Source organism: Carassius carassius, chromosome 23, assembly GCF_963082965.1.
Source record: "Carassius carassius chromosome 23, fCarCar2.1, whole genome shotgun sequence".
Classification (NCBI taxonomy): domain Eukaryota; kingdom Metazoa; phylum Chordata; class Actinopteri; order Cypriniformes; family Cyprinidae; genus Carassius; species Carassius carassius.
Genome location: NC_081777.1, coordinates 4,529,423 through 4,601,511, shown reverse-complemented (window position 1 = coordinate 4,601,511; position 72,089 = coordinate 4,529,423). Strand labels below are relative to the sequence as shown.

The 72,089-nt window shown below is 39.7% G+C and overlaps 3 protein-coding genes and 1 long non-coding RNA gene across 7 annotated transcripts in view; 3 read left to right on the top strand and 1 right to left on the bottom strand.

Moving 5' to 3' along the window:
- Positions 1-13,212: 13,212 nt before the first annotated feature.
- LOC132101248 (cyclic nucleotide-gated cation channel beta-1-like) lies at positions 13,213-53,455 on the top strand. 2 transcript variants are annotated; one of them, XM_059506031.1, is made up of 11 exons: positions 13,213-13,344; positions 16,538-16,640; positions 16,718-16,748; positions 16,856-16,886; positions 17,065-17,161; positions 21,690-21,715; positions 21,900-21,914; positions 22,378-22,477; positions 50,747-50,865; positions 51,719-51,893; positions 53,085-53,455. In XM_059506031.1, exons 2-11 carry the CDS (start codon positions 16,539-16,541, stop codon positions 53,325-53,327), a joined length of 939 nt encoding a protein of 312 aa, XP_059362014.1. In that variant the 5' UTR covers positions 13,213-13,344; position 16,538; the 3' UTR covers positions 53,328-53,455. The 2 variants fall into 2 exon arrangements, with proteins under 2 accessions (XP_059362014.1, XP_059362015.1); XM_059506032.1 differs by lacking the exon at positions 21,900-21,914.
- Positions 32,043-34,786, top strand: LOC132101858 (uncharacterized). Its single transcript, XR_009423218.1, has 3 exons — positions 32,043-32,128; positions 34,289-34,425; positions 34,671-34,786. It is a non-coding gene; the product is annotated as an uncharacterized LOC132101858 (long non-coding RNA).
- On the bottom strand, positions 45,305-47,942 carry LOC132101857 (piggyBac transposable element-derived protein 3-like). Its single transcript, XM_059507076.1, has 2 exons — positions 47,910-47,942; positions 45,305-47,429 (listed from the first exon to the last, which is right to left on the bottom strand). The coding sequence occupies exon 2, from the start codon at positions 47,418-47,420 to the stop codon at positions 45,573-45,575; it is 1,848 nt and encodes a 615-aa protein (XP_059363059.1). The 5' UTR covers positions 47,421-47,429; positions 47,910-47,942; the 3' UTR covers positions 45,305-45,572.
- A 4,447-nt stretch (positions 53,456-57,902) lies between the features above and the next one.
- Positions 57,903-72,089, top strand: part of LOC132101246 (kinesin-like protein KIFC3) — a 45,589-nt gene continuing 31,402 nt past the window's right edge. Inside the window, exon 1 of one of the 3 annotated variants that reach the window (XM_059506027.1) lies at positions 57,903-58,157. Coding sequence is in view for 2 of the 3 variants with exons in the window: in XM_059506023.1 (XP_059362006.1) it covers positions 70,038-70,337 (300 nt within the window). In the remaining variant the exon portion in view is untranslated. Of the gene's footprint in view, positions 58,158-69,634; positions 70,338-72,089 lie in introns of those variants that run through there. The other 2 variants (XM_059506023.1, XM_059506024.1) reach the window with 2 other exon arrangements.

Sequence of the window (72,089 nt, the reverse complement as noted above, 5' to 3'; positions counted from 1 at the left end):
TTATAAATCCAGAGAAAATAATTACTATTGTTTAACTGTGATAACCAAAAATTTAAAATGATTTTTACAAATTGAGTTATTTAAAAATAAATACAAATCCATTTGCAAAAAACAAAACAAAACAAGGTTATTGTATATGGTGGTGTTGGCGAAGTGGATACGACACACGTCTTTGGTGTGAGAGACCCGGGTTTGAATCCACTGTGAGACACCAATGTGTCCCTGAGCAAGACACTTAACCCCTAGATGCTCCAGAGGCGTGCGACCTCTGACATATATAGCAATTGTAAGTCGCTTTGGATAAAAGCGTCAGCTAAATGGATAAATGTAAATGTATATATAGGCTAAAAAAAGCATGGTAAATTTTTGTAAGGAAAACATGACTCGTGTACAGTATTAGGATTTTTCTATAAAGATATTGCAGTATTGTAGAGTATTGTATTGTAAAGTATAGTTTTGTTCAATCTTGAGTATTAAAGTCATGAGAGAGATGGATAACAGGGCAAAATAAAGAGACTGAAGAGAAAAATGGAAGTGAAGGTGCAGTTCAGGAGAGAACTTTTAATTATTTAGCATGTCCCCAAATTAAAGATTTAAACATTTTTTATGTCAGGTCCATACCAAAAATAGTTTTGTCAGTGAATTTGTTTGTATGAGTTTGAATTTTCCAGTCTGATTTTTTTTCCCAGTCCGCCCCTCCTGTAAATTAATGGCAAAGACATGGTTTCATTTACTACACATATATAGGCCTACTGAAGCTCGCAGTGTTTTCAACCTCTGCCATCTCAATATAGGAGTACACGAGCACATAAACATAATATCTAGAACTGTTCTCTGTCACTTCATGTGCATTTTACTTATTTTGAGAAAACTATCATCATATCATATACAAAGAGACAGCAGTTTAAAAAACACACCAATGTTTAAGGAGTTTAGTACACAGAATACGTCACATGCTTATTAGATAACTGTATTTGAGTTGATGTATATGCTTTTATTTATTATTCTTTAATTTTCACAAATGAAAAGTAATCAAAAAGTACTCAAAAGTAATTAGTTACATTACTTTAATAAAGTAATTGAAAAAGTTACACTACTATTACATTTTAAACAGGGTAACTTGTAATCTGTAACCTATTACATTTTCAAAGTAACCTTCCCAACACTGCAAATAACACATAACATATAAGTACACAAAACTGTGGTTTTATGAGGAATGCACACACACACACATACACACACACAAAAACATATTTTAAAGAAATTATAAAAATGTATTCCAAATTAAATTAAATCACAACCTTCATTCCAAACAAAATACTATAATTTATATTTTTCCTGTGGTAAACAAAATACATTTTTGGAAGAATCATAATGCAGCTCTTTTCCAACAACCATTTATAGTGACCACATGTTCACATTCGTTATCATTCATAATTAAGCACCATCTTTTTATTTTTATATTGAGTAAATAATGGCATAATTTAGAGTTGTATTAAAACCAAAAGTCAGTGGCAAAAGATTAGCTTACCTGTCACCATTCATTTTCACTAAAGAAAAAAAAACCTACTATTTGATGTTTTTCCCGCACTTATCTCTGTTTCTAATGGTTATCTCTGTGTAGTTCACTGCCGGTTTGCTCAGTACCGGGCAGGACTGTGTGAGGTAAAGTAGCTCTGTGTTGACAGACAGGCAGTTCTGATATTGTTTGATGCTTTATCTCTCTCATGACAGTGTGCTGACTGCATTTGTTTGAAGCAGTTTGGCAGTGTTGACAGGGAAGCTGCAGAGGCGAGCGGTTTCATCTGAGCTTCATTCCCTGGCTGCTGGTGCCCCCTGTGTACCGACGCTGCATTAAACACACACACACACCACCCATCACTCTCACTCATGCAGAATACCATGCCATTGCTCGCCTGAATGAACCGTAACTTTTAATAATTCATCTGATTTGGTGAGGAGAGCGGAGGGAAGAGAGGAAGATTGCGGTCAGGTGCTTTCTCACAAAAACGGCTGAAAAGTGGAATTCAGTGATAACAGAATGGTTGTTATTTTTGTTCTGTTTTAACAACTCAGATTGCTGTCTGTATTAGCTTTCGTCCACAGTTACGGACCCCAGGCACTACAAATGAGCACTTCATAAAAAACATTTAGCCCATGTTTGTTTGTTATGAGGTCGTCTAATATGCCTGTGTACATACTTGTGCTAAAGGTTGAGTTACAAAAGTCACTTTAATGAGATATACTATAACTTCTTGATAACTCAGATATTTGCAACCCAGGATTATTGGAATAATGTGCCAAAAAATGTCTTAATCTACATTTTTTTCTACATTAAAATGGCTGAAATGACCACTAAAAGCAGTAAAACACAATTTGTTCCCACTTTTTCATGATGAATACAGGGCAGAATATCAATTAAGATTGCTCGTTAGCATACCTGGTACAGCATTGTACTTGTGATATGAACAGCTCAGGTTCAAGTCCTGTGAAACACAAGTCATGATAAGATCTCAAAGACTTGTAGAAGCAAGCTAAAATGCCATGTTTTTCTCTCTCTAACACACACATTTGCACTTTTTTAACACTATCAGTTAGGTTTAGGGTCAAGCTTATTGTAGGTGATACATATACTTTTTTAAACACGTTTTCATTAAACTTTTAGTGCCACTCACCAACATTTCCTTTATGAGCTGGGATGGTATGTACAACAACCAATGTAATAAAATGTTGCCAGATTTACTTTTATCTGTGTCAGATACACTGAACATGCTTTTAGCTTCACTCACTTTGAAAGTGTGACAAAATTCCAAGAAGCAACGTAATTTTAAATTGCAGAAATGTTGTCAAAATACAGACTAAGCATACTCTTGCACAGGCCTCTAAAAATATCATGGAGATGATTTTTTTTTAAAAAGGCTCAGTCAAGGCTATGCTTTGGTTTTAGAGAGAGGGAGAGAGAGAGAGAGAGAGAGAGAGAGAGGAGGAGGAGGGAGAAAGAGAAATAACAGTTGAAGCAACATGACAGCATTCTCTTGGGAACAGGAGATAGTCATGATAAATGTTGTGGTCAGGAAGAGTAAGTGAAAACAATAAAGACAGGCTAAATAAAAGAAAAACAGCTCAGCAGATCTGGAGGATGGCCTTTACCTGAGCGTGTGTGTGTGTGTGTGTGTGTGTGTGTGTGTGTGTGTGTGTGTGTGTGTGTGTGTGTGTGTGTGTGTGTGTGTGTGTACTTGTTTATGCTACTGTACATTGATGGGACAAATGTCCCCACAAGGATAGTAAAACCTGAAATTTCTGACATTTTGGGGGACGGGTTTTGTATGTGTGTGTGTGTGTGTGTTCTGTGAATTGTGGGGACTTTATTACCATTACTTATATATATTGTGGTTTTTTTTTCAACTCAAATGCTGGGTTGAGTCTGTTATGTAAGAAAGCTGGATAAATTCTCTCCAAAATAGGTTGATAGTTGTTCATATAGAATCCCAATAATGCTGGGTTCAAGTTCCAGCCATACTCTTCAGTTTCAATACCACTGCACCTATAATTCTGCGGTGCTCCTGACAGGAATATGTGTGGAAAAAAGAAGAAAACTAATCTAAGTGGAGAGGACAGAAATCTTATATAATTTATATTTATTATAAGCGAGGAGTGTGTTCTTTTAAAATGAGGTTTTTGTCGCACAGAATCAGTCAAGCGATGGCCAGACATAAGGAACTGAAAAGGCCAGAATTGTGCTTGAGAGGAGTGATTAAAAACACTTTCAATTGACAATAATACACAGTTTATTCCAGACTTGCAGTGTTTGCACTATATCTTCAATGATGCATCCTCATGCATACAACTGCGTGTACATCTTCTGTCATCTTTGCAAGAATGTAACGTAACACATACTGTATCTTTTTAGCAACATACTGTAGATTTCGATACAATGTGTGTTACATGAATAAACATGCGCCGTTGTTTTTGAAAACCTACCACACTAATGTTTTTTAATATATCCATTTGGGGTATGTCTTCAAAAAGCTCAGTTTTGCATGACAAAAATGCTGTCTCAGATTAGACGTAATGCTAAAATGCAGAGAAAAAGATGTGTTTTCATATGTTTCCGGATTAGTGTAGATGCAGCCGGAGTGTGGGTACCCAGAACCAGGACTGAAAACTACTGCAATAGAAACAATGGAACAATGTTTCCGAACACAGCAAACGTGGGAGCACAAGCTCAGGAACACTTTCAAGTTTAGAGTGAATGCCAAAAAAAGTGTTCTGCAAAGTCACTGAAATTGCGGGGGTCTAGAGAAGAAAGAATAAGGGAGTCATGGCGTTAGAGAGTTTGACTCCTAACCCTAGGGTTTTGGGTTTGAATCTCGGGCCGGCAATACCACGACTTAGGTGCCCTTAAGCAAGGCATCGAACCCCCAAACTGCTCCCCGGGCACCGCAGCATAAATGGCTGCCAACTGCTCCAGGTGTGTGTTCAAAGTGTGTGTGTGTTCACTGCTGTGTGTGTGCCCTTTGGATGGGTTAAATGCAGAGCACCAATTCTGAGTATGGGTCACCATACTTGGCTGAATGTTACTCCACTTTTCCATTAGTGTGTTTATGTAGTGTTACTGGAAGAGGAATTAAATCCCATACTAATCTCATCTAATCAAAAGAGATATACCATAAATGGGAAAGCTCATTAAGATCAGTATCCACGCATATACACCTCTAGCACTTGGGCATTTGTGAACAAATTAATTTCGGTGTTAATTGGATTATATGAAACTCTCATTTAAATCCCACCCATGTAATAGGAAGATGATTCCGGTTGTCTTTGAAAGTTTCTGCTGTCTAATTTTAGTGCATTTAGCACCCAGAAAAAAGGTGCATTAGTGCTGCATCTTAATTAGACATGTTAGTGTTTCACAGCCTTGGTCGCTCATTAGCATTACATAGGCACCTTGTGAAAATAGCCAAGACAGGCATTTCTGCTTTATATGAAGTTGTTTGACACATCAAGATCTGTTCTCATAGGACTTGCATTTGAAAAAATATTTCAGCCAAAATTAATTCACTCTTCCTCATGTCGTTCCAAAAACCTGTAGGGCTGTTTTTCTTATGTGGAACACACAAGGAGATGATCGGCAGGATTTATTTTATGTTATTTTAAGGTCCAATTCCCATAAACTACAACTTTTGCCTCAATAAACTCCTAATTTGCTGCTTATTAATCATTAGTTATTAGTTGTTATTTTCAGGTATGGGGTCGATTAGGGAATCTAATATATGCTCATACATAATAAGGCATTAATATGTGCTTTGTTACAGCTAATATGCTAGTAATACACATGCTAGTTAATAGTGAGAACTGGACCTTAAAATAAAGTGTTACTGAATAGTGTGAGGAACACCAGCAAGTTCCTGTCACTCAAAACATAAAGTAGAAGACTTGCAAGGGCTTCTGGTCAATTATTATTCTCCACACATTTATATCTTCCTACCGCCTGAAGTGTCCTTGCAAAGGAAGAACATAGCATATATGAAGTATTAATGTTTGAGGAAGCTCTGGAGGCGTTTGCATAAAAAAGTAAGGAGTTATAAAACATAGTCATTTTGTAGCCATTACAAATCACATTCTACCTACTGTAACAAGAAGCTGTATAGCATAACTCTACCTAACAATCTCTCATTACAGCCACACCACAAGCCTAAAGGCAAATAGCGCACTAAATTCACCCTGAGATGGAGAATGTGGGTGGAAAATGTAGATGGGGAGTAGATTAATAAAAAAATTGAAGGTGGCACAAGGCTATTTACTATGTGAGCTACAGGTAATGAGATATATGACAGGAAAGCAGCGGCTGATGATCTGATTTGGAGTGTATGATGGAGTGAATGAGGAAAACAGAGACTGAGGGTGGTTTCGGCATGGGGAATTGATAAACTCAGTAATATAGTCAGAACTCCAAAAACTACATTTTAAAGGGGTTCTGTGATGCTTGAGGTTCAAAAAACGATTTAAAGGAAGTGTTCACCCAAAAATGAAAATTTGCTAAAATATTTACTCACCCTCAGGCCATCCAAGAGTTTATTTCTTAATCAGATCAGGTTTGGAGAAATTAAGTATTACATCACTTGTTCACCAATGGATCCTCTGCAGTGAATGGGTGCCGTCAGGATGAGAGTCCAAACAGCTGATAAAAGCATCACAATAAACCACGAGTAATCCACACCACTCCAGTTCATCACTTAACATCTTGTGGAACCAAAAGCTGCATGTTTGTAATTAGCAAATCCATAAGGCATGTTTAACTTTAAATCGCTGCTTTTGGCCAAAACATAAATCCTCTATAATATTGCTTTCTCCAGTCAAAAAGTCACAGATATGCACAGATCAAGCACCATGTACTGTGCAAAACAGTTCTAAATATATAGTCCTTGAGCCATCCCGGCAGGATGATTGGTTTCTCGGGGCAGCTCACGCTGGTTCTCTTCCCGGAAGTGCATGATGAGCTCACCAAGTCATGGAAGGCACCTTTTACTGACAGAAACCAGCCAGTGAGCTCCTTCTCCCTCACCACCCTCGATGGCGGTGCAGTGAAGGGGTATTTGGCAACCCTGCTGGTGGAGCGTGCGGTAGCGATACAATTGTGTCCACCTCCTCCTGGCATGAAGAGCCGGTATCCTCCTGTGTTCTCACCTCAAACGGGTAGTGGCACCGAGAGGCCCCGGTTAGTGTCGGCTTGCTTAAACTGCTCCAGAGTGTCCATACTGTAGACCCTGTTGAGATCCTCCATCACCCTAGGCAGCTGGACGTAGCGGAATGTCTGGCTCCAGGCCTTCATTATGAATCCTTGAAAACCATGGAAGGCTGGGCTACATATTGAGACCTAAGTGGTACTCGTATGTGTATAGTCCACGGTATAGACTTGGAGCCCGTGTTTCCCCCGGCAGACTTCTGCCTTTCCAAGAGGGTTTTAATCACCTCAAATTTCTCCATATAAACATGACGTCGAGAGTGACCAACTGAAAGGGAACGTCTTGGTTATGGTAACCCTCGTTCCATAAAGGAGGGAATGAAGACATCATGTCTCATCACCACGGTTGCTTTACCGCTGCTGAGCTGCCGGTGTTGTGCTTAATTCTGACCCCCTGCCAAATTATTACCCCCGTAGTATTGGTAGGTTTAGGAGGTTTGGGGGAGGGGTTAGGATTAAGGGTGGGGTTAGGATTAGGCTATCAGGTAGCGATTTGAACGAGGGGGGTAATAATTTGGCAGGGGGTCAAAATTGGGCACAACACCGGGTCTCGGGCTCGGCTCCTCAGCGAAAACCTGGTATGCATTGCACCTGCTGTCTGCTTATACACACACTGTGATCAGCGGCAGCTGGATGCAATAATAGCATGCCAATGTGCATTGGTTTGTTTAATTTACACTTGAAGTAGATTGGCCTATCGAAGCGATATCCCAATTCGATGATCACCGACGTGATGTCTCCATTCCCTCCTTTAGGGAACGAGGGTTACCATACGTAACCGAGACATTTCTTAGGACATTATTTGGTGGATTAGAGTCATGTGGATTACTGTAATGTTTTTGTGGGTTACTTTTTTGTGGATAACATCACATTACTGTCATGGACCTGTGGATTACTACAGCATTATAAATAATTTTACACATAGCTCTCTCGATTGTCTTTTTATTTTTTTGAAAGCTTTATCACTAATAAAATTACAGGTTTGAATGACATCTCTGATAACTGTTGCTACATTTAACAGCTAACTATGTGTTAACTTAGAGATTAGGGCTGTGCAAAAAATCGAATGTGATTTTCATGCGCATCTCATCAGTAAAGACGCTCCTGTAATTAGTAGTATATCTCCAGCATGTGCGTTCAGATCAGGGTTGCCAGGTTTTCACAACAAATCCTGCCCAGTTGCTTCTCAAAACTAGTCAAATCGCGTTTCCAGAAGGTTCCCCGCTAAATACATTTTGGCAGGGTTGCCTTGGTAAAATTCGCATTTTTGGACTAGTTTTGAGAAGCAACTGGTCAGGATTTGTTGTGAAAACCATTAGATTTTTTTGCACAGCCCTAATAGAGATCAAAATAACAGCCTTCAGTCTGAGGCATCTCAATGTTTGTCTCTTACTGCTGGCTGTTGCTCAGCGTCTCCCACAGCTGTGGTCCAGATTGTTAAAAAGTGTAGCTTCTGTTTCATTAATAGTGAGTTTTGGCCTTCAAAGCGAGTTCATCCCTGATTTCCTGGAGGAATATGTATTAGAGCTGAATTACATGATCATAGCCCTTTAATTTCCAGGGCTGGGAGTTATTAGGAGACCTGGTTTGTTTATTCTTTTAATGATTTGTTTCTTTTGCTAATTTCAGGAGCAAGTAAATAAGTAAAGTTGTTGTAGTAGTTAAGTTCATGTATCGTGTCAAGTTAAGGGATCTATAATATGCTTATGCAGAATTATCAACATAATCAAAATTGAAAAAGCATGCTGCGTTCAGTGTACTTTTTGTATCTCTTGTCATCTAAGTAATAGTTTACATCTTTTAGCAAGTAAAAGTACAATTTTATTATAAATCTGAAAATATCTTTGGGTCGTGGTTCACATGTCTTTTTTTGTGAAATCTTTAATGATTCCTATAAAGTAAAATTAAGAATAACTTTTATATGGTTTCTAATATTCAAAGATGAACACTTACTGTTTAAATAAAACAATCTCATACATAAAAACACATACATTACAAACTATCAGAATGATATAACTTTTTGACCATGTATAAACATTAGCATCTGCACTAAATTGCATATTTTTGCTCAGTTTGTGGTTTTATCCTTAAGCTCCACCATATCCATATGTTCACACTACATGTGCTATAAAAGCCTGATGTATTGAATATAATTAACTAAACACACACACAGTATTTATTTATTTCTTTTTTTCTCTAAAGTTTCAACAAAACATTCAATTAAAAATTGAAAGACACAATCTTATTCCATTTTATGAATTACATGAGGGTGAGTAAATGATGATACTTTTTTTAGTGGACTAAGTATTTGCAAACGCTTTGCAGCATTAATTTCACAATGAACATGTGTTTACTTGTACACGCTTGAGTTACCTGTTGAACCTTTACCCTTCAAATCTGTGTGAAGCTGTCAGAGGGAATAACACATGCTGTTGACATGATCATTTCCGAATGGACTCTTCTGACAGCGGCTCTCCTGCTGCTTCATGATTTCCTGACACTCTCCTCATTTCTCCTGCTCACTTCCTTCTTTTTAAGGGACCCATTTCAGATGTACAGTATCTATTCCCCTTCTCACAGGCTTAAATCTGTTTGGATTACAGCCTCTGATCACTTAAGGAGATTGTGCGTGTGTTCATTTGCAGAGGAGTGGAAGAAACTCTTCTAAGAGTCTCACATGAGGAAAACAAATATCTGAAATTTGCAAAAACAAATGTCAATTTAATCTTGCCACTTTCTTTACAAAAAAATCAATTATTTGTTTTCATGTTGTTCCAACCCCAAATGACTTTTCTTATTCCTTTTGAACACAAAACAAAATGGCCAAGCTGCTATTTTTCTACATGGTGCAAAAGAAGTGGAAAAAGAGTTGCTGGAATAGAACAGCTTGTGCACAGAGAAAAGAATGTCATTCAGGTTTGGCATGACATGAGGATGATTAAACAATGACACAACTTTCATTTCTGGGTGAACTATCCCTTAAAACTGACAGCTGGAAACATTTGGTTTAAATTAGTTATGTTAGCTTTACTATTAAAAAGTGCTGCGCTATGAATCCTCTGAGGTTCCTGAAGCACACAGAGACCAAGAGACGGCAGAGAATATTGAGAACACTGTGTCAGAGCTGTCAGTACACAGGGATGATCCATCCTCTATTTTGCTGATGCTGAATTTCAATGCGGTTTGCCCTGCTAGCCAAACTAACACATAATCCCTCAGACCATAGAGACGCTGCATGCACTTTAACCTGCCAATCACACACACCTGTGCGTGTCGGACTGTCACACACCTGCACAGGTACATTTGGCATCAAAACATTAAGTGTCAAAAAAAAATAGCAAAAATGATTACGGTCTCTGATTACATTTGTTCTCTCTGCCATTATTAGGAGTTACCTAACACTATGTAAAGTGTGGTTTTACCACACATATTTATGTATAGACAATAAACCTTGCAATCGTGAAATAATAACTACATTTCAAATGTAAATTGTGTTTGTTTGAGGGGTGATTAGTGGCTCAAAAATACCTATTTAACAGAAAATTGAAACTTTTTTTGCCAGTTATGTGTCATTGACTCATTTTAGAGGTAGGGTTAAAGCATCTAAAATACATAGGAAGAATGGTTAAAAATGACATGTAAAAGATTTGTAATTAACTGATGGACTGGAGTGGTGTGGATTATTGTGATGTTTTAATCAGTTGTTCGGACTCTCATTCTGACGGCACCCATTCAATGCAGAGGATCCATTGGTGAGTAAATGATGTAAAGCTACATCTCTCCAAATTAAAACTCATCTTGGATGGTCTGAGGGTGAGAAGATGCAGCAAACTTTCATTTTGGGGTTAAATGTTCCTTTAATTGTCTTTTCCAGTGAATTATTAATGAAAGTTGTTTTTCCAAAATTCTTTAGTTTCTAATTAGTATAAATCGTAATGCTTTTAAATTATATGACACGTGAATATATCTTCATATTATAATATAATATAATATAATATAATATAATATAATATAATATAATATAATATAATATAATATAATATAATATAATATAATATAATATAATATAATATAGTTTTTAACTTTCATTTTGGGGTTAAATGTTCCTTTAATTGTCTTTTCCAGTGAATTATTAATGAAAGTTGTTTTTCCAAAATTCTTTAGTTTTTGGTTGTCGTAAATGATGGACAGATAATCAGCTTCGTTGTGCTCAGAGATGTGATGTGGCAGTTGTAATAAGTGGCAGGGTGGCTGACATATGGGAAGGAGGCATGAAGCAGACTCGAGAGGGCTGTGAGCAGAGGTGAAAGTGACTCATCTCAGGCTTTGGGAATTTTTAAACATGAGCCAAGAGACGGCATCTTATCTCACTGATGAATATGTGCCAGATGGTAAACTGGGAGGCGATGGCAACAGACTGAGACAGTTACCGCACATGAAGGGCAGCGGCAAACACACTGGAATCGTTCATGATATCAGAGCTCATTTCTAAAGGTTTTTTTTAGTGCCCCCAAAGACCGAATAAATTAAGACATTATTATTTTGTGTTATGACCATACGTCTTCCCGGAGCAATAATATCTCACAGAATCATGCTCACAAACTGAACCTTTCAAACACATTAAACCATAACTGCATCCATGAAATGAATCTCATCGGGGAGATTGAGGTGAAATAAGACAGTTTTCACAGGTTGTCCTTTAGGCCATGAGAAAAGAAATAAAGGCTGTGTTATTATCATTAAGTAAACTAATAAAGAACATTTAAATTACTTAAAATAAGCATTAACTGAAATGAAATATAATATATATATATATTAGTACAGACCAAAAGTTTGGACACACCTTCTCATTCAAAGAGTTTTCTTTATTTTCATGACTATGAAAATTGTAGAGTCACACTGAAGGCATCAAGGGCTATTTGATCAAGAAGGAGAGTGATGGGGTGCTGCGCCAGATGACCTGGACTCCACAGTCACCGGACCTGAACCCAATCGAGATGGTTTAGGGGTGAGCTGGACCACGGACAGAAGGCAAAAGGGCCAACAAGTGCTAAGCCTCTCTCGGGGAACTCCTTCAAGGCTGTTGGAAGACCATTTCAGGTGACCACCTCTTGAAGCTCATCAAGAGAATGCCAAGAGTGTGCAAAGCAGTAATCAAAGCAAAAGGTGGCTACTTTGAAGAACCTACAATATGACATATTTTCAGTTGTTTCACACTTTTTTGTTATGTATATAATTCCATATATAATTCCACATGTGTTAATTCATAGTTTTGATGCCTTCAGTGTGAATCTACAATTTTCATAGTCATGAAAATAAAGAAAACTCTTAGAATGAGAAGGTGTGTCCAAACTTTTGGTCTGTACTGTATATATATATATATATATATATATATATATATATATATATATATATATATATATATATATATATATATATATATATATATATATTAATAAAAAAGGACAAAAACATGCAACAAAATTACTCAAATCTAACTACAATTAAAACAAAGTCAAAAAAAATTTTTACAATCAAAACTAGTAACACAATTTACTTTATGTCAGGGGTAAGCTGAGCCATGACAAATTGAACAATTTACATTGAAAATATGCAAGTAAACATGTGAGCATGATTACAGCTAAAGTAGCTTTTTAATAATGCTTTACCTCAGAAAGAAATGGTATTCCACAAAGAAATGGAACACTGTAAAAAACTATTTTTTTTAAAAACAAAGTTTATTGGTGTATGTTACTGACATTTTTTTTGGTGATTATATTATATTATATTATATTATATTATATTATATTATATTATATTATATTATATTATATTATATTATATTATATTAAACTATATTATATTATATTATATTATATTATATTATATTATATTATATTATATTATTTTATATTATATTATATTATATTATATTATATTATATTATATTATATTATATTATATTATATTATATTATATTATATTATATTATAATATGAAGATATATTCATGTGTCATATAATTTAAAAGCATTACGATTTATACTAATTAGAAACTAAAATCTGAATTATGATGCATGAGACATTATTAGTTATTTAATATTTTTAACAATACTAATAAAATACTAGTACTACTGCTACTATTAATTTATCACTGGCAAGTAAAATATAATAATTTAATATTGGCTGAAGACTATTATTCTGAATATTTTTCTGGTTAGCCTGATGCAAAATCATATATGCAAGTGATTTACTCACATTGTAGTTGTTTGAAAATGTTAATAATAGTAATGCGGCAACCAAACCAGCAGGACAATCTATACTGTACAATTTATATTTGCACTACATTGGTTACAATTTGAGGGGTTTCTCTGTCCCAGTCTCTGTTCTGGACCCCTCTGGTCCTATACGGTCCGAGCTCCAAGAAAGATTGTGTGAAGCTAATGGGGTCCAAGTCCAAGTCCTCCCTCTCCATCCATCCCAGAGGAAGCCTAATCCCGTTAGCTGTGCTTTCTCATGGATAATCCCTCCACTTCCCACCTGACTGTCCTTCAGCCTCAGCCTCTCTCTGGGATGACCATCTTCTGCTGAACACTGCAGGTAAATACTGAGTCTGCCAATATTTAACAAGCAAGACCATTTAATGCGCACACATTTTTATTTTGTAATTAATGTTGTTTTTTTAGTATTAGGTTTTGTATAGTGTCTTTTGGTTGATTTTTCTCTACAATTTTACATTTTATAAATAAAAGATTATTAGATTATGTTTTACAAGAATGTATTATTTCAGTATTTTTACTTCCAATTTAAAGCTGAATTTAATGTATTACTTGCCATTTCTTTGTAATTAATTGTAAAATGTACTAAAAAATGTATAAGTGAAAATCGGTTCTACACCAATCTTTTTTGGGGGGGGGGGGGGTTTCATAACAACCAGGCCAGTTTTTGTAAAAGTTAAGGTAAAGAAGGACCAATTATTTTGGTAAAGCTTTCCAAAAAGTCCCATTGGTTAACATTTATTATTGCAACAATTAATGTTAACTAACAATGAGCATTACAGTATTTTTTTACAGGATATATTTTAATTATTGTTAACATTAGTTTATTGTAAATCCATGTTGGCTCAGACACATTCAATAATATTAACACAAACGATTTTTGATTTTAATAATATATTAGAAAATGTTTAAATTTACATTAACAAAATTAATGAAAGCCTTATAAGTATTTTAATTGTTAGTTCATGGTAACAAATGTAAACAATAATTCTAAAGCATTTTCTATTCATTGAAAATATGATAAAATACAATTTTACATTTCAGATTCAATATCAAAATATTTATCAGAACTGGTGTCAGCTGGATTTCCATGCATATAAATATACAGAACTTGAACTCAGTTTTTCGAGGATACTTGAGTTGAAGTTGGACACAGCTCATTTCTTCACCCATCCTCAAATGTCAACCCATATGAATCTCCTGACAGCTGGTTTGACTAGCAGTAAATCACCAGTCCATGAATCTCCTCCATGGTTCAGCATCTTCACCCATCTGCTCCGAGACCCTTCTGCATTCTGCATTTCACTCATAATCACACAACTGTTCTTCTCAGTTTGGTTCAGTGTTATTTGTGAAGTTGTGTTTCTATTGGTGGTCTGCTGCTAAATCAGAATCTGATCACTCAACCAAACAGGGTTGGAGGGGTTTTCAGTGAATCACGAATTAAAATCTGCAGTTGTGGAAGTGTATAGTCTTTGTTCGAATGCATTCAAAGCAGATCGCATGACTGATGATATACAGTGCAGTGTCTGACATGGAATGGAGAGTGAGCAAAAAACAGATCCCACCAGTGACACAAAACAAAGTCCATCTTTCTCTGCTCAGATGTAAAGCGGAGCAGTGTGGGCAGACAGGTAAAGCTGGCCTGCTCTGTTTCCACAGGTGTTTAAGCCAGGAGAGATTAGGGTCAGATGCATTTCTTAGTGATTAACAGTGACAGGAGCCCACACAAACCGCCATGATCTCACTGGAGCAAAACCCATGTGACCAAGAGTGAGAAACAGTCCAATTTATGTTACATTCGTCATGTCAATTGCTTTTAAACTATGGCTGCTGTAAGCAATTTCAGCTTATTTGTGTTAACTTTATTTAAACACCTTCTGTCTAAAACTTCAGCAAACTCAAATGTGCAAAATTATTGACAGTCTGTTTAATACATTCAAAAGCCCTTCAGAAGATAATCATCTTGCAAGCATCATGCAATGATAGTAGCTGGCATTGTGCTTCTTGAAGTATTGAATTTACTTTCAGTTATATCTAAACTATAGTTTTGCAGTCTAGCAGAAATACAGAATTCTGGCATGAAACTCTACATGGCACTGTCCGATAGGTCTAACTCAATCTGAAACATCACATGGCGCAGCTAATTGGTTCTCTCCTGTATCGCTGCTTAACATTCAAATATATGACTAGTGCTTGCAGTAGCAGTTGCAGCTTGCTTCAGAAATCCTCCACCTTCCCCAGCTCCACCTGTGTAGATCTGCTACGAGGTGATTCATGTATTATATATGGGGGTTATTTAATGTATGTTATATTTGAAGAAGCAATAATTCTTACATGCTCACTGCCGCATGTTTTGGACATATCAGCAGTAGCAAATCTCTGTACTTGCTCTACAGCAGCAGCAGCTAGCAGATCAATTCCACCAAGGACAAAAACATTAACACTGTCATGTACATTAACACGCCAATCCCTCCGAGAGTTGTCATGACAGAACTATGATTATAAAATGTATTTATATTTACTCAGTATTCATGTGATTCACCTTATGTCACACTGGTCACTGTGGCTGTGTATGTATTTACATTTGATGAAAATGACATGGCATTCAAAATGAGTTTTATTAAACAAAGAACATCATATTTTGATATTTTTGTAGGCTAAATGTAAAATTGTCTAATTGGAGAGAGAGCTGCTTTATAGGCTAAATGAATTAAACTAATTCCATTAGCGAACTGAATCTTCAGTGAACTGTATAATCACTGTATACTATTGTCTTTTTAGAGCTGCTTTAGAATTGAATTTTGTTTGCAGCACTGAATAACTAGTTTCTTGTTTATCACTGCTTTTTTAAACAAAGCGTTAAATAAATAAAGGTGTGTATACAACTTGAACTGGTAAACCTACACTAAATGCAACTTGCAGATGGATAAAAATGACACAATAAAGAGACTTGAGTCGATGAATAATTTTAATATGAACCACCCAAATGCACCAAAACACTAGAATGGGCGATAGGAATGTTTAGCACAAACCGATTTACTAGAATGAATCATACTTGTTTTTAACTTACTGGTATTTCTTGTCATGTTACTTTAATGTATTATTGCAATTATAATGGTTTGTAGCGAAAATTTTCCGTTTACTGCTCTAGTTACATATAGGCTAATGAATCGTAAGTCTCGGCCATTCACAGATACAAGGCCTAGTTCCGTGTTGCAGAGGTGGATAAGAGAAAGGGCTGATCTGGATGAACCGATTCGCTTTAATGAATCTGACTTTCTCTGCTATAGGTATGGCAGGGATGACTGTTTATGTGAACGTGTTTGATTATTACCTGAGTTCAGGCTTTAAAACAGCTCAAACTGAAAAAGCAACATCTGTTCTGCTTGAAACTATGTATATAAGGTAGTGGAGTTCAGTGAGTTTCTCCCCAACACTGCTTTAGATGGACAGTTATGTGGACATCTTTATTTGACATTGACTCTTGCTGTGTTGGTCTGTATGTCTCACAGCATGTTTAGCTGGGTGATAAAGGTTGTTCCCCAGCCTCCAGCATCTCCTGGGAAGCTGGCAGAGGAGGACCAGACCAATGCTTCCACTGCAGCGCCTGCGACTGTGAGTTTGTGAACATGTACATTGAGTCACCATTCACTGTTTAAGCATGTCCTCACCGCCTCTGCTCTGTTCTTTAGGATGTGACGAAAAAAGAGGAAGTAAAACAAGGTGACAAATTTGACAGAGGTTTTGATCAATGACAAACACTAAATCACAGAAAAGAAATACAGACCTGAGAATATTGTTCATTCATTTTTCATGGTGTTATTTTACAGAACCTTCCAAGCCAACGGAAGAGGAAAACAGGTGGTGTTATGTTTGTGTTTGTATGTGTGGGGGACATGTGTGTTCAGTGTCTCTAGATGCAGTAAATCCTGCCAGACCTAATTACTGCGCTCTCTCTCTCTCTCTCTCTCTCTCTCTCTCTCTCTCTCTCTCTCTCTCTCTCTCTCTCTCTCCTCTCTCTCTCTCTCTCTCTCTCCAGCTCTCAGAGTGGAGTTTTGAGTTGGCTCTCTCATGGGTTCAGCAGTGCTCTCCCTCAGCCAGTAAACTCCTCTAAACTGGCCAGCAGTGAAGTTAAGGTATTTTCATGACTTCGTTCTCATACATATACATAATAAGGCTGAAATCTTAATAGGCTAATAGTGTTTGTACACTAAAAAAAAAAAATGCCTAGCTTGTGAAATTGCATAATGCATAAAGAAAAACTTACTGAAAGGATGCGTTTTTTCAATTTAATTTTAATTAATTAAACTAAGTAGTCTGACTATTTTATAATCTTTATAATTTACAACTATTTCGATTGTTACAACTATTTCTTAGTTCCATTAGACTTAAATATTAGCTATATTTTTGTTTACAAAAAAACAATGAGTTTTAAAAGGAATGAACGACCTAAGGTGACAATATCCAGATTAAACGGGTAAATCAATGATTCTTACAGAACTGAGTTGGCACCCCTCCTTGAACTGCCACCTTAACGTGGTGGAGGGGTTTGAGTACCCGAATGACCCTAGGAGCTATGTTGTCCGGGGCTATATGCCCCTGGTAGGGTCTCCCAAGGCAAACAGGTCCTAGGCGACGGGTCAGACTAAGAGCGGTTCAGAACCCCCTTATGAGAAGAATAAATCAAAGGACCGTGACGTCGCCCGGTATGGCGCAGCCGGGGCCCCACCCTGGAGCCAGGCCCGGGGTTGGGGCTCGTATGCGAGCGCCTGGTGGCCGGGCCTCCCCCCACGGGGTCTGGCCGGGCTCAGCCCGAAGGAGCGACGTGGGGCCGCCTTCCCGTGGGCTCACCACCTACAGGAGGGACCGTAAGGGGCCGGTGCTTAGACAATCGGGTGGCAATCGAAGGCGGGGGCCTCGACAGCCCGATCCCTGGACACGGAAACTAGCTCTAGGGACGTGGAACGTCACCTCACTGGCGGGGAAGGAGCCCGAGATTGTGCGTGAGGTAGAGAGGTTCCGACTAGCGATAGTCGGGCTCACCTCTACGCACAGCTTGGGCTCTGGAACCACACTCCTCGAGAGAGGATGGACTCTTCACCACTCTGGAGTTGCCCATGGTGAGAGGCGGCGGGCTGGTGTGGGTTTGCTTATAGCCCTCCAGCTCAGCTGCCATGTGTTGGAGTTTACCCCGGTGAACGAGAGGGTCGCTTCCCTGCGCCTTCGGGTCGGGGATAGGTCTCTCACTGTCGTTTGTGCCTACGGGCCAAACGGCAGTGCAGAGTACCCAGCCTTCTTGGAGTCTCTGGGAGGGGTGCTGGAAAGTGCTCCGACTGGGGACTCCGTCGTTTTACTGGGGGACTTCAACGCCCACGTGGGCAACGACAGTGACACCTGGAGGGGCGTGATTGGGAGGAACGGCCCCCCTGATCTGAACCCGAGCGGTGTTCAGTTATTAGACTTCTGTGCTAGTTACAGCTTGTCCATAACGAACACCATGTTCAAGCATAAGGGTGTCCATCAGTACACGTGGCACCAGAACACCCTAGGCCGTAGGTCGATGATCGACTTTGTGGTCGTTTCATCCGACCTCCGGCCGTATGTCTTGGACACTCGGGTAAAGACAGGGGCGGAACTGTCAACCGATCACCACCTGGTGGTGAGTTGGATCCGATGGCGGGGGAGGAAGCGGGACAGACTCGGCAGACCCAAACGTACTGTTAGGGTCTGCTGGGAACGTTTGGCCGAGTCTTCTGTCAGAGAGATCTTCAACTCCCACCTCCGGCAGAGCTTCGACCGGATCCCGAGGGAGGCTGGAGATATTGAGTCCGAGTGGACCATGTTCTCCACCTCCATTGTCGAAGCGGCCGCTTGGAGCTGTGGCCGTAAGGTTTCTGGTGCCTGTCGAGGCGGCAATCCCCGAACCCGGTGGTGGACACCGGAAGTAAGGGATGCCATCAAGCTGAAGAAGGAGTCCTATCGGGCCTGGTTGGCTTGTGGGACTCCAGAGGCAACTGACAGGTACCGGCAGGCCAAGCAGACTACAGCCCGGGTGGTTGTGGAGGCAAAAACTCGGGCCTGAGAGGAGTTCGGTGAGGCCATGGAGAAGGACTATCAGTCAGCCTCGAAGAGATTCTGGCAAACCGTCCGGCGCCTCAGGAGAGGGAAGCAGTGCCCTACCAACGCTGTTTACAGTAGAGGTGGGGAGCTGTTGACCTCAACTGGGGATGTCGTTGGACGGTGGAAGGAATACTTCGAGGATCTCCTCAATCCCGCTGTCACGTCTTCCATTGAGGAAGCAGAGGCTGAGGGCTCAGATGTGGACTCGTCCATCACCCAAGCTGAAGTCACCGAGGTAGTCAAGAAACTCCTCGGTGGCAAGGCACCGGGGGTGGATGAGATCCGCCCTGAGTACCTCAAGTCTCTGGATGTTGTGGGGCTGTCTTGGCTGACACGCCTCTGCAGCATCGCGTGGCAGTCGGGGACGGTGCCTCTGGGATGGCAGACCGGGGTGGTGGTCCCTCTTTTTAAGAAGGGGGACCGGAGGGTGTGTTCCAACTACAGGGGGATCACACTTCTCAGCCTCCCTGGGAAAGTCTATGCCAGGGTACTGGAGAGGAGAATCCGGCCGATAGTAGAACCTCGGATTCAGGAGGAACAGTGTGGTTTTCGTCCAGGCCGTGGAACACTGGACCAGCTCCATACCCTATATACAACACGATTTCGTCTCTGCTCTTTGCGGATGATGTTGTCGTGTTGGCCTCATCAGGCCAGGACCTTCAGCATGCACTGGGACGGTTTGCAGCCGAGTGTGAAGCGGCTGGGATGAGAATCAGCACCTCCAAATCCGAGGCCATGGTCCTCAGTCGGAAAAGGGTGGCTTGCCCACTTCAGGTTGGTGGAGAGTTCCTGCCTCAACTGGAGGAGTTTAAATATCTTGGGGTCTTGTTCACGAGTGAGGGAAGGATGGAACGGGAGATTGACAGACGGATCGGTGCAGCTTCTGCAGTAATGCGGTCGATGTACCGGTCTGTCGTGGTGAAGAAAGAGCTGAGCCGCAAGGCGAAGCTCTCGATTTACCGGTCAATCTACGTTCCTACTCTCACCTATGGTCATGAGCTTTGGGTCATGACCGAAAGGACAAGATCCCGGATACAGGCGGCCGAAATGTGCTTTCTCCGCAGGGTGGCTGGGTCGATCCCTTAGAGATAGGGTGAGAAGCTCAGTCACCCGGGAGGAGCTCAGAGTAGAGCCGCTGCTCCTCCACATCGAGAGGGGTCAGCTGAGGTGGCTCGGGCATCTGTTCCGGATGCCTGCTGGACGCCTTCCCGGGAAGATGTTCCGGGCGCGCCCCACTGGGAGGAGACCCCGGGGGAGACCTAGGACACGCTGGAGAGACTATGTCTCCCGGCTGGCCTGGGAACGCCTCGGTGTCCCCCCAGAAGAGCTGGAGGAAGTGTCTAGGGAGAGGGAAGTCTGGGGTTCTCTGCTTAGACTGCTGCCCCCGCAACCCGGCCCCGGATAAGCGGTAGAAGATGGATGGATGGATGGAGTTGGCACATAGCACAGGGACACAAAACGGTGAATCATATTTTAATTTTTTCACTTTTAAAATTTAAATAACTGATAGCAGAAAATTTAGCTTAGAGGTCTTGAGTAATTGTACTTTATTACTAAACTTGAGACCTTTTTTTTTTTTGTGCTGAGATTGAAAATTTTAAACAGGAGGTCATTGCAGACTGAGTGTGAAATTCTCATCCGAAATCTTCGCACATTAAAAAATAAATATGACCTCACGTTGTGTCAATTATGTTTTCACACTGCCGTCATTAAAAAAATTTTGGACCAGGTTCGATTTTCTGTGTTTTCACATCCGTAACAAGCATTTTGACAGGAAAGGATGACGAAAACAAGAAAAAAAAACACATACAAAATTTTAGACTCTGTGTGCGACTAACTTTACTCAGTTATATTTGCAAAGCAAAAAGAAAAAAAATTTAGATCACCAGTGTGCAAAGTACATATTTTACATGTCATTGTGACTTACATTTTAACTGTTTTGTCCATTTTAATGAGGAGAGAAATTCAAATTTTTGGTGTTACAAAATTTTACTAAAACATTTGGTGTTAAAAACACAAATATGATCATTTGTCATTATGTGCAGACACCTTTAGTAATCATAACTTTGAGATAAAAAGTAATACCAATTAATTTTAGACATTGCTGAAGATTAATTTAACTGGTGTAAACAGTAAAAGTGTCAAAAACAACTATGTTTAACATTCAGATGGCAAGTTTCAAGGCAGATGTTTCAGTTTAACATCTGGTGTGTTGTGTCCTGAAGCTTTACAACATACATAAAAAAAACAAAGAGAGAAACAGGTTCCTTTATATAACTGTAAAACTATTTTAAAGTTACGTTGATGAGAAATTCTCTTTAATTTATTTATTTAATCAGTACCTTTTTTAAATACATAAAATATATTTTTCTCTCCTTTTTTTAAATTAAATTAAAAATAGAATCAATTTATATTTTTTTAGTTGTGAACAAATTTCAAGCAATTTACCATGCTTTCTAATATACGAAAGGCTTGTAATGCATATTGACCAGTTGTGATTTATTCTTGAACATTTTCTCTTTTTGTTTATCTTGTATTGAATAGCATGAGGGAAATACAGTGAGCAGCAGGTATAGTTTCAATCATACAGATTCAATTTTATTTTGTATGTGTATGCTGTTTGCCTCATCTTCATGTAGTTATGTGAGAATATTTGTTAACATCTGTATCTGTGTGTATGCCTGTTTTAAATGAATTAAATGAATGTTTTGATGAGTATCACACATTTTTCCATCACTGTATCATGGACGGCAGTAACACATCGGACCAGTGAGTAGCTTATAGCAGATATTAGGTCATGCCCAAACATGCAGAGCTTTGCTGCAGACCAGCATGGAGAGTTTTTGCATGCTACACACGGAAAATACTTTATTGCACTGAGCTGTATTTCCATATTAACAGCTCAAGGCAAAAGACCCTCATGCTGAACAGACATAAACTAAAGCATTGTAATATGCAGACTGGCTTCCCTAGAGCATATATATATATATATATATATATATATATATATATATATATATATTCATCTACAAGAACAATACGGAATTAGAATTTTTCTTTAGCATCGGCTACTGCTTTACTGAGACCCACTGGGCAAACCTGTTTATTTTTACTGTGTCCTGCTGCCATCTAGAGTTGTTTTATAGCGAAGCAGCTTATTTGCATGCATTCACATCCTCACCTATATACCCAGAGCAGCTGATGGACTTTACTGTATCTCCTCTTCCTCCAGAGCTGGAATGATAGGCTGGATTGTGCAGGGACTGGGAAAAGTAGTTCCACAGCCAGATGAGAAATACAAGGGTCACACAGAGCCGGAGGAGGTCACTGAGGTATAGACACACTGCACACAATCACTAATCCCATAAGACACTGAAGCTTTGTGCACTCCGATTGCTTATTTGCTTATTTTTATAATATTTCCTCCTACATGTTTACCGGATTTGCTGCAGTTTACTACATAAGCTTATTAGTTAGTCATGTTAGAATTTGTGAATCAAATTAATGACTAATTTTTTTACTTTGCATTTTTTTTTAGTATACAATTTTGAAACTATATATATACTATGTCTAATATTATTATTATTATTATTTGTTATTTTAAAATGTAAATTATGAAAACAAGATTTACATTTACCAAAAAAAAAGCATTGTTATTAACAAAAAAGTACAATTATTTTATAAGATTAAAATTGAGGAAGAATGACTCCACAAAAATGATTAAAAAAAAAGAAAAAGAAAATTTCAGCAAAGAAACAAAACAATTTATTTACTGTTTTTACTGAGAAAGTTTCTATTTGTTATTTGATAAAAACTTGAAGAATTACTCTACACAGTAGAGTATATATATATATATATATATATATATATTAGTTTACTATTTACTTACTTTAGATAACATTCTAGAGTTAATGGAGTTCATTTTTAGAGTTAACGTTAATGGAGCATTTCAGTCTCAAAGGTGTCTTTAGGTTCCCCTTCGAGGGAACTTCGAACCTGCGTCGAATGACAATTTGGGGAAAATGCCCCTCAGCGTAGTGCCTCTGAAGTTTGAATGAAACTAAGCCAATCCTGATTGGTGTTGCGTCATGACGTAAAATGTAACGGCATATGCGGAAGCTTCAAAAGGACGCTGGCACACAACAGAGATAGCTTTCTGTTCTTCAGCAAAGTGCTCTCTTTCTCTTGTCTGTCTTATTTGGTGTTGCATTGTCTAACAGTCACAAGCATATATTATAAGCATGGCGAGCACAAGCAGTTACACGAGGTGTGCGCATCCCTGCCCACGTTATATCATGGGTGGGGACACACATTGTATGTGTGTATACTGTTTGGGAGCGAAGCACGCGTGGGAAGCTCTTGAGGGGGCTGCTTGCGAGGATTGTGAAAAAAAAAAAAAAAACGTCCAAAACAAGTTAAGATTAACAATTTACTTGAGGTTCAACAAATAAAAAACAGAAGCAATATGGATAAACAAATGATAAAGCTTGGCTTATTGAATATCAGATCCCTTTCTACGAAAACACTTTTTGTAAATAATACGATCACTGATCATAATATAGATGTACTCTGTTTGACAGAAACCTGGTTAAAACCTGATGATTACATTATTTTAAATGAGTCCACCCCCCAAGATTACTGTTATAAACATGAGCCACGTCTAAAAGGCAAAGGTGGAGGTGTTGCTTCAATTTATAACAACGTTTTCAGGATTTCTCAGAGGGCAGGCTACAAGTATAACTCGTTTGAAGTAATGGTGCTTCATATAACATTATCCAGAGAAACAAATGTTAATGATAAATCCCCTGTTATGTTTGTACTGGCTACTGTATACAGGCCACCAGGGCACCATACAGACTTTATTAAAGAGTTTGGTGATTTTACATCCGAGTTAGTTCTGGCTGCAGATAAAGTTTTAATAGTTGGTGATTTTAATATCCATGTTGATAATGAAAACGATGCATTGGGATCAGCATTTATAGACATTCTGAACTCTATTGGTGTTAGACAACACGTTTCAGGACCTACTCATTGTCGAAATCATACTCTAGATTTAATACTGTCACATGGAATTGATGTTGATGGTGTTGAAATTATTCAGCCAAGTGATGATATCTCAGATCATTATTTAGTTCTTTGCAAAATTCATATAGCCAAAATTGTAAATTCTACTTCTTGTTACAAGTATGGAAGAACCATCACTTCTAACACAAAAGACTGCTTTTTAAGTTATCTTCCTGATGTATCCAAATTCCTTAGCATATCCAAAACCTCAGAACAACTTGATGATGTAACAGAAACTATGGACTCTCTCTTTTCTAGCACTTTAAATAAAGTTGCTCCTTTACGCTTAAGGAAGGTAAACAGTTTGACACCATGGTATAATGAGCATACTCGCACCCTAAAGAGAGCAGCCCGAAAAATGGAGCGCAGCTGGAGGAAAACAAAACTAGAGGTATTTCGTATTGCTTGGCGGGAAAGTAACATATCCTACAGAAAAGCATTAAAAACTGCTAGATCCGATTACTTTTCTTCTCTTTTAGAAGAAAACAAACATAACCCCAGGTATTTATTCAATACAGTGACTAAATTAACGAAAAATAAAGCCTCAACAAGTGTTGACATTTCCCAACACCACAGCAGTAATGACTTTATGAACTACTTTACTTCTAAAATCGATACTATTAGAGATAAAATTGCAACCATTCAGCCGTCAGCTACAGTATCACATCAGACAGTGCACTATAGACCCCCTGAGGAACAGTTCCACTCATTCTCTACCATAGGAGAGGAAGAATTGTATAAACTTGTTAAATCATCTAAACCAACAACATGTATGTTAGACCCTATACCATCTAAGCTCCTAAAAGAGGTGCTTCCAGAAGTCATAGATCCTCTTCTGACTATTATTAATTCCTCATTGTCATTAGGATATGTCCCCAAAACCTTCAAACTGGCTGTTATTAAGCCTCTCATCAAAAAACCACAACTTGACCCCAAAGAACTAGTTAATTATAGACCCATCTCGAATCTCCCTTTTCTGTCCAAGATACTAGAAAAGGTGGTATCCACACAATTATATTCCTTCTTAGAGAAAAATGGTATATGTGAGGATTTCCAGTCAGGATTTAGACCGTATCATAGTACTGAGACTGCTCTCATTAGAGTTACAAATGATCTGCTCTTATCATCTGATCTTGGGTGTATCTCTCTATTAGTTTTATTGGATCTTAGTGCTGCGTTTGACACAATTGACCACAACATTCTTTTGCATAGACTTGAACACTTTGTTGGCATCAATGGAAGTGCATTAGCATGGTTTAAATCGTACTTATATGACCGCCATCAGTTCGTAGCAGTGAATGAAGATGTATCCTATCGATCACAAGTGCAGTATGGAGTACCTCAAGGCTCAGTACTAGGGCCGCTACTCTTCACGCTTTATATGGTACCCTTGGGAGATATCATCAGGAAACATGGTGTTAGCTTTCACTGTTATGCTGATGATACTCAGCTCTATATTTCTTCGCAGCCCGGTGAAACACACCAATTTGAAAAACTAATGGATTGCATAGTCGATATAAAAAACTGGATGACTAGTAATTTCTTACTGCTAAATTCTGAAAAAACAGAGGTGTTAATTATAGGACCTAAAAACTCTGCTTGTAATAACCTAGAACACTGTCTAAGACTTGATGGTTGCTCTGTCAATTCTTCGTCATCAGTTAGGAACCTAGGTATGCTATTTGATCGCAATCTTTCCTTAGAAAGCCACGTTTCTAGCATTTGTAAAACTGCATTTTTCCATCTCAAAAATATATCTAAATTACGGCCTATGCTCTCAATGTCAAATGCAGAAATGTTAATCCATGCATTTATGACCTCAAGGTTAGATTATTGTAATGCTTTATTGGGTGGTTGTTCTGCACGCTTAGTAAACAAACTACAGCTAGTCCAAAATGCAGCAGCAAGAGTTCTTACTAGAACCAGGAAGTATGACCATATTAGCCCGGTCCTGTCAACACTGCACTAGCTCCCTATCAAGCATCGCATAGATTTTAAAATATTGCTTATTACTTATAAAGCCCTGAATGGTTTAGCACCTCAGTATTTGAATGAGCTCCTTTTACATTATAATCCTCTACGTCCGCCAGGTTCTCAAAACTCAGGCAATTTGATAATACCTAGAATATCAAAATCAACTGCAGGCTGCAGATCCTTTTCCTATTTGGCGCCCAAACTCTGGAATAACCTACCTAACATTGTTCGGGAGGCAGACACACTCTTGCAGTTTAAATCTAGATTAAAGACCCATCTCTTTAACCTGGCATACACATAACATACTAATATGCTTTTATTATCCAAATCCGTTAAAGGATTTTTAGGCTGCATTAATTAGGTAAACCGGAACCGGAAACACTTCCCATAACACCCTATGTACTTGCTACATCATTAGAAGAATGGCATCTACGCTAATATTTGTCTGTTTTTCTCTTGTTCCGAGGTCACCGTGGCCACCAGATCCAGTCTGTGTCCAGATCAGAGGGTCACTGCAGTCACCCGGATCCAGTACGTATCCAGACCAGATGCTGGATCAGCACCTAGAAAGGACCTCTACATCCCTGAAAGACAGTGGAGACCAGGACAACTAGAGCCCCAGATACAGATCCCCTGTAAAGACCTTGTCTCAGAGGAGCACCAGGAAAAGACCACAGGAAACAGATGATTCTTCTGCACAATCTGACTTTGCTGCAGCCTGGAATTGAACTACTGGTTTCATCTGGTCAGAGGAGAACTGGCCGCCCAACAGAGCCTGGTTTCTCCCAAGGTTTTTTTTCTCCATTCTGTCACCGATGGAGTTTCGGTTCCTTGCCGCTGTCGCCTCTGGCTTGCTTAGTTGGGGACACTTCATCTACAGCGATATCGTTGACTTGATTGCAAATAAATGCACAGACACTATTTAACTGAACAGAGATGACATAACTGAATCCAATGATGAACTGCCTTTAACTATCATTTTTGCATTATTGACACTGTTTTCCTAATGAATGTTGTTCAGTTGCTTTGACGCAATGTATTTTGTTTAAAGCGCTATATAAATAAAGGTGACTTTGACTTTGACTTTGATTGTGAGAGATTACCAATCCATGTGCTGCGCTCCCGCCTGGCCGTTTTCAATGAGGATGGCCAGGCTCCTGAGCCCCGTGGTGCGGCACGGTAACGCTCTTCATGGGGCTCGCAGATGGATGTGGCAGGGATCCCGAGACTAGCGAGGCACGCTCTCGTGATTCATCCGCCAGTTCCGATGCGGTCCCGCCTCGTGCGTAAGCCCGCCCCGCAGCTTCTTCCGCACGTGTGGAGAGCCCGATGCTTGAGCTTTCTGCTTCCGAGGAAGTAGACGTGCTCAGCATCGAAGGCGGGGATTTCGGGGATGACTCGCCACCCCATGTCCCCGCATATGAGGAGCTGGTGGAGCCGGTCTCTCGTTCAGTCTCGAGTGCGTGTCATGGTTCTATGGCAACCAGTGAGGGACAAACCATGCTTTACATTTTCTCCCATTTTTATAATAATATAAATGAACTGTTTAATCTTAAAGGTTTAGTGGTCAGATTCAGACTCAATGCAGAGCAGAGACCACAGAGATGATAGCAAATAAATAACGTCAGCGGCCATGGCATTGCACGAGCGATCGTTAATATAGTTCAAAAGGGCAAACAGACGTTATTATGCAAGTTATGCACAGTTGCATTTGTCATTCGTCACCGTGACATCAAGTGGACTTTTGAAGCTGAAATAATGTACTTGGAATAACGAGAGGAAAAACATGGATAACTTTCTTGTCAGAGGATTGTAATGCATCACAGGCAGTCAGGTACAAGGAAGAGAGACTACGGCTCCTTAAATTAGGTAAGACAAAAAGCATAAAAAAGTTATACTTTTTGCAACAGGTTTATTGACTTGTAATAGCAATTTTAATGTGGAATATGTGACAATTGGGTCCAGTCAGGTCTGTGTCTTCCCGGCGGGTTCAGGTCCAGCTTTCAAATAATAGACGGGTCCGGGTCGGGTCCGGTTAGGCATTTCTCGGATCTACACAGGTCCGGGTCCAGCAGAACCACGTTCCTGGGAGTGGTGTAGGATTCAGTCACGATGTGGGCACAATTGTCTCCTACACGGATTGAATCCATCCTGGCCACGGTGACCAGGATAAAGCTAGGCCAGGCCATCACTGTAAAACATTTAGAGTGTTAGGTCTCATGGCACCAGCATCCAATATCATTCCATTAGGTCTCCTGCACATTGCCCTTGCAATGAGTGGAAACCCATTTTGCATGATCAGGGTTACGTGCAGATGCCTTCGTTCCCTATCTATGTGAAAGGGAGCTTGGTTTCTGTCCCAAGGTCCCATGCTGGGAGGCTCATGTCACCAGAAAGCCGTTTCGACAGACGCCTCCATCACGGGCTGGGGCACGGTCATGGACGGCCGCTTTACGAGAGGTCTATGGCAAGACCGTCATTCCTCCTGGCCTATAAACTGCCTGGAAATGTTGGCAGTATTCCGAGCTCTGGAAAGCTTTCTGCCAGATCTCAAGGGTCATCACGTCCTTGTGAGGACAGACAATATGTCAGTGCTGGCCTTTTTATACCATCAAGGGGGTCTGATGTCTCTCCCTCTATGCAGACTGGCACATCAAGATTCTCCTGTGGTCTCAGGGGAAATTGTTGTCTCTCAGAGCAACATACATCCCAGGGAATCAGAATCAGGGAGCAGACATCCTGTCGAGGCAGGGGCTGAGGCCCGGGGAATTGAGACTCCATCCCGAGGTGGTGGAGTCAATATGTCAGAGGTTCGGCCCAGTGGAAGTGGATCTATTTGCGTCTGTATGCTTTTCCCCCGATCGCTCTGTCCCGGTTCTAGAGAGGGTTTGTCACGATTTGCCCATTGTGGACGGCCCGAGAATGGTTCTCAGACATAATATTACTCCTGGATGGCCCTCCATGGGAGCTTCCCATCAGGAGGGACCTGCTGACACAGACAGAGGACTAAATATTTCACCCTCGGCCCAAACTATGGAAACTGTGGGTCTGGCCCCTGAGGGGGCACAGTATTGAGAGTTCGGCCTGTCAGCAGGAGTAGTGGAGACCATACTCAGCTCTAGAGCTCCCTCCACGAAGAAATTGTATGGCCTAATATGGAATGTTTTCACCGTTTGGTGCAGAGAGCATGAGGTGGACCCAGTTAACAGCCCAGTGGCTTCAGTGCTGGAATTCCTCCAAGATCGCTTCGCGGCTGGTCTTATCCCATCCACTCTCAAGGTGTACGTGGTTGCCATTTTGGCTTTCCATGCTCCTCTGAGTGATGGGCCTCTTGGGAGACAGCCGTTGGTCATACGTTTCCTCTGTGGGGCTTGGAGGATGATACCTGCAGCTCATACCAGGGTTCCCTTTTGGGACCTGGCGGTGGTTCTCGAAGGGTTGGTTGAGGCCCCCTTCGAACCGCTCTAGTTGACTGAGACCAAGAACCTTTCCCTAAAGGTGGCTTTCTTGTTGGCCATTACCTCTCTGAGGAGGGTAGGAGATCTCCAGGCGCTCTCTATATCTAACGGGTGCCTGGAGTTTGCTCCAGGCGACATCAAAGCCATCCTACATCCTAGGCCGGTTATTTGCCCAAGGTGCCATCTAATGTGAATGAGAAAAGACTTCACCTGCTTTGCCCTGTCAGAGCTCTCAAAATATATATCCAGAGGTCCTCCTCATGGCGGAAGTCAGACCAGTTGTTAGTGTGTTTTGGGTCACCCAAGAAGGGGCTTTCTGCTTCCAAACAGACCATTAGCAACTGGATTGTCCAAGCTATATCTATGGCCTACCAGGTGTGCAATTTGCCTTCACCTCTGGCCATGAGGGCTCACTCTACCAGAGGCATGGCATCCTCTAGAGCCTTCCTTTCAGGGGCCCCAATCCAGGAGGTCTGCGAGGCAACAGGATGGGCCACCCCTCACACTTTTATTAGATTTTACAACCTGGACATTCCATCGACACCTGGCACCCTTGTGCTCTCATCCTAAGTGTGCCCTCGAAGGGGAACGTCTCGGGTTATGACTGTAACCCTTGTTCCCTGAGAAAGGGAACGAGAACTGCGTCCCTTCGCCTTCCCCCTGCCTGGGAGCGCTTGCTTAATGACAGAAGCTATCTCTGTTGTGTGGCGGCGTCCTTTTATAGCTTCCGCATATGCCATCACACTTTATGTCATGACGCAACACCAATCAGGATTGGCTTAGTTTCATTCATACTTCAGAGGCACTACGCTGAGGGGTATTTCCCCCAAAGTGTCATTCGACGCAGTTCTCGTTCCCTTTCTCAGGGAACAAGGGTTACAGTCATAACCAGAGACGTTTTCTAGAAACGTATGTGAGAGTTTCATTGCCTGCAGTTCCAGTGGTTAAAGTGGATCCTCCACAGTGTTTGAAGGGGCCGTATTCTAAACTTTTCTTCATCACATCATTAGGGTGATGAATAAGTTGATGAATAGATGCTGATATATAAATTTAGGTGGTCCAGTGTTACCATTGGTTCATCAAAATTTGCTGTTCAGTTATAGTAAATTGTCTGTGTATTTTAATTCTGAATGATCATATGTCCCTTTTAAGTACGAGGTGATATACAGAGACATTCATTGCAGTTATTTGGTCTACAAACTCCACCACAAGTGTGGATTCCATCAAAATTCAAGCTCCTTTCTTTGAGTGTTTCTGTCTGCTGACAGTAATCAGCCAGTTTACATACAAGTAAATAAGAACCATTTATAACAACCAGTCCAAACTGCTGAATATTAATAACTTAGTTCTATTTAATTCCTTACAGCTATGTTATCATCACAGTATATAACATTACAACAAATTAAGGTTGTAAACACAAGCTGATGAGCTTTTCAGGACTGCTTTAGACAGTTATAGATTGAGTCTTCAAAACAAATCCCTCTTGTCATGAAATACTCATAATTTGAGCTTCATTGCCTTTCAAATATCATTGTTTCTTGCTATATTCTATAACTATCCTGCTATAACTATGGACCTTGCTGCATCAAAAACATCAGATGCTTGCATAGCAGCTTAAAACGGGCACGCTTGCTTACATGTGTGGTGTTTCTAAAAACTGTAACCGTTATCAGAATTAACGTGGTGTTAAATGAAGATCAAATAAAATTGTATTTATTTATTTATGACTATTTTTCAAATGCTTGTTTGACTCATCACAGACATTCAACTTTAAAATGTTATAAATAAAAACATAAACATAAAAATAAAAACCATGTAAAATAATGAGTGAAATACTCAAGTAACTATTTCAATACTTTGTGTGTGAAAAGGTTTTCAACAAAATTGGTTACAAAATATACACAAATTATGTCTGACGATTGTGAAATAAAATAGACACATGTTTATATATAAGTAAAAAATATAAATAATAAATAAACAAACATCTAGCAAGAGCATTAAAAGTGTATTTTAAAAGAGTTTATATTTGACAGTTTCCAAGTTTACAGAGCCAAATGTGCCTGAAGTTGAAGAAACAACGTTATATCCTTATACCCTTTTGCAAACACTTTCATAAATGAATGACACTTGAATTAACATAAACAGGTACAAACTAAAATACAAGCCAATCACCGAGCCCTTTCATTTTCACAACAATATTAAATCAAGAACTAATGCAGTAAGTGTTCTTTGTGTTTCTCATTTCTTTACAGGTGCAAGAGGTCAAGCACGTTCGTGGTGAGTTCAGCCTCTTAATCGGCACATCATATAGAACAGTATAAACTTTGGCTTTTTGAATTTTCATTGCAAAGGGCCAGTGAGAGAGGACACAACACACGTGACATGATTCTCACTCTCACCAGATGCTGAGCCAAAGCCTCATATTCCTGTGGTGGAGGTTGTGTCTGATGAGGAGACAGACACTGCCAACTTGCCCTTCTCTCCCAGGTATGTGTACAGGTGCAGCTCAATAAATTAGAATGTCAAAGAAAAGTTAATTTATTTCAGTAATTAAACTTGTTAATTAATGAAACTTGTGTATTAAATAAATTCAATGTACACAGACTGAAGTAGTTTAAGTCTTTGGTTCTTTTAATTGTGATGATTTTGGCTCACATTTAACAAAAACCCACCATTTCACTATCTCAACAAATTAGAATATGGTGACATGCCAATCAGCTAATCAATTTAAAACACCTGCAAAGGTTTCCTGAGGCTTCACAATGGTCTCTAGAGTTGTGACGTTCGCGAACGAACCGATTCTTTTGAACGGCTCATTAACATGAACGATGGGAGCCGAGTCGCGGCTGGAGGGGAGCCGTTCTTTCTGTCGTTCTTTTATCCTATGCGTGTTTCACACAGATGCACACAAATGAGCTCCTCCGCGAGACAGAACAGTTGTAGGGGGAGGGGCGCACCCAGCGCAGGCCAACCCTTTATAGCGTGATGATATTAGTTATTAGTTGTGCATGCATCCTTCACGTCCTTCACATCCTGCGTGCCTCTGTCATTGGGTAGGAGCGTTGAAAAAAAAGCTGTTTTGCACAGACATTTATTGCAGCCCACTTTGTTATTGTTCATTGACTTGAAGGGGCTGATGTTTGCAAAGTTTACAGTAGTAATTGTATGTAGACATTTCCATTTTATTTATTCTAACTTTAAATATTTTTTGTTTTCTATCAAAATGTTCTTGTGTGATAACAATGTTCTTGTGTGGAAGTGTTTGTAGTAAAAGCTGTTTTGCACAGAAATTCATTGCAGCCGGCTTTCTTTTTGATGTTTATTCGTGAGTAGGTATTGTATGAATAACATAAGTCAACGTAGCTTTACACACACACACTTTGTACTAAAGGTAAATCCAAAATAGTGATGTCACTGTCTAAGCAGAGGGATTTGTACAACCCTATGGAATATAGTCCACACATGACAAATGAGGTAATAATCAATATTTCAGAATAATTCAAACTCAGATATTGGTATGTGATATCTGAGTTTTAATTATTTGACTACAAATCTCACCTCATCATTCTTCCCAGTGATTATTTCCAGGATAAACTGAGATGGCTCCAAGCTGGCTTCTTAAAACTGACTAAATATTTAAAAGAGCCAAAAGAGCCGTTCTTTTGAAATGAACGGATCGCGAAGATCCGGATCCCCTCAAAGAGCCATAAATCCCATCACTAATGGTCTCTCAGTTTGGTTCACTAGGCTACACAATCATGAGGAAGACTGCTGAACTGACAGTTGTCCAAAAGACAATCACTGACACCCTTCACAAGGAGGGTAAGCCACAAACATTCATTGCCAAAGAAGCTGGCTGTTCAGAGTGCTGTATCCAAGCATGTTAACAGAAAGTTGAGTGGAAGGAAAAAGTGTGGAAAGAAAGATACACAACCAACAGAGAGAACTGCAGCCTAGTGAGGATTGTCAAGCAAAATCGATTCAAGAATTTGAGTGAACTTCACAAGGAATGGACTGAGGCTGTAATCAAGGCATACAGACGTGTTAAGGAATTTGGCTACAGTTGTCGTATTCCTCTTGTTAAGCCACTCCTAAACCACAGACAACGTCAGAGGCGTCTTACCTGGGCTAAGGAAAAGAAGAACTGGACTGTTGCCCAGTGGTCCAAAGTCCTCTTTTCATTTAAGAATAAGTTTTGTATTTCATTTGGAAACCAAGGTCCTAGAGTCTGGAGGAAAGGTGGAGAAGCTCATAGCTCAAGTTGCTTGAAGTCTAGTGTTAAGTTTCCACAGTCTGTGATGATTTGGGGTGCCATGTCATCTGCTGGTGTTGATCCATCCTTTCCAGAAGGCCAACAATTCACTAAAAATGTTTTTTTATTGGTCTTATGAACTATTCTAATTTGTTGAAATGTGAGCCAAAATCATCACAATTAAAAGAACCAAAGACTTAAACTACTTCAGTCTGTGTGAATTGAATTTATTTAATACACAAGTTTCACAATTTGAGTTGAATTACTGAAATAAATGAACTTTTCCACGACATTCTAATTTGTTGAGATACATCTGTATATATCAGCTGTCAGAAACTAATCTGAACTCCATTCTCGCTGAAAATCTTTAACCTATCTGTTTCTTTGTTTTTCAGGGTCATAGAATGGATTAAGCATGGTTTTGAGAAAGTAGTTCCTCAGTCTCCTGTCCATCTTCGTCCTCCCGCTGGCACAGATGCACCCACCCAGAAGGTTGCTTCTGCACCTGTGACTCCCTGCAAACAAGAGCCAGGTAACAGTTTAAAAATCAAGAATGTTGGGCAATAACATGTATTTATATGGATTGAAGTTTTTTTTGTTTATTTTTTTATTTTATTTTTTATTTATTTATTTTTTTTTTTATTATATGTTCTCTTGTTCATTTTTCTGTATATGGTAAGAAAATATGAAAATAAACAGTAAAAAAAAAAAAAAGAAGAATGTTAGGCTTTCTTGGTGACAGAATGGTCTGCATGTGACTTTTGTTTTTCTATTTAGCACCTGCACCTGCACCTGCACCAACACCTGCTCCTGCACCTCCACCTCCACCTGCATCTGCACCAGCACCTCCACCTGCACCTGCAGCCCCGTCTGCACCTCCACCTGCACCAGCACCAGCAGCTCCCAAGCAACCTAAAGTAGCTGAGGATTCCAAAAGCATGAAGTGAGTGTCCATCTGCTTCCCTTAAAATGTCTATGGTTATGCTCCAACCCGATTTCATGAAATTGCATATATAAATAATATGCCAAAAAAAAAAAAATGTGGTATTGATATGAAAAAGTTACTTTGGTGTGTATATGCTACGTAATGGGTAGGATTAGGGTTGTGGGGTAGATGTGTATCATATGTATGCAAAAACTACGTATCATATGCATGCCACCAAATTTCGTATCGTATGCATGCAAAAACTGTGTATTGTATACACACCAAACACGTGCCTAGCATATACACACCGAAGTAAATTTTAGCGTATCAATACCACAAGTTTTTATTTTAATTAAGCATACTATTTATACACATTTTCATGAGACTTGGCTCGGTTATGTTAACCAACCAAGCTTTCACTCCTTGATTAAATGTAAATTGTTTAGTTTTTGGTTTGTTTGTTTGTTTTGTTTGTTTCTTTGTTTTTGGTTTTTCTTTTGTTTTTGTTTTGTGTTTGTTTTGTTTAATTTGATGAGTTTTTTTCTGTTTTGTTTGTTGTTGTTGTTTTTTTGTTAATTTGTTTTTGGTTTTGTGTCTTGTTTGTTTTGCATTTTTTTTCTTTTTTTTCTTTTGTATTGTTGATTTTTCTTTTGTGGTTGTTTGTTTGTTGTTGTTGGTTTCATTTTTGTTTGTTTTATTTGTTTGCTTTTTTGGTTTGTTTTTTTTTCAGTTTTTTTTTTTAGCTTGCTTGTTTTTTTTTTTTTTTTTTTTTTTTTTTTTTTAAGTTTCATTTTGTTTGGTTTTGTTTGTTTTCTTCTATTTTTGTCTTGTTTTCTGAACATACCATGTGTCTGAAACCTTTTATTTTTTGGATGTCAAATTGTCACGTAGCGGTGTTACTGAACACACAGGAGAGAGAACCAATAGCGAGTATGTCTTTTATTAGGGGTTAATCCACAGAGAATAAACAGTCCAGGCGTGAGTCGAAAACCAGAAGAGCAATCCAAACATAAACAAACACGACGGCAAGGCAAGGCAAGATGACGGACAAGAATTAACGTTCAACATTCAACAAGGACTCCGTGACTGAGACTCAGACAGACCAGGTATAAATACACACAAGGATGATGGGGAAACAGGAGACAGGTGGGGAACACAATCAATTACCTAAACAAGGAGGAAGGTGACCAAATAAGGAGACAGAAAGTGATAAGGTGATAGACACCGTGAGAAGGAGGACATCTAGTGGACACCCAGGGACACAACCCAGACACTGTGACAGAACCCCCCCTCTACGGAGCGGCTCCCAGACGCTCCACGACAGACACAAGACAGACCAGGAGGGAGGCGGACAGGTGGAGGCTCAGGGGGAGGGACGGAGGGCCAGAAAAGAAAGACATTGGAAACAGGCACCAGACAGTAAACACAAAACAGGAAGACCAGGAGGGAGGAGGACTGGAGGAGGTACAGGGGGAGGGATGGAGGGCCAGACTACAGAGAGGAACAGGGACAGGAGTAAATACAAAAACAACCGACAAAAAACCACATGAAGCCCCCCCAGGGCGGGGCAGGAGACCACCATGTCCGTGTGGTCAAAGCAAAAGCCCCCCAGGGTGGAGCCGAAGACCACCACGTCCTCGTGGTCAGAGCGGAAGCCCCCAGGGTGGAGCGGAGGACCACCACGTCCTCGTGGTCGACGCCAGAGTCCCCCAGGGCGGAGCGGATGACCACCACCCCCCTGTGGCCGATGCCGGAGTCCAACCGGCCCGAGCAGCAGCCCACCCAGTGACTTGACTTGACTCCGAACGTCCCACGGTGACCCGCCCTGACTCTGGAAGGTCATCAGTGGCTGGTCCTGACTCTAGACCGGTCTTGGGCACCGAATCGGGAACGGCCTCAGGCACGGGCACCGAATCGGGAACGGCATCGGGCACCGCCTCGGTCTCGGGAACAGCATCGGGCACCGCCTCGGCCTCCGGAACAGCATCGGGCCCCGCCTCGGCATCGGGCACCGCCTCGGCCTCGGGAACAGCCTCGGGCACCGCCTCGGCCTCGGGAACAGCCTCGGGCACCGCCTCGGCCTCGGGAACAGCATCAGGCACCGCCTCGGCCTCCGGAACAGCGTCGGGCACCGCCTCCGCATCGGACACCGCCTCGGCCTCCGGAACAGCATCGGGCACCGCCTCGCCCTCCGGAACAGCATCGGGCACCGCCTCGGCATCGGGCACCGCCTCGGCCTCGGGCACCGCATCGGCCTCGGGAACAGCCTCGGGCACCGCCTCGGCCTCGGGAACAGCCTCGGGCACCGCCTCGGCCTCCGGAACAGCATCGGGCACCGCCTCCGCATCGGACACCGCCTCGGGCACCGCCTCGGCATCGGCCTCCGGAACAGCATCGGGCACCGCCTCGGCATCGGGCACCGCCTCGGCCTCGGGCACCGCATCGGCCTCGGGAACAGCCTCGGGCACCGCCTCGGCCTCGGGAACAGCATCAGGCACCGCCCCGGCCTCCGGAACAGCATCGGGCACCGCCTCCGCATCGGACACCGCCTCGGGCACCGCCTCGGCATCGGCCTCCGGAACAGCATCGGGCACCGCCTCGGCATCGGCCTCCGGAACAGCATCGGGCACCGCCTCAGCCTCCGGAACAGCATCGGGCACCGCCTCGGCCTCCGGAACAGCATCGGGCACCGCCTCGGCCTCCGGAACAGCATCGGGCACCGCCTCGGCATCGGGCACCGCCTCGGCCTCGGGAACAGCCTCGGGCACCGCCTCGGCCTCCGGAACAGCATCGGGCCCCGCCTCGGCATCGGGCACCGCCTCGGCCTCGGGAACAGCCTCGGGCACCGCCTCGGCCTCGGGAACAGCATCGGGCACCGCCTCGGCCTCCGGAACAGCGTCGGGCACCGCCTCCGCATCGGACACCGCCTCGGCCTCCGGAACAGCATCGGGCACCGCCTCGCCCTCCGGAACAGCATCGGGCACCGCCTCGGCATCGGGCACCGCCTCGGCCTCGGGCACCGCATCGGCCTCGGGAACAGCCTCGGGCACCGCCTCGGCCTCGGGAACAGCCTCGGGCACCGCCTCGGCATCGGGCACCGCCTCGGCCTCGGGAACAGCCTCGGGCACCGCCTCGGCCTCGGGAACAGCCTCGGGCACCGCCTCGGTCTCGGGAACAGCATCGGGCACCGCCTCGGTCTCGGGAACAGCATCGGGCACCGCCTCGGCCTCCGGAACGGCATCGAGCACCGCCTCGGCATCGGCCTCCGGAACAGCATCGGGCACCGCCTCAGCCTCCGGAACAGCATCGGGCACCGCCTCAGCCTCCGGAACAGCATCGGGCACCGCCTCGGTCTCGGGAACAGCATCGGGCACCGCCTCGGCCTCCGGAACGGCATCGAGCACCGCCTCGGCATCGGCCTCCGGAACAGCATCGGGCACCGCCTCAGCCTCCGGAACAGCATCGGGCACCGCCTCGGGAACGTCCTCTGGGCTTTGAGGAACGGTAGACGCCTGTCTCCTCCTCCTCCGTCCTCTATGTTGGCGAGTCGGTGACACCTTGTCTGGAGACTCAGGCGTTGAGTCGGCCATCCTGTGCTGTGGCGCTGGGCTGGCGGCCATCTCGTGCTGTGGCGCTGGGCTGGCGGCCATCTTGTGCTGTGGCGCTGGGCTGGTGGCCATCTTGTGCTGTGGCTCTGGGCTGGCGGCCATCTCGTGCTGTGGCTCTGGGCTGGCGGCCATTTTGTGCTGTGGCGCTGGCTCAGCAGCCATGACATTAACCGTCTTGGGAATCTCTAGGATCTTGGACAGCGTAGCGAAATAATCCAAGAAGGAGTCAGCGGCCCTCTTGGGCGTTGGCGCTGAGCTGGCAGCCATCTTGCACCGTGGCGCTGGGCTGGTGGCCATCTTGTGCTGTGGTGCTGGACCCGCGTTCATCATGGGCAGTGTCGCTGGCTTTCTCCTTCTGCCCTGGTGAGACGGCGGCTCTGGTCCCTCCCACGTGAGCCCAGAGTCAAAGGGGAGCCATGGTGGAGAGCGATGCTGGGCTTCCTCTCGCCCACCTCCCCCTCGGCGCCCTCCCCTGGTCCCGCGAAACACGACCAGGCGGGTTCCCTCAAACTGAGTGCCTCTCTCCCGCTCGGTGGCTGGGGAAGAAGCGTAACTCGACATACCGCTGGATCTCAAAGTGACGGAGTCCTTCTGTCACGTAGCGGTGTTACTGAACACACAGGAGAGAGAACCAATAGCGAGTATGTCTTTTATTAGGGGTTAATCCACAGAGAATAAACAGTCCAGGCGTGAGTCGAAAACCAGAAGAGCAATCCAAACATAAACAAACACGACGGCAAGGCAAGGCAAGATGACGGACAAGAATTAACGTTCAACATTCAACAAGGACTCCGTGACTGAGACTCAGACAGACCAGGTATAAATACACACAAGGATGATGGGGAAACAGGAGACAGGTGGGGAACACAATCAATTACCTAAACAAGGAGGAAGGTGACCAAATAAGGAGACAGAAAGTGATAAGGTGATAGACACCGTGAGAAGGAGGACATCTAGTGGACACCCAGGGACACAACCCAGACACTGTGACACAAATTTATGTCAAATGTTTTTACATATAGATTAAGTCTAATGACATGCATAATATTTAACTTGTTTTCAAGTATGGTTGGCTGGATAGTACAAGGGCTCGGACGCATCATACCACAACCAGTACAGAAACCAAAAGAGGTAAGCTGTAAGCACACTGTGTGTAAAAATGTAAGAAAGATTTCACTGCTAGTATTTACCTATTTCCTTTGTGTTTATTTGCAGGACAGCTCTGACATCATTCAAAACGGTATGATTTTTTGTTTACACATATTTACATGCATAGATATAATGACTGCAGAAAGCTTTGCAAGTAGGGTGTTTTATTCCCCAAGATTATATATTTGAATATATCAGAGGCACTGCTATTCTCCCACTGCTTGTATGTGGAGGTGTTAACTCAGCTCCTCTTCTCCTTCTGTTTCAGGGGAGATGGTCATTAAAGCCCCCAAAACATAAGGAGAAGATGACTGGGAAAGTCATTAATTCCACCCAGATACAGCGAGAGACGTTCAGACGGATTTACATATTAATATCCTCTAGTTCCATACAGCTACATCAGATATGAACATTTGTAGCAGTGGTTTTTCATCTTCCTTGTTGATTTCTGTTGACTTTGTTACAGATCAGTATGCTGTCTTGTTAATTGTGATGATTGTTTAGTGCTTTGATGATTAGGATACCTCACAGACATGCAGTAAACATACAGTGGCCCAGTCAGAGTTTACAATCTCATTTACTGCTTATATACGGTCTACGTACATTTGCGCCATCAGCATCACTAAACATTAAACATTTCCACCTTTGATTGCTCAGAATGTCAAGTCAAGTCTGCTCTATTGTCAATTATTCCACATGTACAGTACATACATACAGGAGGGAGGGAGTTCAGCTTCCTGACATCCCGATGAATGAAGCTGTCCTTCAGTCTGCTGGTTCTGGCCTGGAGACTCCGCAGTCTCCTCTCTGATGACAGCAGACTGAAAAAGCTGTGTGATGGGTGGGTGGGATCACCTGCGATGCAAAGGGCTTTATGGGTGAGAATGGTTCCAAAAATGCAATACAGCAATACAGAGCCAGAGTTTTCACATGTTTAGAGGAAATCAACTTTTGTCTATGAATATTCAACCAGGATAGGAGAAAAATTTACATTAAAAGCAGTGGTGGAAGATTTTTTCTATGTTTATTTTACTCTGTATTTTCCTCCTCCTGTTTTCCAGTATAAATACCTAAACATTCTTTAATCAAGACACAAGCAAAATTACATATTCTTGATTTAAAAAAATAAAAATGTAAATAATAAAAAAATAAAGAAAAAGATAAAAAAAATCAGATTAAAATAAGAAAAAAAAATCTGTCAAATGGGTAAGAAAAAATGTAATTCAAAAGCAAGCACTTTTTTACCCCATGGAAATATATATTTGTCCTTGTTTTAAGCATAAACTTCATTTTGATACATCTTTCAGAAAGCACAACTTGAGATAATAATGTTGCTTCTTAAGTAAAGGTATCTTGAATTCAGAAGATTTGTACTGGAAAACAAGACAAAAATCCTGAGTAAGAAAATAATTTTTGCAGTGTAAAGGAGCACAATAATATGCAATATTGCTGCCATAAAAAAAAAAATACTGTAAATCCCCATGCCCCTAAATGAGTTTGCCAATATCTACATTGCCTGCTATAAAACGCAAGAGTTAGTCTAAATGCTTTGAAAAAACAAAACCTGTGAGCTGTTTCACAATGCAAAGGATGTTAGCAAATCACTGTTCATGATTCATCAATATCAGGCTTCACTACAGCAAGGTTGAACACTGGATGTTATTTATGTTTATGTTTTATAGTGAAGAGCTATTGCTAACAACACAGGTAGCTATCTTACTTTGTCTGCTGTATGAAATCAATAATAAATAAATTATTTCAAAAAGCAGATTGTTTGTCATGTGGTAAGAGCAGAAATGTGTAAAATACTAAAAATTGTATGTGGAAGAAGCACTACTGCAGCTAAAATGATTCCATTAATTTTTAAAATACATTCTGTAGGTTTCAGTAAGTTTGAGTGCTTGAGGACATACTGTATATGTTTCATTAACCAAATTTGGTAACACTTTAGAATAGGGAACATATATTCACCATTAACTAAGAGTTTTCCCTTAAGAAACTCCTAATTTGCTGCTTATTAATAGTTAGTAAGGTAGTTGTTAAGTTTAGGTATTGGGTCGGGGTTAAGGGCTCTAGAATAACAGTGCCCGTTAACAGTGGTGAGATGAAAAGGTATGTTAGACTGGCCTACATTAGTTTGTGATTATTAAGCAGATTTTTCCTACATTATACCTTATGCTACTCGTCTATAACTACTATAGCTACTATAACTATCTAACACATGCCACAAGAAGTATTTACGAGTAGACTTTTGTTATGCTACCCCACAGCTAGGCTGTGAAAAATTGAATTAGTAGCATTGCTACTTTTAGTACCAGAGGATGTATTACCACTCTCTTTATTATTTACAAGCAAACATGCTGTAGGTGAAAGGAACACAAAAGTTGCAGTGCCTTCAAGACCACCATTGTCACCATCATACAGTTTGTTGCATTTGCTGGTAGTCCTTAGGAGAAAAAATGAGAATTTGCAGAACATTTACTCACCCTCAGGCCATTCTAGATGTAGATGAATTTGTTTCTTCACCTGAGAAATGTAGCATTACATCTTTTGATCACCAATGGATCCTCTGCAGTGAATGGGTGTCGTCAGAACTAGTCCAAACCAGGGTTGCAAAGGGGTGGAAAATTTCAGGGGAAATTTAATAAAATCCTTGGAATATAAAAAATAAATAAAAATAATAACAATAAAAAAAATCTGCAATATTTCTGAAATTTGCTGAAAATGTCCCACCTTTTTGCAACCCTAGTCCGAACAGCTGATAAAAGCATCACAATTAACACACAAGAAATTCACACCACTCCAGCCCATCAATGAATGTCTAGTGAAATGATGGTGTCAATCCATCATTAAGGCATTTTAACTTTAAACAGAAGTTTCTGGCCAAAATACGATCCATAGTAGCGCTTCCTCCAGTGTAAAGTCCATCTCCTGTTGTCTCTCACATCAAAACACACCAACGTATTTTGTTGTGTGCAGATTTCTCTTCTGATTCAGACGAGATGACTTTTTCTCCCGAGAAAGTAATATTATTTAGAGGACTCGTATTTTAGTTGGGAGCAAAACTTTAAGGTTCAAAAAGTTTCTCTTTTACTGGAGTTGTGTGGATCGCTTGTGGATTATTATGATGTTTTTATCAGCTGTTTGGTCTCTTATTCTGACGGCACCCATTCACTGCAGAGGATCCACTGCTGTGCTGAGCAAGGGATGTAAAGCCGCATTTCTCCAAAGTTTTTCTGATGATTTGGATTTGCCTTGGATGGCCTGAGAGTAAGCACACTTTCCTTAAACTGTAATCTCTTTATGAAAGATCCTAAATAACATCATAAATCCATTTTCACTGCACCTGGATCTAAAAACATCCATTCAGGTGAGTACAAAAGTGATTGTTAGTCAGAATTTTGATAATCCAGTAACTTTTATCTGGTCAACACTGACAGATCTGATTGGTGGCTAATGAGCCTCTTAACATCTGTGATGTCATGACTAGACTTCTGCTCAAACCCGTTTTTCAGGAGCCTGGTGGATGTCTGCTCAGCGGAGCACTCGCACTCACACGAGTCTGAGGTCTCAGATCAGGCACCAGCTCTACCTTATTAAAAGTGTCCTAGAAGTTGATATGATTTATTTATTTATTTTTAAATAAAAGATTTTTTGTTTTGTTTTGAAAATGTTCCCTAATTCAAAAAGACAGTCTACTGAAACCAAGAAACAAAAACAGTCCATGAGTGTGTGTTTAGAAATTCTGTGTTTTAATTTTTATAATTTAATACAAAAAAAACAACAACTTGATATTCAAACATAAGAATAAAACGTTAAAGGGATAGTTCCCCCCAAAATTAAAATTCTGTCATAAATTACTCAGGGATGTCATGTTTGACCATGTTTTCCTTTATGGCATTCTTACAGTACCTTATGTAAATGACAGGTCCTCGCAGAAATGTCTTCTTAGCCTTTAGGATGGACAGATTTTCCACAAAAGCCAGGGAACAGTTAATGGACTACCAGAAAAAGAATTGAGATTGATCACACACCCCAAGCAGCCAATTATCATTTCACATGTTTAGCGTTTTCCAACAAAATGAAAAGTGTCTCTTCTATAATAACACAAAAAACGGTCTCACATTATGGCTAAACTATTTGACATTTAAAACAATGTGAATCTGACATCATGTAGAGCACAGCTAACACATGAGGCCAGTGAAGAGAGCATACTGTCGATGCTATATGCCATAGGAACGTGGCAATCGTCTCGTCTCTTAGCTGTGGACCTGAAGATGTCTCTGTGCTGGTCATCTCCAAAACCAAGCTTTGATTACTATACAGGAAGACTAGAAGGAGGATCTCTCTTAAGAGTGGCTTCTGTAGGGATGCATATAAAAGTGTTATGACGATCTATTTCACATTTGCATTATCTTTGTCTTATGATATTGGGGTAAAATTAACCTCCATTAAACCTAAATCATGTAAAATCTTACACATAACAGATAATGATCTGGGCCAGTGGCTTGTGTTCATGCAGAGAACACAAGGGCATCCTTCATGAAAGCATTATCCTAAAAAACACATAAATAAGACCAATAAATAATACCTTTTATTTTACTTCTAACTTATGGTAGATGTCAAATAGTATGATTTATGCATTCAATACTCACTGGAGAAGTGGGCCAGGGGATTGTGGCAATAACATGTCTTTGCCCTGTGAGAGTAAAAGGAAAAATCAAACAGACTACCAAATCCCATTCAAATATGAAATGAAGAAACTCTCTAAAAAGTCTCAAATAAACTACAGCTGATATACAATAATCTGAAGAAAATTTATACAAGTGCTCAAACCTCTTCATAGATGTGCCGCCTGGGGCGCCATCTGCTGGACGGGACGCAAAATTGCAGAATTAAAAAAAAATTTTTAATTAAATGTATGTATCCTATTATGAAAGCTGCGCGCACGCTGTACACTTTTACTGTGCACTGTCCACACACTGCTTGTATTTGTCCATTTCTTTTACTAGATTTACAATCCTAAAAAACGACTGAGTCACTCTGACAGGCAGCTGTCAAACTCAGCTGCTCAGCAACCGGGAGTGGCGCGAAAACATCTGACAGCTGGTTTTAGCGCTTTAAATGATGGGGTAAATGAAAACACGTAATAAAATGAAAACACTATAACTGCTTTTCCTTGAGGTGAGATCTTAACCCTTTAAGGTACGCACTATGAAAAAAGCAAAGGAAAAATTATTTCTTTGCATTTATTATTCAATTATGATAACAATAACAACAATCAGTATTTTTTTTTAAATGAGACCCAACAGTATTTTAGATACAGTCCTCTACCAAACGGTTGAGATGTCTGTTCATAATACAAGAACAACATTCAGGACAAGTCATATTAAGTGCAAGTTCTTGGCCAATAAAAAATCTGATGACTGCTATTGATGGCTCCAAACACATCAAGTGAGAGTGTGTGTGTGTGTGTGTTGTGTCTGTGTGTGTGTGTGTGTGTGTGTGTGCGCGCACGCGTGCATGCGTGTGTGTGTGCTGGTGCAAAACTTCACACAAGATTTGATTATATTTGATTTGATTTTAATGTCAGTGGGAGAAAAAGAAAGCCTCCACTGTGCAGTAAGGGCTGAACAATGTGGTAAAAACATATTTAGTATTTTGAGGGATATTGCAATTGAGATGTGATTCACGATTACTGTAGGAATTAGGGCTACCCCGACTAAAGAATGGTAGCTAGATAAAGCCAATAGTCACCTAGCTGACACACATTTATGATACTCATTTAACTATATACAGTGTAACATAACACAGGTCTCATTGTTCAAAACACGGAATAAATAACTATCGTCAGTGAAACAAATACTGGTGGACTTATTGATACAATGGATAATGTTCCATTACACAGTTACATAGACGATATAAAATAAATACAACAAATATTTTTGTCATGCAACAGCACAGGGGTGCAACAGCACTTATTTTGCCTTTGGCCATTCATTTGAGATGGTATGCTGCAAAGCATTCCTTCTTTGCATTAATGCACAGGAATACATTACATTTCTGGCACTTCCATCTCGACACTCCCTTTGGACAGAGGTTGCATCGCCCCCGCTTGTTTGAGTGAAGTGGCAAATGTCCGAAATTATCATACTGTACATCTGGTTGTGGGTGGGAGGGTCTTGGGGTATTGGACTTTTTCTTTGACCACATCTGTGGTGGAGAGGATGATGAAGGTCGGCCAACTTTGGATGCTGGCTTGTTGACTTGAGCCATAGTGTGTGCGACTGCCAGTCGGAACTTTTTGAGAGGCAGTGGTGTTTCTTTCAGGAAGCTGCAGTCCCGCTTGTAGACGAGCCAGGCATTTGAGATGCAGAGGTCTAGGATGTATCCAAACAGCGGAAGGTACCATCGCCTGGATTTCGCCGGGGTCTTGTACATGTGTACCAGCATGTCAGACAGATCAATGCCTCCCATATGCTGATTGTAGGCAGGGATGAGTGAAGGGCATGCGACAGCGACCTTTGCTTTGGCCTCTTTGCTCCACCGTTTGACAGAGGAAAGAGGTGTGATCCCACTGGCACTGCTAAGAAAGCTCACACATTTATTATCGAACCATTTCACTGCGAGCAGCCCTTCAGCAGACATGAAGTCAAAAGCTCCACGTCCTTCCTTCATCAGCTCTTTGTCCGTCTTTAAGGTTGCTCCACCCATGCGGTTTGGTCGGACAGTGCCAATGCACCTGATGCCCAGGTTCTCTTGCAGGTTCTGGACCAAGTCGAAACTGGTGAAGAAGTTGTCACAGAAGACGACTGAAAGTCTTGGCAGTGTGATGGTTTTGCAGAGTGTTGTCACAAGTTTGGCCCCTAGAAGCAGTGCCTCCTCCTGCTCAGTTAGGGCAACGTTGAAGAATGTGGATGCCCCCTGATAAAGCAGAAAGTCATGAATGATGCCAGATGAGCTGGCCCGGCAGAACAATTTAAAGCCCCACTTGTCTGGCTTGTTGGCAATATACTGGCGGAGAGAGCCAGCCCTTGTGCCTTTATACGCCACCATGACCTCATCCACACTGTGCTGGTAAGTGGATGAGATCAGAAGACACTGCTGACGAAGCATGTCAAAAAGGGGGCGGATTTTGTAGAACCGATCTGGACTGCCATCGCACTGCTGATTGTCATTAAAATGAAGGTACCGGCGTAACAGCTTGAATCTTCTCCTTGGCATAATATCGGCTATCACACCGAACCGTGACTCAATGCACCAGTAGTCATCGATGGCTGGGAAACTGAAAACACCCATGAAGAGAAGCATTGCCAGGAATTTTTCAATCTCTTCAGGACTGGTGCTGATTGGATCTCCCAGCTCCTGGGCAGCGTAGAGATTGGTTTGCTCAGAGATATGTGTAATCATCTCATCTGTGAAGAGCATTTTAAAATAATGAAAGGGTGTCTTTACAGCATCAGGGTGGTTAAAACTTGAGTCTGGAACCTGGAATGTCTCAATATCTTCATGTCGCCACAATCTTCTTCTGCCTTCCTTTTCATCTGGGGGTGATGGTTCAGGTGTGTCCTGTAGCTCTGCCAAAGAAACAGTTTTCAGGGAGTTTTTCCCCATTCTCCTCTTCTTTTTGGATGGTGGTTTAGGGGATGAACTTGTTGAGGCAACCTCCTCCTCATTCACTGAATCAAAAGAAGTGTCCCCACTCTCTTCTGCTGGTGTGGGCAGATAATCTGGATCCTCTACAGGGTCATCATCACTCAGATCCGCATCTGAGTCCTCAGGATTTTCTGGCACTAGGGCCAGAAAAGTGCGTGGTCTCGAACTGTAAAATGATTTGACGTCCATCTATTATGTCTAAAACATAAAGAAAACAATTTGTATTACAAACCATGTACTCTTACAATATTAGTCATCTAGTAATACACAAACATAGACAATTTTAAATTAGGAAATTAATAGTAACACCAGAATTGGTGTTAATTCTTCAATTTTATTCTTGATATTTACCATATACAGTACAGAAATGGTGAAAAAATTATATTGATAAAATATTTTTCATCAAATATGTAATTTAATAATATTAAATTAATAATTTTAACAACACTAACCCTTTTGTTCATTGTAAATAGTTCATTGTAAATAGGTAGGAAACATTAGCTCATTTTAGCAACATTAGCTAGCTTCTCTACTATAAAATGACATCTCAACCGTTTGGTAGAGCATGTTTTGAAAAAATTATTTGACCCTTATAATACTTATTTTTGTTGAATTAAGTTACATAATTATGTTTAACAACTCCTCTGAAATGATAATATGTCAACAAAATAGCCTTACCTTTAAAAGTCCCGCCGATATGCGTCATCAAAGGATGAGTGAATTGGCGCTGTGTCACTTCCGGTTTGAAGGAATGCGGAAAAGGCATGCTGCTCACAGACACAGTCCCATCTAGTGGATTTTTTTAGCATTACACAACTACACCAAACGGTAGAGATGGCTCATTCAGGTGGAGATAAGCTTGATGCATTTTTCAGTGAAATATAGTGACTTAAAGTGTGGTCTACCAAATGGTTGAGTAGTACCTTAAAGGGTTAATGCTTCTCTATTGTTTTCTACTGTATCCTTCAGGTTGTTGCTTTTAAAGAGTTGTTGTGTGAACATTTAATTGACATCGACTGTTAGCTAATCACTTAATTTTAAATGTTGCAAAGTTGCACAATTGCTGAACAATAATAACTTTAGCGATTATTTAACATATCTCTTATTCGTGTCGCTTCTGTTCATCCCCCTACTGGATGTATCAGGAACAACAGGAGCGTAAAAATGCCTGGGCCATGAAACTGTCTGGGGCCGTAGATCTGCCTGCTCCAGGTCTGCAGCCTCCTCCGACTCCTGGTCACGGGGTCTTATGCAATGGCCACTCAGAGGCGTTCAGATGAGTCATCGCTGAAACGCATTCGCTGACTGAAATCCGCACACTTGCGAATTCTCTTATCATAAACAGCAAAACGCACATGTACATACAATGTAAATAAGAGAATAATTTCGCAGTGTGTAGACAGCTTCAGTGATTATAAGGAGAGGTTGTTTTTTTTTTTTAGAGAGAGAGAGTGCTTAAGCTTGTGATAGATCAAAGTTAGTGGTAATGTCACTTTCTGTAGGCTATGTATTTTATTCACCATTTGGATAACCGTGGAAAGGAAATATAATATATTAATAATAATGTAATATAATAATATATGTATAATTTTAATTAAATTGTAATCACGTTAAATACAAATTAAGTCCCATTAAACACATTTTTTCAGCCTACTGTACATAGCACCCATGTCTGGCGCTTGCCTAAAAAGGCATGATGTTTGTATTTAATAGATTTGGGTGTGTTTAGTCTTACCCTGGAGTTGGTTCACCTTCTGGCTCCCGGAGTTCCCCGATCTGCCCCTGCGGTCTTCCATGTTCCTGTCCTGCACCTGCCTCCAGGGCACCCCACCCCCCGGTGGAACTTCTGGGAGGGGGGAGTAACGTCACGTGTAAGTTCCTGTTTGTCCTTATTTGGTCCTTCCAGTTCCTCTCCCCATTTAGTTCTATTAGTTCCAGTTGTTCCTTTTTATTAGTTATCTTCCTCACTTGTTTGCCCCTAGTTATCTACCCTATTTAGTCCTAACCCATTCTGTTTTCCCTTCTCTGGAATTGTTGATGTTAACCTTTGCTACGTGGGTCTTCCTGTTTCCCTGGATGCTATTAAAGACTTTATGTTTAAATTGGACTCTGTGTTTCCTCGTTCCTCACTCCGTGCTCCTCACAGTAACAGATCGTGACACTCGCTTCCTGTAATATCTCCACTGTCCTCTCAAAGTAAAATGCTAAAATGGCAAAGAGCCTATGACCAATATTACAGTATTATTTGCCGATATTAATTTACACAACCAGTTACACATCTCACAAAGACAACCAAAATATAACATGAACATTTAATTATCTCGCTGTAATCTCCAAATTTAAATTGGGACATCTACAACAACAAAAATTTCTTAAGCTTATAAATAATATTGAGGGGGGGAAGGAGCATAAATATAAAAAATATATGTAAATTTTTTATGTGTGTGTTGCATTGATACATAATACCATTATTCCTTTAATGAATGCATCGATCCATATAAAAAATAAAAAATAAAGATATTTTGTAACATCTTAAAAAATACAGACAAATGTATTCGTTTTTCTCTAATTATACTTATGGTGTGGTTCAAACCTTACATAGTGATTTATTAAATCAATAAAAAAAAACATTCAAAGGGAAAGGGTTATTTAAGGCCATACACTAAAAAAAAGTGTGATTACATGATTTAATCCACATGAATCGTGATTTAATTTAACATGGATCAGTAAAATAATATGTTTAGGTAACTGGTAACCCAGTTTAATGGAAATGGTTCTAAATCCCAACATAATTATACATTAAACACTAAGTCAAGTCTACTAATAAATAATACTTCATTTAAAAAAAAAAATTGGTTGGGAATTACAAAAATCCTTTCGAGTACTTGACCATGTTCTTTTAAGTAATCACAAATAATATGATTGAGTAAAATGTACAATCTGTGTTCTTCCATTAATTCATTGTAAAAAAAAAAGTTATCTGTAATTTATCATCAAAATCTAATATCTTGCTTGCTTGCCTCTGAAACAGCTTTCCTGACATGGTACAGCGCTATTATTATTTTTTGAATACCTCCTGTCTAAATATCTATCACATAGAGAGAGATCACTTTTCACCATCCAATTACTTCCCAATAACTCTTTGAATGTCCTGGTTCATCTGTTTAAAATGTCACATGATGATACAGTGATGGGTTGTGAAAGCCGTTGAGAAGTCTTTGTCTCTTGTTCATTCCAGGGCTTTGACAAACACTTCCTGGAGACTTTGTTTGTAAAAAAATATATATATATTTAAAAGGGAGCAATATGTCATTCACTATTTTTGTGATTTACAGCACATGCTTTGCTACTGCATTGCAACAATATATTCAAACCTCCAGTAGATAATCTCAGTATATGTTCAATATATTTGACAGTTGTCTCAGTAAAGGTCACATCAAACAGCCGCCATGAAAGAGCCTTTTATCTGTTAGCATTTTGAACTGACTCTAGTCCAGCTTGGCTCTGCCGGTCAGGGTGAGATCGGCCGAGAGATGTACATCATCAAAGCTGGAGAGGTGCAGGTGGTTGGAGGGCCTGATGGGGCGACGGTGTTTGTGACTCTGAGAGCTGGCTCTGTGTTTGGGGAAATCAGGTGAGTGATCATTTTTGAAGATGCAACTTTCATACCTCATGTAATCAGGACAGCTTAAAATATATTATGAGGGTTGAATAAAATTGCATGTGATCTAATAGGAAATTTACTACCTATACTATTATTTTTTGTATTATGCAACAGCATTACCTACAACATTTGCCAAAATATACTATATCCCACAATGCAATGTACTCAACTTGACCTAAAAAAGTTATGTTGTTCCTGTATAATCGTATAAACGTGTAAGATTTTGATAACCTCTTCATCCTAGATAAGAAGGACCTGGCGGAGATCTTAGTGCATTACCCCGACTCCCAGAAACTGCTGCGCAAGAAGGCCAAGTGAGCGGGATCAGAGCTCGAACCTCAACCGAGAGCCCCAGCAATCCTTATACACACACACACACTTTATCCAGCGCAGTGGTTTGAGCCATTTACAGCTCTGTATCACACTCACAGATCTCTATACTGTAGATTAGCCATGTTTGCCAAACATGTTTCTCTCTAGATCCTTCTTTCCCCCTACTTTCTCTGTAATGCACGGAGGAACTTGGGAGATTAGTGTTTTGTTTTTTAAATCGAGATATAAAGAAGGTGAATGTAATTAGAGTCGCATGATGCACTGACCCGTGAGACCAGTTTACTGTGTGTGTGTGTGTGTGTGTGTGTGTGTGTGTGTGTGTGTGTGTGTGGTGAATGATGTTATGTAAGTGCTTGAGATCCTGTTGTCTGATGTCATCTCAAATCCTACTTAGGTCTGCTTAGGTCTGCTTCCTGTGAGTCTCAGCCATGCACATGTTAGCTTACAACTCAACTTTCTGTCATACTAATGAGTTTGTCTTCTTCCATAGGAAAATGTTGACCAAAGATAAGAGGCATGCAGATGAGAAAGGCCAGGCTACAGAGACGGGTGAGGTCATCCCGCAGCGGCCGGAGACACCCAAACTATACAAGGCTGCACTGGAGGTTGGCACAGGAGAGACTTTTGCCAAGCTGAAGGAGACATATAGGGGAGCAACTCTAGAGGTATTTATATCCCCTGTTACAGTGTGATGCTTTAGGCCAAAAACCTTTGTTTTGTATTGCATTGTTATAAATAAATTATATTTATAAATGTCATTGGTCCTAATGTGTCTTGAGACCAAACAGCATTTACAGTGAACTTGAAGTGATGCATCTTACCATAATTTACATTTATGCATTTGGCATATATGGCATTTGATAGATTTTCAGGTAATTACTTAAATTTCAACTTAAGACTTGAATATATGATGATAACCTTTGCTGATTTAACCGTGGTTAGCAACATGTTCTTCAAACATTTGCTTCACCTTGACAGTAATTGGCTTGAAAAGAGAAAACTGACCATAGAAGGTGACTAAATCAGTTCAGTAGTCAGAATATCATACATATGATAAACATCATATCCTCATCTTGCGCGTTATTATGTGAATTAAAAATGGGGACAATACATTTTTGTAAGATTTTGTTCTTTAATTGTTTTTGGTTTCACATACTACTGTTATAATCCATAATTATTATGATGTTTGCAGGTCAAACTGACCCTGAATGGTTTTAAAACGGTATGAAGAATAGCAAACAGATCAAAACAGTATTATTTTACGACAAAGACGTGGCTTTACAAATAGACAAAATACATAAATAATAATACAAAATGTTTTTAACAATTATTTTCAACCTTTCTTAAATGATATTACATTTTTCCACTTTCATAAACTGTGAATATACTGTATACATTAATTTTAAACTTTTCAGTGTTATTTTATGTTTGTGCTTTTGGAAATGGATCTTTGCTTATCACTAATTAGACATTTTAGGCTAATTTTGAGCACAAATGATGTGCTTTCTCCGAATGTATTGGAGTTGTTACGTGTGCTGTTTAGTTTAGAAGTGTGTGGGAATTACTGTGTTGTGACACCAGAACCTTCAGGAACTTTTAAAACTGTGTGCAAAACAATCCCACACCCTGTTTGGGCCATGTTATATAGCACCTACAAACAGTATTACTTTCATTTAACATTAATAGTTAGTATGTAACTATACTTGAAACCGATAAAGGAGTCACTTTTGATAATTGATGATAACAGTGCTCTGTTCTTGTACAGGTAAAGTTCTTAATGTCTAACATAGTGCAGTGTGTTGACATTTGTCCAGTCAGGCCCCTTACTTCTTTAATTTGTTCTCTCTCTCCCTCAGCCATACACTCCTGTCTCTGGCAGGACCTCCACAGCTCCAGTGCCTCCTCCCTCCCCAATGCACCGCCGTTCACCCATTCCCCGGCCTCGTGTCCCGGATGAAGATGACACGGTATCAGAGACCACCGACAGCACCATGATCATCCGCATGACTCCCCGCGTTGAGGGAGAGGAGATTCTCACCGTGGAAGTCAGTCCAGGAGAGGGATTGGAGGAAGAAGAGCTGAACAAATCTGAAGACTAGTGAGAGAAAGGATGAGGGCAAGGACAAAAACCAGAGTAGGGATGGGGAAGATAGCCTGAAGAAAAGCCCAATGCATACAGCCCTCATCAAGATTTCTGTTTTAGCATGATGGTGAAATTCCTAAACATGCTTTTCAACCAGGTCAAAGCAAACAGCTCTTCAAGACTCTTTGGAGAACATCTAGGCACCTTTTCAGAAAAGACCCATACTGTAAGTTCCTGCAAGAACTCTAGTCTTCCAGTGGTTTTTCTAGTAAGCTCATCATAAGACAGCGTTTTTACACAATACAAGATGATACACGATTACTAAAGGACTTTCATTTGCCTAGAGGTTCTCAAGAGGTGAAAAGTATTACATTTTTACAGTGGCACTGCTGTATAAGGGTGTGTTGAAACTTATAGTTCGATTCTCTTGGCTATTTTGGTCTGGTTGAAAAAGTAAATGATACATTTAGCCCTGGATTGCACTGTTTAGATGTCATTTAGAAGTCTTTGGTCCGTATTGCTTTCATATTTTTCAGTCAAACCGCACCAAAGTTTTTTTTAAAAGAAGAACAAGACCTGCCTTTTCATGGGGTCTCAGTCTGCTTGTTTGGTGTGCACCAAGGTTCGAGTGTCAGCATTCACACTTATTCAAATGAACTGCACAAACAGAGCAATTGCATCCAATTTTCTTTTAACAAAACCAAATCTGCCAAGTGTGAACATGCCCTAAATATTATTAGAAAGTGAAGTGAGCTTCTGATAGGTATAACCCACTGTCATTTAAACCCCAAATCTTTCTTCTGGTTATCAGTTCCAATAACCGGGAGTGAGTTCAGTCAATTCGGAGTATGTTCACGCTGAACACACAAAGACATTCAGATGCTAAAATTCAGATACAACACATGCTAAGTAGTACACCATACTTTTTTGTTTAATGACTAATTATATTGGTAGTGCATATCACCTCCTATATTGCCTAACCTATGGGAGGTTTTGCAGTCATCTTATCCTTAATTGTTTTTTTTATCACTGTGAACAATAATTATACTGTTGGTTTGATAATAAATTAAGAAAAACTGACTCAACTAGAAATAGCCAGTGCTTGCAAAAATAATATGGCTATATGAATTTATTTTGCTTCCACATTTGTTAGATCACACATTGCTTTATGTTATCATATTGCTTTACAAAAAAAAAGATGACTATATATATATAACTAGTGCTGTCAAATGATTAATCGTGATTTATCACATCCAAAATAAATGTTTTCATTTACGTGTACTGTGTATATTTATTATGTATATATAAAAACACACACATGCATGTATATTTTAAGAAAAATATGTTGTTTTATGTTTAAATATATTTATAAATGATTTAATTTATATTAATATAAATATATACATGTAAATCCATGTAAATATTTTCAAAATATAAGCTATATGTTTGGATCTTTATATATGCATAATAAGTTTACACAGCACACACACATATATCATGTAAACAAAAACTTTTATTTTGGATGCGATTAATCGCGATTAATCATTTGACAGCACTATATATAACTTTGTGTAAAACCTTTCACTCACGCTGAAAACTCCGTATTAGGGAACATATATACTGAATGTTCAACGAATGACTTGCTATGACTACTTAAATTCCATGAAGGTTATCTCGGTTTTTGGAACCGAAAGTGGAGGTTATCTGTTTACTTATCAATAAACTTACCCGGGTGTGTGGCATAACCTGTTTTCTGGAATACCCCCCGAGCCACAACATTTCCTGAACACTCCGCCAGCTGCCATTGGCCAGATAAACGGCTAGCCCCACCCCAAACTCACACCATTGGTTGAGGCAGTGTTGCTGAGAGAGTAATGTTCTGCTAGCATCACAGTGTTTACATCTTTCAATGGAATCAACCTGTTGGCTCACCTATAGTTGTCACTGTATTTTATGCTGGGCTAAGTAAAATATTCTAACATTGAAAAAATATATATACTTCACCTCAACTTCCCTTTAACGCCTGTTTAGGACTGAAGGACCATTAGGGTCAGCAGAACTCTCTGTGTAATGGAAAGTAAACTATTTTCCACAGCACACGCTGCTCTAATTCCAAGACTGCCTGTTGCGCTGCATGTTATTCCAACATCCTGTCTGTTACTGCCTTAGCAGATTCCCTCTGTACACACTTTTTACACACACACAAGCATGTTACAATGACATTGTACAATTATTTCTACTCAAACTATACATCTTAAAGGGATAGTTCACCCAAAAATGAAAATTCTGTGATGTTCCAAACCTGTTTAACTTTCTGTAGATTTAAATATGACAATTATTTGATAATAAAACATTTTTAATTAATTTTCATTTGTATGTTTTTCCTTACAGTGGAAGTCAGTAGTCACCAAATCAGCTTGGATGGATAATAATGGCAGAACATTTATTTTTGCGTGAATTATCCCTGTCTAGTTGCATTAAATACACTTGTATGAGTTGTGATGTTACAAAGTAATATTGTGATGCATTACCATGTGAAGGCAATGTTCATGCTTTATTGGATATATAACTGTTACATTTATTTTAGAAGTTAAGTCTAGAAAGCTAATTTGATTCAAACGACTCACGAAAAGACACATGGTGAAAATACCCCACTGATATTTCCATGTGTTTTGATAAGTACTACGAGTACTAATCAATTGTTGAATGATTTTTCAGTGTTTCCAGGTCAGTTTGTGCTGAACTCCTAGTGTGAACAGGCACCAAAGAATCTATAAATGGAAAGTTACTGCTTACTTTTAATTTGTATTTGTTGAGACACATTCATTCGTGTCTCAGACAGCCCTCAGTTTTTTTCATAAAAGGTTCGAAGAATGGGCAGGAATTAGGTTGATTGCATGTAATAGCTGTGCTATTTTCGTATATGGAAATGCAAGCATGATAGCTTGAGCCCTGTGACGAGGCCCACAAACTACTCTTACTTTTTGGTCTCAGGGGAGGAGGCCTGCCCATAAAGATTTCATCCCAGGTGCTGTGAATTTAAACTAAGCCCTGGGTATATGAGAAAAAAAAAATCATAAAAATGCTCTAAATGACTAAGTGGTCTAAATGCTCCTGGAAATCACTTGTCCAAAAAAGACTCAGACATATACACACTGACAGGAAGAGCACAGGAAGAATGAGCAGTTTTTCATTGTTCCTTTCTTGCTTCAGAAAACCAGAGGCAGGAAATCGGATTCCCGGATCGAGATTTTGCTAAACTGACTGCAAACACACTTTACATTAAGGGGCTGTTGAAGGGGTAGTCCAGCTTAAAAAGAAAATTCTGTTTCCTCACACTCTTCAGTTGAAGTTAATAGTGTTTGACTTTCATTGTACGGACAAAAACATTTGAAACATTCTTTCAAATATTGTCTGCAGAAAGAGTCGAGCAGTTTTGAAACAACATGAGGGCCAGTAATTGACGGCAGATTTTTCTTTGTCAGGCGAATGATTTCTTTAAAATGTTTCCATTTGTATGTAAACTAGTGAATTCAATGATCAGCAAAGCGTATGTTATATAAGCTTATCATCTCGCAGCTAAAACTAATTTCTGTCATAAATCAGGTATGATGATTATGATTAATTGAGGTTTTCACTAATGGATTAGTGATATGATGAGTCAATCTTATATAAGATTACCGTCTGAAAACATCTACTTATCCCGAAGATTTGATTATTCAAATGTTTCTATAATTATTGAATGTATTATGAGATTGATCTTTCATTGTTAATGATTTTTAATGGAGTACAGTTCAGTTTAAACCCATAAGAACACTCTTTAAAGTGGAGTAGTAGGCACTTGTGAAAATGAAGATAATTGCTATTACAATACACTAAATAATTAGTATACATGTTTATTGATCCTTATTGTTCTACAATAAGGTCCAAAAGTCAGAGAACCAGTGATAGATAGATAGATAGATAGATAGATAGATAGATAGATAGATAGATAGATAGATAGATAGATAGATAGATAGATAGATAGATAGATAGATAGATAGATAGATAGATAGATAGATAGATAGATAGATTAAGGATGTTGTGTTAAGGATGGCTTCTTTTCCATTCATCAGACCAACATTTGCTTTTTGGATTAGTGACCTGGAAGTGCAGAATCTTAAATATGTATTTTAAATCATAACTTTACTCTACTAGTTTTGAAATCACTAAAAACTCTTTATTTTTAGGTTTAAATTAGAGTACACTCTGAAAGTCAGGGAGTTTTTTTTTTTTACAGTCTCAGATGTTTACCCCATGCATTGTGCATTTACAGGAATCTTATTAAAGCAGCGTGGGTGTAAAAGCACAAGCTGTCATCTATTGTAACAAATGGTGTCCACCAACATGCCTCTTTAAAATTTATCCAAATACATGTTGTGTAAAACATAACATCTTTGACCAATTTTTTAGTTCTAGGTTCTAAATAAAAAACATTTATCCTAACCAGAAATGAAAGTTCTTGTAGTGTGTATTATTACACGTCTTCTTACCATCAGGAGGGCTGACTGAGAGTTTGATTTAATGAGGGCTGAACAGTGGCCTGGCGTTCATTTGTCCTTCGCTTGAACAGGAGGAGCGTTTGCGTCACTGCAGTCAGCTGTGCGAGCGCGCGCGTCTCGTGCTGCATGTTTCACTCGCGCGTGTTTATCTTCACCAGAGACTACAACACTTTAAACTCGTCCAACTGTGAGTTAAAACACCGCTTTCAACAGGCGCATAGAAGAAGAGTGGAATAAAATTAGGAAGCAAGCGGCGTAAGAAGGAAACAGGGCGGAGGAAGGAGTTTGGCGTGCTGGCCTGAGACGTAAGCACATTCTTTCACTTATAAATCGCACATGCTTTATACTTTATACTCTATTAATCCGCGAAACCATGACGAGTTTATAAAGTGCAAGACTCGTGCAACTGTCGCAGTTATAGGCAATTATTTTTTTATTTTATTTTTTATTTTACAGTAATGCAAACTAGTTTAATAAAGTCAATATATGTTTTAGAACATCCTGAATCATAAACTAAACATCCTGTTTCTCTGATTAAAATTAAAATATTGTTCTTGCGTTTTCTCGAATGAGAGGCGGTGAATGACTTGAAAGAAGTCAGCTGTATTTTCTCTCATCTAAATTATGATAATTCAATTAAAATATAAACTAAACTATGTTTTCCTCGAGTGAATAATTCTCGGTTTCTACAGCAGTATTTTGGGTGGATCAGAGTCCGGGTGTGCCCTGTGCAGATCCAGCGGATGTTCAGTGAACTAGTCATCATGTCCCTGGTTTGTAAAAAAACAAAGAATAGGCAGTGGGACGCTTTGAGTGCTTCACTTCTTTGGTTAGATAGTGGCTGAAGTTGTTGATTAAACGTTATCACGTGAATACTGATCTGATGAATCTGACAGGAGGACAGTGTGTTTGTAAAACCGGTCCAGCCCAACCCAAAAAAGTTAATTTGGATGTCATTTACTCATATCATGTTGTTAAACCTCAGACGTTTTTATTAAGTTTCTTCTGAAGCCATTCAATGGATTTTGGACCGAAATGGAAGTTATTCCCTCATAATCTTGATCTCACTGTAACTATGAATGTTCATGAGAAGGTCCAGTGTGCATTTCATGAATGTAGATTCGCTTAAATCAGATCAATGAATTGGGTGATTTAATTAAAAGGCAAAAAAGTTAAAATTCTTTAATCAATCTTTTTAGTTGTTGTTGTTTTTACCACCTACTCCAGTTTACAGCTCAAAAGATTTACATTTATTTTTAATCTTATGTGGCTTCAGAAGAATTGGAAAAATAGCAGGTGTGATTTGTGGTGCTTTGGTTTTTTTTTTTTGGTTTTTTTTAAGAATAAACTGAATGTAGGATTGCCTCTCTAAATGCTCCTCTACACTGCATGTGACCAAAAAAATAATATTAATTGCAGCTTGCACCATGACCATTTCTGAAGAATGCATCATATTCAGTCACCCTCTAACAGAGGTGCCTAAACTTTTGAATACAAATGGACAACTTGATTGAGGGGCCAAAAGATAAACATAAATGTTGCATTATGTCCATATTATATTAAAATGTATGAGATTTCTAATTTTTTCTAATAAATATAAATTACTGTTTGTATAAATTAAAAATAGTATCAATTTTTTCAATGCAAATTTGCATTTCAGTGCAAAAAAAATAAAAATATTGCCCTTTTTTTTTGTGGGCCAAAGCAAAGGTAATCATGGGCCAACTTTGGTCTGCATACCCTGGTTTGGATATCTCTGCTCTACAAAGAGACTTTTTATGATAACCAATGAAGCTATACATGCTAGAATTGCACAACTTCCATTACAGTGCATTGTAGACCGCGCTCTTCGTACGTATTTCTTCTTTGTTTGATGGGGTGTGAAACTGACATAGGTAGACATGTTGGGCTGCCTTGTCCAGTTTGTATTCTATGATTCCCGAATATGCCCTTAAGTACATTCCTCAGTGCAGAGTCAGTGAGAACAGACTATGGCACTGACACTTTTCATCCTAGAGCTGTGTGTGTGTTTGTTGAGGTAGAAACACATGAACTGTCACTTGTTTGCTGTCAGACTTGATGTCTGTCATGTCTTCAGGCAAATGAAACTGATCGAGGTTATTCCAATACTGCAGTTGTGTAGAGAGAAATATACAACAAAACCATTATGTGAGAGAATCTTTTGACTAGAATTGAAAATTGAAAGATTCATTAGTCTGTATCAAAATGATTTATCAAATGTGTCCACAAGGGGTGTAAGGGTTCACACATTTCTACTGAAAAAGAAAATTGCTTACAGGTGTTTCAGTTCAGTCTGCATGTTTTTTTTTTCTTTCTCTTGCTGTACTGAACTGTGAACTCAAATTGATTTACAGGACATAATGAACGCTCATTTTTGAGTACCGTTACACTCCTAGAGATCATTCTAAATTTATTAAAATGTTTGAGATTGGCATGATAGCTTTTTTTTGGAGTTCTTGTTGTATGAAGTGTTAATTTTTTTTTTTTTATGCACAAGTATTCTATGCAGCGTCCCATGTATATGAGCTCATACAGTAAATTGTGTGTATAAAAAGACAAATTACAAAAATAAGTTACTTTTAGATTAAGAATACTCATCATACTTTAAGAATCTGCTGTCATTGCTTGACATTAACTAACAATCATTATTGCATGACTGACTATTAAAATGACGTTTTTAAGAAGATAATGAGCAACAGTACTAACAGTATCACCTTCATTTTGTGTGGTTGTATAATTAAGGAATATTCTGTGTTGCGTATAACCATAATTTTCTTTTTCCTAATTATACGTTAGTTAAACTGCATAAACAACTGAATTCCCTGAGACACAGTCACACCCTCTGTATACTGGCAACACAAGGAAGACTTCATGTTACATAACTGCACTGAATCAGAGACTGTCCTCTATTCAAGAAACACCTCAGACCAACAGATGGAGCTGTGCTCCGCAATCCCTCTGTGTTTATGGGCTGGTATCTTCAATGTGCCAAAGAAAGTTTTCTGAGAGTGTGTGAGAAAATAAGATGAATTAGTTCAACAAATAAAATTAGGATGTTCTTCGTATAGGCCATGCATTTGAGTCTTAACATTTTCTGGTTAAGAGGCTTTGAAATTTTTTATTTATTTTTTTATCCTCCAGCCTGAAGTAAACTTTATTGGGTGCTTCTGCAGCACAACGTGTGCAACAGATGTCAGACACCCTTAACATGGCCGTCTAACCACATGCTTGTACATATTTTCCTGTACGCCTCAAAGGAGACTCTGACTCACTCATGAGGTCACTGATCATTGCCAGTAGGTCGGGTCAAACCAGTGTTCCCACTGATCCTCACTTTTCTGACCCTTGCTGCCCAGACCAGTATTCTCCGAAGAAACCAGTTCCTTGAAAATGTATGCACACGCTGTTTCTCCAACAAAAAGATAAAAGCTGAGGTATTGCATCATACATTAGTGGACATTAAGCCTGTCATTTTGAGGTTTCTCGCCCTTTTCTGTTACTCTGTAATTTGCTTCAGAAATAGCACACACTGAGGGCATTGTGTGACAGCAAAACTAAATTCATCGCTGCCTGGAGAAACACAGAAAGCTTGTGCAAGTCTCTGCTGACTTTCCCTTTCTGAACTCACTGTCTTGTTGCATTAATTGGGAAGAGTTTGAATGAGAGTGGTGGCAGCTGTCAGCTTTTTCTAATCCCACTGCTCACTTTGCTGAAATATTTCTGCTGTAAGCTGCTTAACCGAGGTGGTCGTGTTCGGTTTAGCCTCTTAACTAGAAGTTGCATACCTAAATGTGTTTGCATGCCACCTGCACGCATACACTTTATAATTCATTGATAGATCAGTGAGATTCCACTGAAAGTTATGTGCAGATATTTGTCTTATTTGAAGACCTACAGTTGAAATGTGTTTGAACATTAAAATGCATTGCATTAAGGATTTTATTAACTGATATGGTCATATTCGGTTTAACTAGAAGTTGCATACCTGGGTGTTCGTGTGGCACCTACACCCATACACCGTATAATTCATTGATAGATTGAGATAACAGTGAAATTCCATTGAAAGCTTTGTGCAAATATTTGTCTTGTGCAAGGTACTAGAGTTAGAGTTTTTTTATCTTTTTTTATCAAGGAACGAAAGAAACAAGTACATCTTTCAGCAAAACATGGTCTAGATAAATTATTTTAAATAAAAACAAGTGTTTTGACAGTTTCTAAAGTAGTTGTTGAAAGTATGTGTATGTGAAGATCTACATCTGTGGTTACTTTTTTTTTTTTTTATAAACATACCCCAAAAATTAAATTTTCCAGCTGTTATACTAAAAGATCTGTGGGGCTTTTTGAGCTGAAACTTCCCAGACACATTCTGGGGACACCAAGACCAATATTGCATCTAGTAAAAAGGGGCATAATAGGTACCCTTTAAGTATCCAATTCTGGAGTTGGAATTGTTTTTTGATTCCAAAAAAAAAAATCAAACATATTTGGAACATCATTGTGAAGAATTGTCAAGACACTGAGGCCATTTGTTTATACTGCTGTACTCTGATATCCAACTTATGCAATTGTATTTTTTTTTTCCTCGCAACACTAGAGTCTTTGTGTTCACCTGTCATATAAGTTTATTGTCTTTTTTATCAGCTCACATACCATGCAATCATCCATTAAAAGTAATTTACATTTGGAATCTTGGAAAAACTAAATCACAACATAGCAGATATTTCATATTGTTTACATGTTATATATAATAACATCTGTGTGGAAATCTCTTTCTTCTTTGGAATAAAAACAAACTTTATCATTTGGCAATCTAATTCTGCGTAGATTTGTTAGTACATAGATTCTGAAGTAGTGCCTGTATACTTTTTAATGCAAAGCTGTTCTAATGAGAAGTTGACCAATTGATTGGCCGGCCGATTAATTGGCCGATTTTTGGCATTTTTTTTTTTTTTATTAATCGGCGAAGCAGCTCACACTCTGCAGCTGCAGCTTGTTTACACACAGCTTCAACCAATGGCAAGGCAACACAGCCCATTTCAGAATTACATTTTACCCTGGAAAGTTATCATTCATAAGTGCAACAATCCTTTGCACGTGAAAGTAGAAACACGTTCAATTCATACGAAACTTCTGTGCTGATTTGAACTTGCATATTAACTTATCGTCCAAAATCAAATATCGAATATAACAATATCCTCCGCGATGTCATCGCTCGTGGTCAGTGCACTCTTAAGCAGTTATGAGCAGCAGGCTGTGTAATGTGTGTGAAATCTTTTATTTTTGTTATCACTATGGCTATTTGACATATAGCAGTGTTTCCTATACATTGAGTTTTTTGTGACGGCTCGTCACTATTTAAAAACTGACCACCACAAACAGATTTTCCAAAAGGCTTATACTTTGTCAAATAAAATTTGTGCTTCACGTTTCAAAATTAAAATGCAGCACGGGTGTTTTTATATAAATGAATTTTTGAAAAGCTTGACTGTTTTCAGAAAAGCTTTAATGTCTTCGATAAAGTAGCATTTGTGAGCAGCGCTTATTTGATTACAGCCAGGGTCATCCAAGTTGTGTTGAAAGGTGATGACTATTATAGGGTCCCACGGCTGAGGGGGAGCCCACGGCGGTCTCAACCAACTGGGTGAGGCCACCCTAAAAAGATGCTCAAGAGAGCTGATGGGCCACTGCTGCGCATCATCACGAAAGCTTATCGTTTTCACGTGTCTTTAAGCCTTGCTAATTTAAACATTCATAAGAGTTTAAAGCATTCAAGCACAAGATGCAGAAAAACAGTGGAGAAAGAAATCAGATGTGTATTATTATAATGGATACATTGTCTCGTATAGTGACTGCACCTAATTTTAATTTTAATGTTAATCCATGAAAAAGAAAGAAAATCACTTACTACTCTTGACTGAATTACTTTGTAGTTTTAACAAGAATTAATCCATAGCCAAACTGAACATTATTCATTCACCAGATATAATATTTGACATTTTTTATTTTTTTTTATTAGTGGGTGCAGGACACTATAGTTCATTTATGTAAGTGAGTATAGCATAATAAATCGAACTGTGACATATTATACTAGGGCTGGATGATTATGGCCTAAAATCAAAACCTCGATTAATTGAACATTTTACCTCGATTACGATTAATGAACGATTATTTTGTTTCTGTTTTGTTTTTTTGCCCTCATAGTTCATTTTCAAGGTTTGTACTGTAAACAGGGCCGTAGCTGGGGGTAGCAGGGCCCCGGTGCAGGTTGTACCAGTGGGCCCGGTTTGAAAGTGTTTAATTTGTATGGTCGTTCTGTTTATTTGTTTGTGCTATTTACACAGCGTTTAAGTTTTTTCAAGTTTGTGTTGTGAAAAGATCTGTGGTGTGAAAAGGTTGCATTAGCAATTTCGCAAAGGAGAGCTCAGTTCAGTGTTGCTGTCTGTGAGACGCGGATCTCTCTCCGCGTGCGCACCGAGCACAGCGCGAGTAACCAGCTGCTCAGTTCAGCTTTTTCGCGTCTTGTGTTTTAATGCTTTAAAGTTTTTTGAATGGTTAAATTGGCAAGTGGCAAGGCTTAATAACACGTGAAAATGATACGCTTTCATGACGACACGCAGCAGCTTTCTGTCAACTGTCCTGAGCTGTCTTTTTAGACTGGCCTCAGCCAGACGGTTGAGATCGACTATTAAAGGTGGGATATTTTTTCCTATTGAAAGCACGATCTGATATCATAGCTCACTATCAGCAGTTATTTTATCTATTTTCGTAACATTTCTTATAGATTATTGCTCTGTGTAAGAGATAAATAAAGATCAGATAAAGATAAATTAGCCCAGTATCAGTACGAGTGATTGCGTGTGAATTAGTCATACTGTCTCTATATTATTGTGAAGCTGTGGGTTGTAAATAGCATAGTTCCTTCAAAAGTAGAAAAATATGCTATAAGTTTTGAGATTCTAAGCTACTTTAGTAATAAATCACAGGACAGTGCTGACAACTAGTTTTTGCGTTCCTCTGTGTGCGCGATCTTCACAGCTACTGTTTATATGAGTGTTCGTGCCACAATGCAGCTGCGCGAACATGGGAGCTCGAAATAATAATAATAATACACATCCGACCGTCTAATCGCTTGAATGTCCAAACCATAAAACAAATACAACTGACAAAGTTTAGTGAAGACGCAAGGCTCACCGCTCGCACGCCCGCACTATATGTTGAACCGGCGTTCACCTCCGTGTTTTGCTTTTATGCCACTGGCACTGACTGGACGGGGCAGAGTCATGTGGCTGCACACGCAGTAGTATGCTTTTAAGGGGGAAGTATTAACAGGATTAAAAAACCGAAATAACCGACATGGGAAAATTAAGTCGGTTAGAGGTTCTGAATTTCGGTTTCGATTACTTTTCGATTAATCATCCAGCCCTATATTATACCCACACATTCTTCATACTTGTTCTATTTTATTACCCTTTTCTAAACTATAGCAAAAAAACTGTGATATGTATAAATATTTTATTGTTCGTTTTCTGTATTGTACAGCTACAAACTTGAAAAAGCTTAAACATTGTGTAAATGGCACAGATAAATAAATAGAGATAACATACAAATTACCGTATTTTTCGGACTATAAGTCGCACCTAAGTATAAGAAGCATCAGTCCAAAAATACGTCATGACGAGGAAAAAAAACATAAGTCGCACTGGACTATAAGTCGCATTTATTTAGAACCAAGAACCAAGAAAAAACATTAGCACCCTCTCATGGCTGTAGACGGTAATGTTTTCTCTTGGTTCATTTCTCATTTCATGTCAAATATTTTGATAAGTCGCACCTGACTATAAGTCGCAGGACCAGCCAAACTATGAAAAAAAAGTGACTTATAGTCCGGAAAATACGGTAAACAATTTCAAACAGGGCCCACTGGTACAACCTGCACCTAGCCCCAACCACGGCCCTAATTACAGCCATTAGTGGGGAAACCGCTATATCTCCCTTCCAACAGCACCTCCTGCTGGCAGAGAAGCAATTTGCAGTCTGTGGGATACATGGTTGTCTGTCAGTAAACAAACAAAAAGCATGCTTCAGAATTGTTTTGAGAAGGTGCTTAAGTTTTGAGCCATGTTTTATTATTCTAAAATGGGCTACTACTACTATTACTATCTTTTACCCTGAAATCATTTGCTCAAACTCACTTTTACGAGATGAATAAATGTTTTTTTTTTTCTTTTCTTTTTTAAATCAGCCAAACATATTGACAAAAAAAAGTGCCATCATATATCGGCCATCGGTTGCCCTGATTTCTAAATATCCGCATCGGCCAGTGAAAAACCAATATCGGTAGACCTCTAGTTCTAATGTACAGTATACTGTAGTGTAACGGACTGATATGACTTCATTTTTAACAAAATCAGGCCGAAACTGAGTTTGTTTCAGCATTTCAAAACAGCTGACCAAAGCGAACTTTCATGGGTAGTTTGTTTTGGCTCCTAAACACCTTTGAGATACCATTGGTCCATGGCGATTACACGATCGGTGGGTGTGTTCTGGTGTGTTTTCCACTTTCTTTGATGTGCAATTATTTTTTTTGTTTTTGGTTCTTTTCTCATTCAGTGGAGGTCAGGTATGAAAACAACATCTCCTAGTCACTAGCAACTTAAATACACTGTGTCAAATAGCTCAGCTGCCACGGATATATCCGCACCTGTACGATGTTTTCAGACTATAAGCCTTTCACGCTTAAAGACTAGAATGGTTCTTTTGTATTGCAAACATGATACTTGACTCTGAACTGCTGCCAATCATAATTCTTTTGTCTATAATATTCTGACCATTGGTTCCCATCTCACACCTAGATACACCATCATTGCATTTTTTTGTTGTAGTGGTCGACCGTTATATCACCAAGGCCGATATAGCTACCGATTTTTAAAATATTGGCAACGGCCAATATGTTTTTCTGCTTGGCCGATGTGTTCAAGGCGGGACTTTTATTTTGACGGCGCTGAGAGTGGCAGTGTGCCTGAGCGCACACAGTGCTCACACTGTCTCTCTTGTTCACTTTCATTGTTAACAGTTCTGTCTACAGATAGAAGTCTGTCTAATAATATAGTATTATATAATAAAAGTATAACGATTGCTTTTATATTAGGCCTATTAGTAATAGAAAGGAAAACATTATAATACTTTCTTGTTTGCCGTCAGCATTAAGTAAATTCACATTTATATAATTTAAATAAATCTTTGAATGACTAATGAACAATTAATTTCACAAGCCTTGCAAACTTAGTCGAATCCAGCTGTGAGATCTTGTGAAGTGTGTATCCAGCATGACCGCGTGTTCTCTGTGTAATGGTCAGTCTGTTAATTGAATGCTTTAAACATGATTTCAAATTATGCTGCACTTTATGCAATTGCCCACTTTTATCTTCATTATATAATATTATATGTGTCATTTTCACTGTGTGCTGTATGTAAAATGAGGGTTACCTTGGCTTTACTGAAATATATGATTCCCAATGCACACAAACTTCCCAGAATACGGAGTCCCCTGTTGGTTACAGTGTTTACTTTCTTTTAATTATATTTTTATTTGAAAAAAAAATATTTGTGTGAAATACTTTCATCTAAAGTATAAATTATTTTTACACATTTATTTTTTTCATCCATTGTCAAATTATTTGAAATTTCTTAAATATAATAATCATTTTTAAAAATCATATCTGCTTTATATCAGCTATCGACTCCCTGCCTTCCAAGATATTGGCATCGGCATCGGCTGTCAAAAAAACACATATCGGTCGACCACTACTTTGTGCTTCGTGCATAGACGCAAGTGTCGCGACACATTTACTTTTTTTTTTTTTTTTAAATGCACATTTGACAGTAGCTTGAGTTAGGATGCAAATGTTAATGTTCATTATTAAAAGCGGTAACATCTGTAAAAATTTGAACTAATTTTGTATGGTGAAATGAAATTATTCTGAATGTTGGAGTTTCATTAAAATTAACAGTTTGTCTTCCATAGATTTAAATCAAGATAACCACAGTTATATAAACCACACATATAACACCTCCAATACCATGGTAAAAATATAGTTTTATGGTTTCTAGGTATTTGTAAGAAAAACAGTAGTCTATATATTTAGTATAAATGCACAAACACTAAAGCATTATTACAAAAAAATATGTAATTACATTTCATTACCTCTTAAATACATTTATTGCATGTCTACATTAATAATATAGTAAAATTTGATATGAATATCCCACATTGCTGCCACAATACCATAGTGCATTTAGTGTTACTACAGTAAAACCATGGTAAATGATTAAGATTTGAAAATCCTCTGGCTGTATTTTTGCACACAGTGTCTCTAGAGATAAATGGTCCATGTGGCATGGTTCAACATTATATTGAACACTTGTTATCCTTTTATTGAGGAAACTTATATCGTGATAATTATCATTATTGTTTTATCGGCCAGCCCTTAAACACACCTGAACGAAAATAATCAAGGTCTTCAGACTCACCAGAAACTTTCAGGCAACCGTGTTGTGGCTTAACTCTAGAGAGTATTGGCCCTTCAGGAACAAGATCGGACGCACTTTCTCTTTAAAAAAAAAAAAAATGCATTCCTCTGCAGTGAAATTATTTGAAAAGTTTTTCCCACATTATACAGTGTTTTTTAATAAAATGTGTAATATGCACTTCAGTCTTTTGAGCACTGACTACTTCATTGGTTAATTTGGTTAGAACAGGCACTATTGTTGATTGTTCTGCGACTGACAGGCCCCTAAAAAGGGTAATGAACCAGAAGATGGTCTTTTGTTTGTCTGCGCACATCCTAAGAACGTGACACAATTATTTTTTTCCAGAACAAGACTTGTGATCTTTTATGACCACAAATCATAATTCAGCCTTCAAGATCGACACTGTCAGCTGTGGGCCATTCCCTAAGGTGCCCACTTCTATATTATTTTCTGTTTATTATCAGAAACATGATGGACGGGTTTGTAAGACGCAGTTCGACAAGGTCATATCACTATGGCAACGACCAATCAGAGACAGGCTTCTTTATCCACAGATTTTTCAGTTGATTTTCTTCTTTTTGCATAGATGCAAACAGTGGTTACATCATCGCTAAGAGACGCTAAGCTCTCTGTACTGCAGTGACAGATGGACACCATGAGAAAAGGGAGGGAGAAAGAGTGAAATGCATTTTCTCTTTCAGCAGAGGTGTGGGACTTTACCCGCAGCGCAGAAGCGGCTGGACTGCGACCGTTTGGAGTTTTCCCAGTCGTATGGACCACAAACTGGGATAAGGACTATCAATACCAGGCGTTATGAAAGAAGGAGTGGACTGACCCATGAGAGTTTTATTCCTGCAATCCAGAGACTGTAAAAAAATACAATAAACCATTAGTGACGCAAAAAGAGGCAAAGACTTGTTGGATATCAGCTTGTGCCAGTGGAGGTTATGATTCTGTTTTGGTGATTCATGATTACTCAGTTGATCAGATTTCTCTAGACCTGTAATCTGAAAGTTCTCCAAAGAGGAGGAATGGAGACGTATTCAGAAGCTATTTCTGATTAGCAAACTATTCATCTATTATTCAACAAGTTTACGTCTGTTTGCATTGGATTACATGAGCTTGTTTATCAGGGTGTGTCTTTATAGATGTGTCCAGTTAGGTTAAAATGGCTTTGTGGGGTTTAAAAGCAGGTGTGTGTTAGTCGGCCCTCCCTTATCCTCCTTTACCATGGGAGATGAGAGCGGCCATCTCATTTGCTGATCAGATCACGGACAGATTATCAGCCTAAATGAGCATTAGAAGAAGACGAGCTCTGGGGAGTCCATGTTCTGAACATGTAGCGTGGTGAAGAACTGTTGGGAAAAGAAGCAAGCAGGCAACTATTGTTGGTGGACTTTATTCCAAACTTTTTGGTTGCTTTTATTGACTTGTTAGACTGAATCTCACCATTACACAGTGCAGTGCAGTAGAGCTGATATCACGACTGGAACTTCAACCAGAAGATAGGGTTCTCTGCTTGCACTGACCCTGAAACGGGATCAGCCAGAATTACTTTTAAGGGATACACCATCTCTTTCTTGAGACTGAACGTGTTGTTAGACCTATTTTTGACTCACTTAGTCAGTGCCACCATGTATGTGCTGTGCACACTGGTGTTGCTGTCTCTCCACAACCTGTTTAAGAGACCCAAGGTCCAGGAACCCTCTGAACCCAAAGCTATCGAGGGTCCCGAGCAACAAAAACCAGATGTAACCAAACTGGATCGCAAGAAGAAGAACAAGCACCACTTGCGTGAAGGTTCTGGACCACTAGAGACCTCAAGAGTGTCTAGAGAGCATGACTTTGAAAGATGCTTGGATGGACCCAGCGGAGCAAGTAAAAGAAGATCTGTGCACCTGGATAATGTGCATGAGAGGAGGAAGATTGCACAGGTGAGACTGAAAATAGAGGTGAATGTAGGAATGTGTGTTTGAGGTTGATCTTCAGGTCTGTTTACTTTGCTGATACATACATGCTGGTCACTATCAAATTAGGTTTATTTAAGGTTATTATTGTTTTTAATCGATCTGTTCAGAAGCTGAAAGGGGTTCACCACGTTATGTTGATGCTGGAAAAACTCTTTAAAAAAAAAAGCAATTATTTATTCATTTATTTTTCCTCATTATTTATGAGTGTTGTATTATTGATTTGGCGAAACATCAGACGCTTTGCTGGTTGAAGGTTTAGGCTCAGTTTCTTTGGACTGTTAGAATGTGTAAATTTCCGTCACTGATGAATGTCTAGTAGAGCTATTTTAGTCAGTTGGATATGTTTCAAGACGCTCCGTGGCTCATCCAATTGTTCTCAGCTGTTTTGTGCAATCGGCTGTTTTTAGACTAGTAATTCATAAAGTGAAAGATTTGTAAATATCAGCGTGTTCTTTTTACAGAGTGTACTGTACAGTGCATGGGGATTTTCATGTACCTGGAAAAATATGTATCACACTGTCCCATTTCTAATGTTCTCTGCTGTCTGATGGACCATTTTAGCGGATAAAATCCTGAGTGGTTACGTAAGCAGTGGGTTAATCAGAGAGCTCCCTGTCCTCTTTAATCGTAATTTATTTCATTGGGTATGCGCTCAATCTACCATTGTTCCTTTTCCTTAATCTTGTTTGCTTTCACTTGTTGGATCAGCAGAAATCTTTCCTTGCTGGAATTGTTTGATAGAGTGCTTATTCCACCAGTAGAATCAATTCTTGAAAAAAACTTCAATGGTTGCAGCTTTTTTTGATGTTGAACTCTTAAAAATAAAGGTTCCAAAGGGGGGTTTCCACTGCAGTGCAATAAAGAACCATTTTGGGTTCCCCAAAAAACCTTTCTGTGAAGGAATGGGGAATTCTTAAAATAACCTTTTTTATCTGTGTAAAGAACTTTAAGAAAAATCCAAGAAATATTTTTCCACTGAAATGGTAAAACATTCAATGGGTGTAAAAGGTTGTTAATAGAAACAGATGCCAATAAAAGTACCTTTTATTTTTAAGAGTGCATTTTCAAACTTTCTTTTGATGATTAGCCGTGTTTCCACTATAGAGCTTAAACCGGGCGTGCTAGTGCGTGCCAGGGCCAGTCGCATTTCCACTGTCACTTCCGGGGCTTGATCATGCCTCGCCGGGGCTTCCTCGGGGCCAACGGCCAGGGTTTTTTGGCCCGACGAAAACCTTGGGCCAAAGCGGGCCAGCTGGGGCTAGAGGAGGGGTTATGAACAAAGGCGGAGTTTCTCCGCGTCTAGAGAGCTCAGCACTGCGTATAATTTCAGAAAGATAACAGCTTTAACACCGGTATTAAAGACTTTTTATAATAAGTTGAGCTCAAAACTCACTCTTAGTTAGCAGCAAGTGTTTGAAATAACTTGATCCGATGTGGATTATAATCACTTAATATTTATAAGCGATGTAAAAGACTATGCATGCAAAAAATTAACATTACCATAGTAAACATGGTAAATATTACCGCTTGGATAAATCAGATGTCAGCTTCTTATTCTCTATCACAATTGTGTATTTTTTAAGTAACAATTTATCTGTCGTCTCATTTCGTGAGTTTAGCTCCACATTGCATATCAAAATATAATAATGATTTTTGTTCGGGAGCTTTTATAAAAATGGAGAGTATGCACTGCGGACCATTTCAGAAAGATAACAG

What these genes read in the sequence shown, in the direction of transcription:
- LOC132101248 (XM_059506031.1), top strand. Translation starts at nt 16,539, where the DNA reads ATGTTTAGCTGGGTGATAAAGGTTGTTCCCCAGCCTCCAGCATCTCCT. An exon ending in AAAAGAGGAAGTAAAACAAG is followed by an intron (nt 16,749 to 16,855) that starts GTGACAAATTTG and finishes GTTATTTTACAG; the next exon opens with AACCTTCCAAGCCAACGGAA. An exon ending in AGCCGGAGGAGGTCACTGAG is followed by an intron (nt 22,478 to 50,746) that starts GTATAGACACAC and finishes TCTGCCGGTCAG; the next exon opens with GGTGAGATCGGCCGAGAGAT.
- LOC132101857 (XM_059507076.1), bottom strand. Translation starts at nt 47,420, where the DNA reads ATGGACGTCAAATCATTTTACAGTTCGAGACCACGCACTTTTCTGGCC.